Below are 72,089 nucleotides of genomic sequence, written 5' to 3' on the forward strand. Positions count from 1 at the left end.
AGAAGCCATCCCTGCTAGACAAGCCAATGATACAATGATCATAGGATTCCTAGAAACCAACATCTTGTCTAGGCTTGGCTGTCCTGAAAAGATCATAACCGACAATGCTGTTGCCTTCAAGTCCAAGAAACTGATAAATTTTTGCAGCAAATACCATATCACTCTAGGCCATTCCATAGCCTATTACCCTCAAGGTAATGGTCTAGCTGAGTCCTCCAATAAAATCCTGATCAATATTATTAAGAAACTATTAGACGAGAACAAGAAAAACTGGCACAAGAAACTTACAAATGCACTATGGGAAGACAGACTTACTACAAATAGATCAATTGGAACCAGCCCTTATGAGCTAGTTTATGGCATGGAGGTTGTGTTTCCTTCATCATTAGGAGTTCCTGTTGTAAAATTACTGCAAGAAGCTCAAGTGGAACCCAATGCTATTCAAAGGAAAATAAATCAGACCATCCATTTGCAGCAGACTAGAGAAGAAGTGTACCAAAGATCTCAAGTGTTACAAGAAAAACTTAAGAGAATATTTGATAAAAGAACCAAAGCTGAAGATTTTTATGTTGGAGAGAAAGTTCTAAGGTGGGATTACAGGAGAGAAGACAAAGGAAAACATGGGAAATTTGACATCCTGTGGAAGGGGCCATTTATCATCCAAGCATTGCAAGGAAACAATACTTACTTTCTAAAGAGCCTGGATGGTACAGAAACATAAGAAGGACCAGTGAATGGTTGAATGCTCAAACATTATTTTGATCCAGTTTTTTGATATATTCTGACTCTAACATGTACATAAGAAAATTCAGGTTCAACAGTTTGAAGGAAGTGATCAACTTGTTTTTTGCAGCAACAGGAATGAGGAGGGAAGTGCAGAAAATTTTGAAATCAATGAAAGAACTTTACCATTTTGTTTTGCCTCATTCCAGTTTATCAGAGATTGCAGAAGAAGACTTGGGAGCAGAAACATAAGATCAAATAATCCAAGTAGACTATCCAGAACAGATGTACAGTTGTTTGAATCAGCTTTAGAATAGTGTATATATTTTACAGCATCCTTTTGTACAGTTTCTACATTCAGCAAAGGAAGATTTTGGAGCACAGCAAAAGTTACTTATAAGGCCATCTGACCTATTGTTCTTGGCTTTCCACCAGGGAAAGACATCCCCAAGTGGAGCCAGTGTTATTTTCCTATAGTAATAGGTGTCATATTTCATGATTGACTGGTTGAGCTCTGCAATATGTTCATACCTTTCCTTGCTGTAAAGGTTTCCATATTATCAAAAAAATCCAAAAAAATTAAAATATGTAAAGAGGGTATACCCTAAAAGAAAAATCAAAGGGTCAAAAAATAAATGGTCAAAAGAAAAAATGAAAAGAAATGAAGCCCAAAAAAGATAGACCAGGAAAGTGTGCAAGTCCAAATGCCACTACTATTTCATTTTCTGTAAATACAGCATCATGTACATCTTGTTGAACCTTTTGCCACAATTGGTGAATGGCCAAACAGCTTAATCTTGGCCAGTTCATATTTAAATTTCCTGTTTTAGAGATAGAGAATAAAAATCTGTCCAAACTGTTTAATCTTGGCAAAAAAGTAGATAGGTAGAGAAGCAAAGGAGCTCAACTATTTAACCTAAGCCCTTGGAAGAAATAAATGCAGACTTAAATAGGCTTATCATGCAAAGAAAAGAAAATTGAAAAGGGTTTTCTAGTCTAAGTGCACCCGAGTAAAAAGAAGAAAAAATGTTAGGCAAAGTAGGTTGGATAGGCAGTTTTGGTTTTGCAAAATGAGACTTGTGATAAATTTTGTCTCTTAAAAATGTGTTAATCTTATCTCTATCACAAGTACTATGGTAGACATTACTCTTGGAGCAGCTCAAGCGAGGCAGATTTTATTTCACTAACTCCCCTTCACATTTTGTCCCAAATCATTTACTAATTTCCCAAAAATATTAAGAATCTGTTCTTAATATAAAAATCACTCCATCTCATTTCATAAACATTGCCTAAGTGAAACTCTGTTTTGCTTAGGAAAATGGCAACAATTCTCCATAAAAACCCTTCTCAAACTCTAGCCTAAGTTTTAACTACAAAAGTTAAAATATTTTTATAACTTAACGCTCCATTCAAAAATTCATGTTAACCCTAACTTTACTATATAACTCCCACATATAAACCCTTCCCGTAATATGTATATATGTATAAATCCCCGCATGGTTAATACTTCCCGCCATTGGTTAAATATATAACCATAAATGTGATTTTGGGAATTTATTGGTTCATTTGGAACCTTTTAAATAACCCACCCCGCACGATTAATGGATTAATCAACCATTTGGGTTTGATTAATAACATTCCCCTGACCAATAAAAATAGCCCCGAAACCATTAAAACCTTGGTTTACCGCATTGGCTCCACTGCTTAACCATCTGCCATCTCCGTAAGGCATCAACCGTTCGATTAGCTGCTTCACATTGGACGAACGATACTCATTTCACTGGCCCCCTTGCCACTGAACTTTACCACCCGGGGGATTGACGGTTTTGTCCCATACCTTTGCCACGTGTTGCACGCCCGCGATGTTCGCTGCCCCTCTGCCCGAAACTGCCCAAGCCCAAAAGAGGTGCGGGCAAAATAGCTTACTGCCCTCCTGCTGACCCCTCGCTGACGTCACCCACCACGCCATCATCCGTACTACCATGTCACCTGCCACGTCATCCATACCATACCCCTGCTGACGTCATCTGTCCTTTGAATCAAATTTTCCCGCCAAAAATTCTTTTTTGTCAAAAAGGGTAAAAATATCATTTTTGTTATGTTTTCTTGCGGTTTTGTGCTCTGGGCGTAAAAGGGACTGAGTTCTCAGTTCGGGTTTTTGGCCACCTCTAACCAGAAAAGAGCTCCATCAATAAGCTCACACCCTCACCGAACCAACCGTTTTGCAGTTTTTCTTCCTCTTAGAAAAGATTAAAGCAAACAAAGTGATTTCTAAAGCTCTAAGAAGAGGGAAATAGAGATAAACAGGGATACATGCTGCAGCTAGTGTGAACCTTTCGAGACATGAATTACAAGAGGAAAGAAGACACGTTGTAGTCTTATTTCTTGCTGAAAAGCAGTGAGCGGGGGTCAAATCAGCGATAAAGAGTATCAGCAGAGGTCAAAGAGTATCAGAGGAGCATTAAAAGAGTATCAGTGCAGAATTAAAGGCAAATCAAGTCAGAATCAATGAATATTAGAGCCAACAAAGAAAAGTAGATAAAAAGTTTAAAGAGAAGTTAATACGGAGAGTTGGCATGAAGCTACAAAGGATACCTGCAAGCTGAACCCTAAAGAGCCAGCCTCCAACACAGCATAAGTTAGTTGTTTTTACTTTGCTTGTAAATTACTTTAGGTTAAACTTAGATATTATCTCATAGCTTTTATGAGATATCTGTTGTACATATTTTGTTGTATAAATACCCTCTTCAAGAGATTTTTGAAGAGGTTGTGTCTGTGTAGATTTTCTAGACTTTGCTGTAACACTGAACTTCTGGAATAAAACGCTATTGGGATCAAACTATTGTCTGGCCTACTGGATGAAGAATTGATGCAGAAGACTTATCACAGAATTCTTGAATCAACCCATGGATCAATAAGTACCCTTATATCTTGTGTTTTATAGTTTTCTTGTCTATTATGTCATCTATGTTTCATGATCTGAATGATAAAGAGCAAGATTAGTCCAGAATTCTCTTAACTGCACTCTATTCTCGGTCTTTATTATTCTCTGTGTTTTCTTTAGAATTAGCATAAACAGTGAATTATTAATTGCTCCTGTTTCTTGATTCTCTCATGTTGAGTATTCGCTAAGGAATTCTTAATTGCCCCTTATCAGTAATCATTCACTTTCCCTCTTTTCAATATGATGAAGGATTATTAACTGCCCTTCACCCATTTGAGTCCATTCCATCTGATTCCAGCCTTTTAAATTGTTCCCTGTTTGACTACCTTGCTCTGTGATGCCATCCTTTGTTAAGAAACCAAATCCAGAAAGCTTGTTTCTTTGACTCCATCATGCCCAATGGACTGAACTCTTCAGTTTTACCTCTCTGTCCTATTGAATCTCACCACCCAAACTCAAAACAAAACCCTTGAACTTCATAACTATTCTAATACCTTAAAAAACAAAGGTAAATCATAAAGAGAGAGCCCTCTCTGGATTCAGACTGGCTAGAATCTCTATCTAAAAGCTTGGTCTGTGGTTACCTCGGCCGTATTCCCTTTCTTACAACTTTTGGGAACAACCTGAGTGATAACAGAGGGTAAACTAGGCATAAAGGTTTACCAAGCAACTATGAATTGCAATATCTCCTTGAATGTTATGTTTAGTGTATCATAGTGTACAAGGCGGCTGACTCAATTACCTATGGTGAGGATATAAAGCTACGGTGGACTTTCAAAATACACTTGGTGATACATGGAAGTGAAATTCATGTTAGTGTTGTCTAATGCATACCATTATGATGAGAGAGTGCCCATATAATTTTTATGCATGGAGCACCATCCAATATACCTGGAGGTACGTGGAAAATGGTATGATACACTTACATATGTGGAACGCACGGGGTCTTCACTCAATGAACCTGTTGTAGCTTTATCTATCTCCTATCACAAGATTCTTCAGAATATGTAGAAGCCTCCTAGAGATAACCCCCAGGTTGAAGGAAAGGCTCAGTTCTTAGGGCATCCTAGAGGAGTTCTTTTAAAGTTTATCTTAGGCCTTTTTTTGCACTCCATATGTCACATAATTTTAGGTCAGATAATTCATAGCTTGGTTAAATAGCCCTTTACCAAGGTAGACTAAAGGAAACACACAAATATATATATATATATATATATATATATATATATATATATATATATATATATATATATATATATATATATATATATATATATATATATATATAGATATATATATATATATATATATATATATATATATATATATATATATATATCTGTGTGTGTGTGTAGATATGGCTCATCTAAAGGAGGAATGCCCTGATTCTGGTAGCCCACACATAGAAAAATGTTGCTTAATATTGGCGTTGTAGTAGAGATGAAGGGGAGGATAGAAAGGAAGGAATTTGATGCAGAGCGTTGGATAAAACATAGAATCATAAGCAAAAAGTTATTGTAGAATTATGGAAGAATGAAGAGGTGAAAACATAGAAATAATGGAGTGCAAATTAAGGTGTCAAGCTCTATGCCTCATGGAAACATTTTGTCACCAAACAACAATTAGTAAATCTATTCTCACACAGGTACTACATGCTATAAAAAAACACAAGTAAACTTGTCATTTACATAGGTATTTTTTTTCTACTTTGCCACATACATACAACCGTAAGTGAGAGTGAAACCAACAGCTTCATTATACAATTTCAGAGTAAGAAAAACATACATGAAATGGTATACAAAAGGGAAAACATACTATACATTGCTCTGATTGGAATCAACAAAATTTCTTCATTAATATTTGAAGATAGAGTCCAAATCACCAATCCATTATAGTTAACATGGGTATAAATGAAGAAACTCATGAACAAGAAAATTGAACCAAAATTCAAACCACTTTCTCTACAAACAGAGTTTAGAACTTGCAAAAAATAGAATTCAGGCCTCTAAAATGAAGAATTTGGGAACCTTTCTAAGGTGTTTTTTCCCACTTTTTATAAGGAGTGGGGAAGATTGAAACAACAGATACAAAATATCTCAAGCATGCTCCAGCTGTCTGAACTACCATTTGTCTCAGAGTGTGAATTTTCTGCTACCCAAATCATTACAACATATTTGATACTTTCTTTAAAATGTGGAAATTATAGAATAACAAAAAAAGGAAAAATTTAATGATGGCCATAGAAGAATATCTCCCTTCTAATTTCTCTAATCATCTCTGATCAACCCACATATCTTCCATTTTTTTCCTTCACAATTACCAGTCAACACTCCTGTCACTTTCCCCCTTAACTACTTTAATTCCCCACTTTTTGGAGCTGGAAGTGATCAATTATGGTGGCCTTAGTGGCACTCTGTAACATAGTTGTCGAATCACCCATCTACATACACTCTACGAAATATGTATCAGAACCCAATATACCTCGTAACTCTCATAAAAGATAGTTATGAAAATAAAGAACTTTGATCTCCCTATGCTCCTCCTACATAAGTTCCTTTATCACTTCTCAACCATGGGACCACTGCCTGCGACCAAAGTCTTAAAGCATAGGGGATGAAATACTAGAGTCTTTCTCTCCTCATAAATTCATTTGAAATAACCTTCCAAAATCATAAATTTGTGATGTCATGAAGCTCCTTTTCCATTGGCTCTCTTCCTGTGTATCCCATAGGACGAGGTGTCGTGACTAGAGTCCTATCGCTAACGGGCTGTGATATCAAAGCGTTTCTCTATTGTAACTCTTTTCAAATAACCATTATAAAATTGTAAGATTTTGATGCCTCCCATCCTTTTGTTTAGACCCTTTCTCCTTTTCCTCCATGGGACTGAGTGCAGCGACTGGAGGCTTGGTGCTTGGGCGCTTAAGGCTTTGAGCTTCTGTCAAGGGCCTATCTCCCTTAATAATTCATGATTCACCCTCAATCCTTTGAGCCATGAGACCAACCCCTCTCATCGTAACTTTTTCAAAAAGGAAATTTCAGAGGAGCTATGATACTCACATCCCCAATAAGGTTCATAGCACTTGGTGCTTGGCCCCAACTCTATACCCTTCATTCTTTGGATCTTTCGTGACCAAGTGCCATCATATATCAAATCTATCTTCATCAAAAGATTAAAAAAAATGAAATAGAAGATTTATGATGTCACCATCCTCTGAAATTCCATCTTATCCATTAGGTTCTCCGGCTAGCCTTGTGCCCTTGATTCCTTTGGATTTACATGACCGGGTCCCTTCCTCTACGCCCTTGGCCCCTTTGAGCCTTCGTGACCAAGTGCCACCTGATTTTGGAGCTCCTTCCATCGAAAGATTTTTGAATTCTAATTAAAACATATTTATAATGGCCTCTTCCTCCGAAATACTGACTTCTGAAGTGACATCATGTCCATGTCATCACTTTCATGTGGCGCCTCTTGAGTGGTGACATGTGTCGCCCATATTTTTCCCCTTAGGCCCTCAAAAATGCTAAAACTGACTGCCACATCAAGCTAATATAATTAGCCATGTAATCTCATGAGAACCAACTATCTGCTGCCATGTGCCTTCTTCGGAGGAGAGAGAAAGTTCCCTTGTGTCTTTGGATTTTCAAAGGTCTCGTGTGTATTTAAATTTCCTCCAAGATTTTGGCACTTTCGAAAGACGAATTTGTTGGGGGTTTACAAAACGTTGATCTTCCGATGGGAAATTCTTCGAGGTCCCTCCTTGTTCTGTGCTATTGATCCTTCGAAATTCTTGTGACCAAGTTCTAGCTTATATTGAAACCCCTCGCATCAAAACTTTTCAAATTGGCATTTACTTTGGAGTTACGATATCCTCGACTTCCGATAGGATCAAATCCCTCAAGTGCTAAATATTTCCTTGGCTCCGGGTTCTGTGGATCTCTCGTTACCATGTGCCAACATGTACCAGAAGCCCCCTTTCATCGAAACTTTTCAAAGAGGAATTGACATGGGAGTTACGAGAACCTTCTCTTCCGATGGGCTCAAAGCTCTCAATACTCGGCCCCTAGCCTACACCCTTGGTCCTTTGAAGTATTTGTGACCATGTGCCAATCTAAATTGGAGCCTCTCTCATCAGAAGTTTTTGAAATTGGAATTAAGGTTAAGTTATGAGGCTCTCAATCCTCTGAAAAAATCACTATTGATACACCCACCTGCCAGCCTTCCTAATATTCGGCTTTGATGTGATTGAGCCTCAAACTTCAGTGCTCTTCTTTAGATCTGGGTTTCCCTCTTAGCTTTGAAACTTAAGTTTTGGTTTTGGGCCTCCTCTTTGAAGTTTTGGCCTCTAGTATTCGTTCTCCTTTTTTACCCTTTTTCACTCATTTTACATCATTTGGCACAATTCAAACAAGGTGTAGTAGGTGAAAACATTGGCTCTAATTTGGGATAGTCCCTTGCTAGCAAGGTGCTGAGAACCTGCAGAATAGTAGCCTTATATCCATTGGGCATGGAGTCATTTTATTCAAGTACATAAAAACATAAACAAAAAAATCAAACACTTATAGAATTGTTGGTATCTACAATGGCTCACTGGTATGTACTGTGGGTGAAGGTGGACCTCTTTATTTTTGGAAGTAAAGCTTGATAAATAGTCTATTCATAGGCATCTCAATAATTTCACCATCCTATTTCTCCAACGAGAAATTGTTTTTCCCATTTGCCTCAGAAACCTTGAAAGGTCCAAACCATAAAGGATCTAATTTCCATATTTTCCTTTATCTTAATGTCTGACATCCCACTTGAGCACCAAATCCCATACTGTAAGGTTTTGTCTTTTTCCTTTCTGTCATATAGGGCTTTCATCTTTTCTTGATATTGAATCGGATTCTAAGTCACCACCCCCCTGACTTCTTGAAGTTCTACCAGCTGATGGATTCTCCTGGTTAGAGAATTTGGCTCTTCATCAACATCATGTAGAATTTTGGCCACGGGCATCACCAATTGTATGGGTAAAATTGTAGCTTTCCCATACACTAATTCAAAAGGAGATTCTCCAATTGACCTCTTAGAAGTAACGTTATTTTCCCACAAATAAAAATTGAGTTGTGAGTCCTATTTTTTCTAACTTTCTAAAATTGTCTTCTTAAGAATCCTTACCAAAGTTTTATTTGATGATTTAGCCAATCCAGTCCCCTATGGATAGTAGCTGGTAGATTGAACCACAATGATGTTGTACTTCTAGAAAAATCTTAGAAACTTGGCAGATTTAAAAACTTGAGCGTTATCAATGATAATATTTTTTGGGCAACCAATCCTTACAAGGATATTCTCCTCCCTGAATTTGATAATTACAACATTGGTTGCATTTCTATCTAGGACTTCTTCCAACCACTTAGTGAAGTAATCAATGTCCATAAGGATCCATTTGTGTTAGAAAATTATATATTACAGAGCAATGGAACACATAAAATATTGCAGAAATATAAACACAGAAAATTCATAAAACAAGAGAGACAAATATACATGGTTCACCCAGTTTGGGCTATGTCCACGGAGAAATAGCCAGTCCTTCTTTTATATTATCCAGCAAACTGAAGAGATACAACCTACATCAGATCCACTATAACTCCCTCTTCGCTCTCAATCTCCTCTCTCTTCCTCACTGAGAATACAGATCTACATAGACGCAATACAATTCCCTCATATATAGTGAGGGGTTGCCTTCTAGGGAAAAAAACCATAAACTAAACATAACTTCTACTGTCAGATCATCTACCTAACGAATGGCCTAGATTGACTAGAAATTACTATACTTTTACAAGGCAATTTTACATACCGCACCCCCAACGCGCGTGGAGGGGTGTACAATCTTCCTGGGGTATACATCTGGCTGAAACCTTTGGATACAGAAGATAATCAAGCTCCACATCCAACAATCTCCCACTTGGAGACTGATTATAACAACTCCACTGCTACTTCATTTTCTAGACAATAATTCCACTTTGGACCTCGCTGTTTCTCATCTTCTTCATCATACTTGAAGACCAATTGAAACTGAGTAGATTCTCAGTTTCTCCTTGGTTACAACTTTTGTTAACATATCTGCAGGATTCTGGCTAGTGTGTATCTTTTCCAGCTTCAATTATCCATCTTCCAATGCTGACCGTATGAAATGGTACTTGAGCTGTATATGCTTAGTCTTGGAATGAAATGCAGAGTTCTTTGCAAGATGTATGGCACTCTGGCTGTCACTGTATAACCTGCCCAACTCCTGCTTCTTACTCAATTCATCCAGAAACCTTTGTAACCAAATCATTTCTTTACTAGCCTCTGTAGCAGCAACATACTCTGCTTCTGTTGTTGAGAGTGCAACAACACTTTGCAGTTTTGAGACCCAACTGACAGTTATTCCACCTATAGTAAATAAATATCCTGTAGTGCTCCTCTTGTTATCTCTGTCACCTGCCATATATGCATCAACATATCCCTGTAGAGAAATGTTTGAACCACCAAAGCATAATGCTTGATTTGTGGTACCTCTCAAATATCTGAGAATCCACTGCACCACCATCCAATGTTCTTTTCCTGGATTGTTCATGTACTTGCTTACAACTCCCACTATATGTGCAATATCAGGCCATGTGCATACCATTGCATACATTAAGATTCCAACTGCTGATGCATATGGAACTTTAGACATATGAGCCATTTCTTCCTGAGTCTTGGGACACGCCTCCTTACTTAATTTGAAATGGTTAGCCAAAGGTATACTAACTAGTTTTGCATTCTGCATATTAAACCTTTTCAACACCTTTTCTATGTACTCACTTTGAGACAATGTTAATTTGTGATTATTCCTATCTCTAGTTATTCACATACCAAGGATTTGTTTTGCAGCATCCAATTCCTTCATTGAAAATGAGTTTGCCAATTTTCTTTTGAGCACATTTATTTCCTACATGTTAGAACCTGCAACAAGCATGTCATCTACATATAATAACAATATAATATAGCTTCCATCATTTTGCCTTTTGAGATAAACACAATGATCAGAGTGACATCTAGTATAACCTTGTTCAGACATAAACCTGTCAAATTTTAGATACCACTGCCTTGGAGCCTATTTTAATCCATACAAGCTCTTCTTCAACCTGCACACTAGTTTTTCCTTCCCTTTTACCTCATATCCTTGTGGTTGCTGCATATATATCTCTTCCTACAAATCCCCATGGAGAAAGGTTGTCTTTACATCTAACTGCTGAAGATGGAAATCTTCAGCTGCTACTAGACTTAGAATAGTTCTGATTGAAGTCATTTTCACAACAAGAGAAAATATCTCATCAAAGTCTATACCCTTTTTCTGTGCAAACCCTTTCAGCACAAGTCTAGCTTTATACCTTTTTCTACCTCCATCTTCTTCCTTCAACTTGTAAACCCATTTATTCTGCAATGTTGTTTTACCTGCAGGAAACCTGACTAATTCCCAAGTCTGGTTATGTGCTAAGGAGTTCATCTCTTCTTTCATGGCTTCCTCCCACTTCTTCTTGGTTTCTACCTGCACTACTTCTTCATAACATTCTGGTTCACTAGAATCAATCAACAATACATAATATAATGAAGGAGAGTATCGTTCAGGGGGTCTACTCATCCTGGTAGATCCTCTAACACCACTTTCATGTGTTTGAAGTGCTTGTTGCTGTTGTGGTTGTTGTTCTGGCTGTTGATCATTATGATTTTCAGGCACCATCACTTTTTCTATGATCTCGTCAAGCACTGTGTATTCTTTGTTTTATTTTTCCCGTTTCTTTTCCTGCAACTGATCCTTATACAAAACCCTTTCATTGAATATAAAATCTCTGCTCCTAATGATTTTATGTTTTTCATAATCATAAAAGCGATAACCAAAATCATTAACACCATATCCAATAAAGGTACATTTCTTTGATTTTGCCTTAAGCTTTGTTCTATTTTCTTTGTTAATGTGGACAAAGGCTTCACAACCAAAAGTCTTTAAAAACGAGTAGTTTACCTTTTTACCTATCCATGCCTCCTCTGGAATACCACCATCCAAGGAACTTGAAGGCCCTCTGTTTATTAGATAAACAGAAGCATCTACAACATCTGCCCAAAATTGTAAAGGCAATCCTACATGCAATCTCATGCACCTTGCACGCTCCATGATTGTCCCGTTCATCCTCTCTGACATGCCATTTTCTTGTGGTATTCTTGGAACTATATTCTCTCTACAAATTCCATTCTCTGAACAGTACCTATCAAAGTCTTTGCTGCAATATTCACCTCCATTATCTGATCTGAGAGACTTCAACCTTTTTCCTGTCTCATTTTCAACCAAAGCTTTCCATTTATTGAAAGTATCAAATACATCAGATTTATTTTGAATACAATAAATATAGGTTTTTCTCGCTGCATCATCAATAAAGGTAACATAATAATGGGAGCCACCAAGAGATGATACCTGAGTAGGTCCCCATACATCTGTATGCAAAAGCTCTAATTTTTCGCTCTTCTTTTCTTTCCCAACTCTAAGGAATTTGACTCTCTTCTGTTTTCCATAAACATAATTCTCACAGAATTTTAAATTAACATGCTTCAAACCTAGCAAAAAATTTCTTGAGTGAAGGATCTACATCCCCTTCTCACTCATGTGCCCGAGCCTATGATGCCATAATGCCGTATATTCTCCTGTAGAGGTTAAATAATTAACAGAATTAGAAATACCACTGCATAAATACAATGTATCAACCTTTCCTCCTTTCGCTATTACCAGGGATACTTTAGTGACCTTCCAGGTTTTATCTGTGAATGTAGTTATGCAACCTTCACCTCCCAACTGCCCTATTGAAATCAAATTTTTCTTCAGATCTAGAACATGCCTTACCTCCTTCAATAGCCACTAATTTCCATTTTGTTGCTTTATGAAAATTGTACCCATTCTAATGATTTTACAGGGTTTATCATCACCCAATCGAACTTGTCCAAATTCTCCTTGAACATAATCACGAAAATGTTTCTTATTAGGTGTGGCATGGAATGAGGCCCCTGACTCTACCACCCAGGCATCAATAATATTTTCTAATGAAAGAATCAAAGCATCTTGCAACACATCACCTGTTACATTCGCTTCATGATTATTTTCTTGCTGCGCATCTCCTTCTTTTCCCTTCTGAGACTTGCAGTCTTTCTTCAGCGGTCCTTTCCTCCCACATTTCCAGCACACTATCCCTGATCTAGACTTGGATCTACCTTTTCTTGACTTATTGCGATATCCTGGGCTTTTTCCTCTTTCCATTTTTCTTCCCCTAGTCTCTGCAATCAAAGCATTACCTGATGTCTCATTGAAGCTTTTCTGTCGCATTTCCTCACTAAGGATTGCACCGACAACATCATCAAACTTTAAAGTACTAGATCCAGAGACAGAAGTACTAATGGCCATAACTAAACCATTCAAACTTTCTGGCAATGAGCACAGAAATAACAGAGCCCTAACTTCATCATCAAAAGTTACCCCTACAGAACTTAACTGACTTGTAACTATATTAAAATCATTTAAATGGTCTGCAACAGATCCACCTTCTGACATCTTCATGTTAAATAAATGCTTCATAAGAAATACCATATTTAAGACTAAGGGTTTTTCATATAGTTTCGCCAATGTCAACATTAAGCACTCTATTGTCGTTTCCTTTGAAATATTAAACGCTACCAACGCCGCTAGGCACAACCGTATAGTTCCAAGTGCCTTTCTATCGAGAATATTCCATTCTGTGTCTATCATACTCATTAGCTTCTTTGTCTTTCCGCTCAATGGTAGGTATAGATCTCTCTGATATAGATAATCTTCCATCTGCATCTTCCACAGCTGGTAGTTTTGGCCATTGAATTTTTTGACTCTAAACCTACCATCTTCCACCATTGCTCCCACTCAAACCAGGAACCCTTCTCTCCTGCGAGTTCATCAACCAAATAGACCTTCGGCTTTGATACCAGTTGTTAGAAAATTATATATTACAGAGCAATGGAACACATAAAATATTGCATAAATATAAACAAAGAAAAGACATAAAACAAGACAAACACAGATATACGTGGTTCAGCCAGTTTGGGCTACGTCCACGGAGAAACATCCAGTCCTTCTTTTATATTATCTAGGAAACTGAAGAGATACAACCTACAGTAGATCAGCTGTAACTCCCTCTTCGCTCTCAATCTCCTCCCTCTTCCTCACTCAGAAAACAAATATACATAGACACATTAAAATTCCCTCATATATAGCGAGGGGTTTCCTTCTAGGACAAAAAACCCTAAACTAAACATAACTTCTACTGTCAGATCATCTGCCTAATGAACAACCTAGATTGACTAGAAATTACTATACTTTTACGAGGCAATTTTACATCTCGCACCCCCCCGTGTGAAGGGGTGTACAATCTTCTTGGGGTCTACATCTAGCTGAAACCTTTGAATACAGAAGATAATCAGGCTCCACACCCAACAATTTGTGCTTACCGATGGAGGGTGGGTGTATTTTCCCAATGAAGTCTAAACCCTAATGTATGAAAGGTTCTTTAACCAGAATAGGGATTAAATTCAAAGATGTTAATTTCTTTCTTTCAGAAAACATTTGGCACTTCTCACAGGACCGAACATATGCATGTACCTCACCAAACAACTTAGATCAAAAGAAATCCACTTTGAGAATTGTATGGGTTGTTTCTCTCCAACTATAATTCCCCCCACACACACAGTTATGGAACTCACCTATCAATTTATGGATCTCTTCTTCAACTAGGCATAAAAGAAAAATCCCCACTAGGTCTTTCCAATGCAATTGGCCATTTGAAATGGAAAAATTTTGAGCTTGTAGGCTCAAAGATTTGTATTTAAATTTATCAAAATTGACTGGACAACTCAAAAAAAGTAAATAGTGGATTATTTGTTTATACCAGTGAGGCATGAGGTACTTCATTTTGATTTTCTGCATTGTGCTCTTGACCTTGTTCTACTCCTCTTCTCTACAGTTTTCTTCCTCCTCTATCAGAAAATTTATACCCAAGGCTTGGCAGTTTGATTCGGACAATATTTTAGCTAATGCCTTACCATTGATCAACTTCGTGGGTTTGATCTCCAAGTCGTATTTTTGTATTTTAGCAATCCATTTACCCCTTTTTCCATCACTATCCCCTTGCACTAGAATGTGTTTCATACTTGTTGTAGGAAAATAAGAGGTTATGAATGATTACACGACATATATCTTGAAGGTCTTCAGATCCTTGATCAAATCATAGGCCTACTTATCCAAAATGTTATACTCTAACTCAACATCCTGAGGCACTTGGTTGAAAAACGTTATTGGTCGCTCAAATTATTCAATGTTTTTCTGCAATAAGACAGTAGCCATTGTATGAGGAGAAGCAAAAGAGAAAATGAAAAATGGTTTTAGGTAGTCAAGTCTGACTAATACAGGAGATTCTGCAAAGGCCCTTTTGATTTTAGAGAATGACTCTAGAGCTTCTCCAGTCCATTTTACCTACCTATCCTTCTGAAACATCCCCGTAATTTCTTTAATTATCTCGGCATAATTAGGGAGGAATCTCCTCACAAAGTAATACTTCCCAAAAAAACATGAACCTCTTTCTTATTTCTTGGTTGGGGAATCTTGTTTATGTCTTCCACCATCTTGGGATCAATCTTCACCCCTTCTTTAGCCACTATGTCCCCTAATAGATTTCCCTCACTTAGAGCAAACCGATATTTTTTTAAGATTTGGGATAAGCTATACTTTTCTCATTTCTCAAAAGTGATTCGTAAATGTTCAATGTGTTCCTGATATTTTTTAGAGAAGATAGTAATGTCATCTAGGTAAATTACTACAAATTTCTCATGCTCTCTCACAAATTTTATATCCATTGCTCTTTGAAAAGTGGCTCCTGCATTTATGAGACCAAATGGCATTCTGGCATACATGAAGGTCCCCTAGGGTGTGGTGAATGCAATTTTCTTTTGATCTTCAGGATGCAATGTCACCTAATTGTAGCTCGAAAAAACATCCATCATAGACATCTGAGCTGACCCTACTATATTCTCTAAGAGATAATCCATTTTAGGCAACGAGTAATTGTCTTCTAATGAGGCTTTATTGATATTCTCGAAGTCCATACACAACCTTATCTCTCCATCATTTTTCTTAACAGGAACCATATTCACCACCCATTCTAAATATCTCAGCGGCACAATGATCTTAGCCTGAAGTAGTTTCCTCACTTCCTTCTCAATGGATGGGAGTAACGGAGCCTTGATATGTATAATCTTATTCTTGTATGGTTTCTCCCCATTCTTCAAAGGAATATTATTTTGAATAATATTAGTATCAAACATTTTTAAATCATGGTATGACAAAGAAAACACATCCCTATACTCTATAAAAAGGTTTAGATAGCTTTTCTTGTACTTGCGGGATATTCATTTTGCCAGCTTGGTTATCCAGGGACCTTTTTTTGATCTGATGTTGCAATCCTCCACCTATTCTTCAATTTCTAGTTCAGTTGGTTTGGTAGCCACATTGTTTGAGTTAAAAAATATTTCAAGGGGAACCAAATCGCAAGGAATAGTGTTACACTTCAGCTACAAAATCTTGTACCCCTCAATGGTTTCTTCCCAACCTACCTGCTACTCATCTATCATCTTCTCTTCCCCTTGGTTAATTACTGAATTTGATAATTCCCCAATAAATTCCATGAAGATTTTGATCTACTCCTAATCTTCAAACACATGCCAATGTCTGAATCATCTGGCACTGAAGGCCTATATCTGACTTCAACCTCATACCTGAGAAGTGGATTTTGAGGTGGTTTAAAATTGCTAGCAGTTATGACCAAGGAGTCAGCCAGTTTATTTCTTTCTCTGGGGAAGAATTGAATGTTGAAGGCTAAGAAAAATTTATCAATCAGATCCAAAACCTCATTACAGTAAGCCTTCAATCTCGGATTCTTGGTTTGACACTAATTTTTTATTTATTTTACTACGAGCTCTAAATCTCCAAACACATTCAAGCACTCAATGTTCATATTTTTTGGAGCTTGTAGGCCCAAGAGTAACTCTTCCTACTCATCAACATTATTGATTTCCTAAAGTTCCAATTTAAAAGAGAGAGCGATCAAACTACCTTCTGGGGATATCAGCAGCACACCTACCCCATTTCCTTCCTTGGAATAAGCACCATCAAAGTATAACTTCCACACCTTATTAAAATCTAGCAACTGTTGATCTAGTTGGATGGAATTTTGCACATGTGTCTCTTCCAGGATCATATTATCTTCCTCTAACAGTAAGCAAGAAAACTCTCTTTATATACCATACATAGGAATGTTATTCAAATAATAAGCTCTTGTAACTATCTTAACAAACCTTGATTCTATATACAATCATCTTTCTTCTCCAATGAATACAAGGATGGTAGAAAAAGTCAAATCCAATTTAATGGACCCTCCAATCTTGGACCCCCATGAACTTGATAAGAGCATACCAAACCTTGCAAGGATGTCAGCCACTACAATATTCATCACTACACCTTTTATAGGAATCTAAGCCAAATTCACCACCAAATATTTATTCATACCTAGACACTCTACCCTTTTGAAGTCAAAGGAATAGAGGTCTTTATATGGTCTAGTTATTTGCAGCCCCAATTTCTCCATGACAGATAAAGGCATCAGGTTATGAGAAGCGCCCGAGCCTAGCATGTAGTTATGTAGTAGAATGTCATGTACTACAAATGTAACATAAAAAAGGGTGGTGGAAGGGTCTTGTTCTTCAATGTGGGGTCCAAATACAACTATAAGACTTTCTTCTTGTAGTTTCACACTATCGTGCAGGGGGGATGTGGTGGATGGAAACATAAACTAAGAAACATGAGCTTTACAAGTTGGTTTTTTTAACAATTCAGTCAGCGGGACAAATATTTTGACCTTCTCAAGTTATTTTTGGAGATTAAAGACAGAAAAACTCTTCTAACGTATGAAAACCTTAGCGAGCTCTTTTTCCTTATCACATATTGGTTTGGGAGGTGAGGGTAATTTTTCTACTTTAGAGGCTTCATAATTATGACAGATTGGATCTAAGGACTCCTTTTTAGGTAATACTGAGTCTAAAGGCTTCTTTCCCTTTTCTACTAATTTAAGAGAATTTTAGAGAGAGGGGCTTCGTTTTGGTCCTACATTCTAGATCTCTTTCTGGAAAACCTGAGATCATATTTCCTATGCAATTTTGCTTGCATGAAGTCTACAAACTTCCTACAGTAATAATCAATCTCACCATCTTCTAGTGGGGCATCTAAATCATCCCTTCATTCCTCATGTATTTCAGCTTCGTATTCCTCATCTGAAAATGAAGAGAAGATATTTTATTGAACCTCACTAGTTGCTTATATTTGTTCTTCTGGATCATCCTCTAAGCATAAAGGGTACTAAATGTGGTATTGCTATTATTTTCTCTCCCTCTACAAAATTTGCAAGGGAGGTCTCCTATACTAGGGATTGAACCCTTGGGTAGGGGATTATGGATTTTGCTCCTGAAGATTATTGTTTTCTAGCTCCAACTTCATGAGCTTATTAGATAGGTTTCTTATCAATTTATTTAGTTCCTCAAGCTTCTGCTCTTGGGTTTCCTTTCCCTAGATTGAGAAATTGGCTTCTTATTTTCCTCTCCTCCTCTCTCCATGATCAATTCCTCCTCTCGACTTCCCAGTAGGGGTAAAGTTTGCTTCAACCTCTAAGGCATCTATTTGAATCTGGTCCAGAGTACGAGACTTCCTTTCTCGAAGTCTGAAACCAAATTTTGGTTCAAAAGCCCAAAAAAAACTACTTTTCCAGCTGCCTGTGGAGGTTTAATTTTAGCATGGAGACTATTATACAATTTTTTAAACCTCCTTATGAGTTCTAACACATCTTCATTATGTTTCTTCTTCATAGCATTAAATTCAGTGAGGATGTACCCATGGTCTCTTTCCTCACCGCATTTTTGCATGAAAGAATTCTCCATCTCCTCCCAGACATTAATTGAAGCATTTGCTATGCATTTAAACCATTTCCTATCTTCCCCATCAAGAGACTTGACAAAAATTCTTAAGATTACATCTAGGTGTTCTACATTGATATTTTCTGCAAATGCATAAAAAGTTTCTACATGCCTCGTGCTTAAATGTCATCTTCCCCTATGAATCTTGGCAAGAGTTTGAGATATTCTTGTGGCATACCATTCAAGGGTTGTGGCAAGTCCAGTGGGGCATATTTCTTTAGGAGAAAACCTCGGACATACATATTGAGCAAAGGAGGTGGTAGGAGATTTATCACAGGTCCTTGCTGAGAGGGTATTTGAGTCACAACTAACTCAATTGGGTTGGGAAACTATTCACACTCTGCCTGGGACTATTTATGAGGATTTCTTTAACTTATTTAGCCCCAAGGGAGGTATGAAATGAGAAAGGGGGTGAAATGGTAGAAGCTTCTTCATTTTTTACTCTAGAAGAAAATGAGCCCAGAAATACACAATATTCTTTAGGATATTCCAAGACTTTGGAGGCGAACTCAGAGTAGTTTATCTCACCTATTTGAGAATTGTTTGATGATATTTCTAGAAAATATCTTGTGGAATTTGGAGAAATAGGGGCCTGCGCTTTCCAAATCCTTTGGTATATGTTTTTATTAGGGTTAAATAAAGGAGGAGTTTTCTGCTGGATAATATTGAGCAAGTATGAGGTCTCTGGAAAGCCAAGGTGTTTAAAATAAGATTCAAATAGTGGAGTCGTGAGGGTGATAGATCTTCAACCTACACTTCCCTTGTTCACCCGATATAAGGAATTCAAAAATTATCATACCCAGGGGAAAATATTATTATTTTATTCCTGAAAATGGTGCCAGAAGATGTTGTAGCTTTATCTATCTCCCATCACAAGATGATTCAGAAGATGTAGAAGCCTCCTAGAGACAACCCCCAAGTTGAAGGAAAGGGTCAGTGCCTAGGGCATCCTAGAGGAGTTCTTTTGAAGATTCTTTGAGGCTTTTTGTTGCACTCCATATGTCACATAATTTGAGGTAAGATAATTCAGAGCTTGGTTCAATAGCCCTTCACTAAGGTAGACTCAAGCATACACACAAATATATATCTATATATCTATCTATCTATATATATATATATATATATATATATATATATATATATTGGTAGATATGGATCCTATCAAGGAGGAATGTCCTGATTCTAGTGGCTGACACATAACAAAATGCAACTTAATATTAGCGTTGTAGTAGAGATGAAGAGGAGGAAAGAAAGGAAGGAATTCAATGTAGAGAGTTGGATAAAGCACAAAACCCTTTGTAAAATGTTCCAACAGAAGTATGGAAGAATGAATAGGTCAAAATTCAGAAATAGTGGAGTGCAAATTAAGGTCTCAAGATCTATGCCTCATCGACACATTTTATCAACAAACAATGATTACTAAATTTGTGCTCACATAGGTACTGCAGCCTATAAAATAACACAAGTAAATATGTCATTTATATAGGTACTATTTTCTACTTCGCTACATACCTACAACGATAAGTGAGTGAAACTGGAAGCTTCAGTACACAATTTCAAAGGAAGAAAAACATACACGAAATGGTATATAAAAGGGAAAGCATACTACACATTTCTATGATTGGAATCAACTAAACAACTTCATTAATATTTGAAGATAGAGTCCAAATAACTAGTCCATCATAGTTAACATCGGTATAATCTTGAGCATCCCATGAACAAGCAAATTGAACCAAAATATCTACAAACAGAGTTCAGAACTTGCGAAAAACAGAATTTGGGCACCTAGAATGTAGAGTTTGGGAACCTTTCTGAAGAGTTTTTTCCCTCTTTTTATAAGGTGAGGGTGATATTAAAACAACAGATACAAAATATCTCAGTCGTGCTCCATATTTCTAACTACCAGTTGTCTCGGTGTGAGAATATTCTGTTGCAAAAATAATTACAAAAGATTTGATACTTTCTTTAAAATCTAGAAATTATAGAATAACAAAAATGGAAAAATTGAATGATGGCCATAGAAAAATATCTCCATGCTGATTCCTCTAATCTCCTCTGATCATGCCATGTCTCTGGCATAGTTTTTATCCATAGTTTCCAGTTGATATGCCTGTCGCTTTTCCCCTTAGCTTCTTGAATTTTCCACATTCTGGAGCTAGAAGTGATCAACTTTGGTGGCCTTAGTGGTGCTCTATACCATAGCTTTTAACTCATCCATCTCCATACACTCTAGGACATACTTATCGAAACCAACTATATCTCGTAACTCTTATAAAGGATAGTTATGAAAATAAAGAGCTTTGATCGCCCTAAGCTCCTCTTGCTTAAGCTCCTTTATCACTTCTCAACCATGGGGCCACTTCCTATGACCAAAGGATTAATGAATAAGGGATGAAATATCATATCCATTCTCCCCTTGTAACTTCATTTGAAATAAACTTTCGAAATCATAAAGTTTCGATGCCACCAAGCTCCTTTTCCATTGGCCCTCTTCCTATGTATCCCATAGGACCGAGTGTTGTGACCAAAGGCTTAGCACTGATGGGATACGATATCAAATACTTTCTCTATCATAACTCTTTTAAAATAATTATTACGAAATTGTAACCTTCTGATGCCTCCCTGCTCCTTTTGTTTAGCCCCGTTCTATTTTTCCTCCATCTGACTGGGTGCAGTGATTGTAGGCTTGGTGCTTGGCCGCTTAAGGCTTTGGGCTTCTGTCAGGGACCTATCTCCTGTTGGCATTATGATTTAAGTGTTGTCCTTGATGGCAACTCACTCAGAAGTTGGTACAGGTGATGGCAACTTAATCAGAAGACAGATCTCAGTACAGCATGCCAAGGAAGCTCATACACGCCGTTTCGTTAAGCCCAAGTCGCGTGTACACGCTAGTTCGATTCAGAAAAAGCACGTGTATGTGGAAAGGTTCCTTTGGTCCATGGTGGTTAGTCCTTGGAAGTTGTGCCTATGATTTCGGACCATTATGTCTCAACGGGCGTGTCGATCCCTAGTTTTAAAGTTGATGGTATTGTGTTACTATGGTTTTGGCTCTTGGTATTGAGAAAGGCCTAAGGCTATATAAGGAGAAGAAGATCATTAGGCAATATCATCTTTCGACAAGGCTTGAATATCTAAGAGAGAAAGAGATCTGATATGCAGGGTTCGGGTTGCTTGATATGAGCTAAGGAGAAATCACATCGGCGGATGGAAGACTAGATCTAAGGACAAATCGGGATCTAATGGTTTGAAATGCTCTATTATGATATGGTTGATTATGCGTATTTCTAGATCTGCATACTGTCGCAATATTATGTTCTGGATCTAACTGATGTCTGGTACAGCTGCAAGTTGAGAGAATCTATTTTTAGATCTGTACGCAGGTTGGCTTAAGTAAAAACGCGTGTACACGCGGGTTTCGCTCATTGAAGTAGCGTATATCTCTTAAAGCTTATTTTTGGGTTTTGCAGTTGGATCTGACTGTTATTGCAGAGTTCTGTAGACTGCTCTGGGTTCTGGTATCTGGTGATTGACAGGGTTCAGTGGTTCAGTGATTCAAAGTTTGATAATTCTAGTATTGGTTGTTTTATGCTTCATGGATCTGTTATGAAAGTTGAATGAATTGGGTTCTACGGATTGAATGATGTGCTTCAGGAATATCCAGTCTGAAAATGTATGAAAAGTGATACCTGAAAGAAAGAAGATTGTAGGCCAGCACCTATGTACTAGTATCTTGGCTAGTACAAGAGCAAAGGGGGTTGGAGCTCCCTTCCAAGGAAGTTTGGAGAACGAGAGAAGGTTGTAGCCTTCTGCAGGTTGTAGCCTGCGTACTGGCACAAGGCTGCACCAGTACAAAATATTGTAAACTGAAGTTTCTTATTAAAGAAAGATAGAGACAACTTGCAGCAGGTGGTTTTCACCCACATTGGGTTTCCACCTTATATCTTGGTGTTCATGTGTGTGGTTTTTGATCTGTTCTGTTATACTGCACCTGCTTACTGTTAATGTGGTGAATAATGTCCTGATGAACTTAACTGAAGAATAAGCTAACTAAATTATGAGTTTTCTTCTTATACGCTGTTTTACTTAACCACAGTAGCGTGTACACGCTGGTTCACCTAACTGAAGTAGCGTATATGTTTCTGAGCATTGAAAAGTTTGATTGATCTGATAATACTGATTCAGCCCCCCTCTCAGTATTATTTCCAACAATTGGTATCAGAGCAGGTCCTTCAGAGAAGCTTGATCGCTTGAAGGTAGATCATTCATCATGAGCAGCTACGAGAAAGAAGCATCAATCAGGCCACCGATTTTTGATGGGACAAATTTCAATTATTGGAAGGTAAGAGTTACTGCATATCTTCAATCTCTTGGTACAGAAGTTTGGAACATTGTAGAAACAGGCTATGCTTTTCCTTCAGCTACTCCTACAGATCCAGCTGAGAAAAAGAAGTATGAAACAAATGCAAAAGCAGTCAGTACTCTATTAGGAAGTATATCTCAAACAGAATTCATGAAGGTCATGCACTTCAAATCAGCAAAAGAAATATGGGACAAAATGATCACTAGCTATGAAGGAGATGAACAGGTAAAGCAAGCTAAACTTCAAACTCTCAGGATTCAATATGAGACTCTCAAGATGTATAATGATGAAAGTGTGGCTAATTATTTTCTTCGGGTAGATGAGATTGTTAATTGTATGAAAAATTTGGGTGAAGAAATAAGAGAAACTATAGTAGTTCAAAAGATTCTAAGATCATTATCCCCCAAGTTTGAATCTAAAGTATCTGCAATAGAAGAAAAAGAAAATCTCCGTGTTCTCACTATGTCTCAGCTACATGGAATTCTAACCGCTTATGAAATGAGAAAGGGAGGTCCATCTGACAGAAGGGAAGCTGCTTTTAAGGCATCAGGAAAAGAAGATTACTATGAAGCAAGCCATGTTCCAGAAGAAGAGGAAGAAGAATCAAATTTTGTCAGAAATCTTCAAAGGGGTTCTGGAAGGTTCAGAGGTAAGCTACCTTTCAAATGCTTTGCTTGTGGGAGAGTAGGTCATTATGCTGCAAAATGTCCTTATAAGGATAAAGGAAAAGAACCTGCTAGATGGAACAAGAAACAAAGTGCAAATAAGAAAAGCTACTACACCCATGAAGATAGTGATGGCTTATCAAACAGTGATGAAGATGAACAAGGTAATAAATATAAGCTGTTAATGGCATTTGAAGATGATGATTATGAGGATGCTGTAGATGTGGATAATCTCTATAATGAAATCACTAGACTCAAGAGAGGCATAGAAGAAAAGAATGTGATCATTGATACTTTGCAATTTCAGATTGATGAAAAGGAAAAACATCTTGAAAAACTAGAAGGTGAAATTGTTGGTCTCAGAAAAGAAATTGAGAAAACAAAAGCTATTAATCTTAAATTTGTCAAAGGATCTGAAACTTTGGATGAGATTATCAGTGTGCAGCGGTCTCCTCTAAACAAGACAGGTTTGGGCTATAATGGAGAAACCTCTCAAGCATCCACCTCAAAAAGTTATCTTGATGCAGCAAGAAGAAATGAGCGGAAGAACAATGAAGATAATCAGGTAAAGCAGGGACGAATTACAAACAGAAACTATCAGGGACAATCCTCCTTAAGGATGAACAAAAGCTACAACCAACCACAGGTAAAATCTTCTCAGTTTGGCTCAAGAATAGATGAAAATAGAAATTACAATCAGTTGGCTGGTAGATTCAATAACCGCAGAAGCTTCTTCAATGGACAATGCTTTTCTTGCCACAACTTTGGTCACAGAGCAGCTCAATGTGTTGCATATAAAACAAACATGACTAGGGAAGCTCAAAAACAAAGAAGTATGACAGGGATTACAAAAAGGACCTATAACAACTTTTCGGTTCTTGAAAATGAAGTTGAATGTTCTATTTGCAATAATTTTGGTCATAAAGACTCTGAATGCAGGAGCAGGTTTCAGGAGAAAAAGGAACAAGCCACAAGCACCAAAACATGGAGAATAAAGGAACCTCAAACAGAAAGATGTGGGATAGCATTTTATGCAGAAGGATAGGAAAATCTATGGTACATTGACAGTGGATGTTCGAAACATATGACAGGTGATAAAGAAAAACTTGAATCTTATTCTACTTTAGAAAAGGGAAAGAAAGTTTCTTTTGGAAATGATACTCCTGCAACTATAAAAGGAAAAGGTATTGCTCCTTTGAAAGAAAAGTTCAAGGCTGGAAATGTTTTATATGTTGATGGATTGAAGCATAATCTTCTAAGTGTCAGCCAGATGTGTGATCAAAAAACCGAGGTTATTTTTAGATCGAATGGATGTCTTGTTCGTGATCTTGATACAGGAAAAACAGTTCTCAAGGGCAAAAGAACTCCAAATAATCTGTACATATTTGAAGAAGGACAACAACAATGCTATCTTAGCAAGGATGAAGAGCACTGGTTATGGCATCGAAGGTTGGGACATCTAAGTTTCTCACAAATAAGGAAAGCATGCAAATATCAGGCAGTTCGCGATCTTCCAGATATCAAAATTCCAGACAACACCATATGCAAATCTTGTCAGTTTGGAAAGCAAACTAGAACTAACTTTCCAGAGAAGGAAGGATCAGCTAGCTTGCCTCTTGAGCTAGTCCATACAGATGTATGTGGTCCATTTAGGAAAAGGACACCTCGAGGAGAAGAATATCTGATATTATTCATTGATGATTTCTCAAGGTTTGTTTGGTTAGGGCTTATGAAGCACAAAGATGAAGCATTCGAAAAATTCAAATCCTTCAAAGCATTGGCTGAAAATGAATCAGGACACAAAATTAAGTGCCTCAGATCTGACAGAGGTGGGGAGTTCACATCAAATGAATTTTTCGATTTCTGCGATGAACATGGGATAAGAAGAGAATTCTCTACAGCTAGAACTCCTCAGCAAAATGGGGTTGTGGAAAGAATGAACAGAACTATCCAACAAATGGCTCGTGCTATGCTCGATGAATCAGGTACTCCTGCAACCCTCTGGGGTGAAGCTGCACATGCTGCTGTTATTATTCTTAACAAAACAAATGTTCGAGTAAACAGCACTCAAACACCTCATGAGCTTTGGAGTGGTAAAACTCCTTCCGTGAAGCACTTCAAAATCTTTGGGAGCAAATGTTATATCAAGAATACTGATGAGCAACTTGGCAAACTTGAACCTAGAGCAGATGAGGGCATTCTTCTTGGTTATTCTCCACATAGCAAAGCATACAAGTGCTACAATAAAAGACTTGGCAGAATTGTTGACAGTATTGATATAGTGGTTGATGAGAAGGGATATATTCCTAGGCAAGTTCATCATGAAGACATTGAAGAAGATGAAGGTTACTCTCAAAGGCGAAATAATGAAGAAGAAGAACCTCAAGAAGAAGAAGAATCTCAAGAAGAACCAGAGGAGCAAACAAGAATGGAAGAGAAGACTCCATCCAGATATGTCCAAAAGAATCATCCAGAAACTCAGATTGTGGGGCAGAAAGAAGCAGGAGTACAAACAAGAAGGACACTTGCAGAAGCTTCAAGCTACTTGGCACTACTCTCCTCCATTGAACCACAAAATGTGAAAGAGGCATGCAAAGATGAATGTTGGGTCAAAGCAATGGATGAAGAACTTGAGCAAATCGAAAAGAACAACACTTGGGAATTAGTTCCTAGACCAAAAGATAAGAATGTAATAGGAACAAAATGGGTCTTCAAGAATAAATTAAATGAAAATGGAGAAGTAATTAGAAACAAGGCCAGACTTGTTTGTAAAGGGTATGCACAGCAAGAAGGAATAGATTTTGAAGAGACCTTTGCTCCTGTGGCAAGACTAGAGGCCATCCGAATGTTCCTTGCTCTCTCAAGCTTTCAAAATTTCAAGGTATTTCAAATGGACGTGAAATCAGCCTTCCTGAATGGAGACTTAGAAGAAGAAGTATATATTGAGCAGCCAGATGGTTTCATTCTTGGGAATGACCCAAACCTTGTATGTAGATTGAAAAAGGCACTCTATGGACTCAAACAAGCTCCAAGGGCTTGGTACTATCGGTTGGACAAATATCTTCACCAACAAGGCTTTTCAAAAGGATCAGCAGATAGCAATCTCTATATAAAAGTTGAAAATAACAAATTGCTAATTCTTGTTGTTTATGTAGATGATATTATTTTTGGCAGCAATGAAGAGACCATGAGTCAAAACTTTGCCTTGGTTATGCAGAAAGAATTCGAAATGTCACTTCTTGGAGAATTGACATATTTTCTTGGATTGCAAATCCAACAAAATGAAGGAGGTATCTTCTTGTCTCAAACCAAATACCTCAAGCAGATCTTGAAGAAGTATGGCATGGAAGAGTCAAAGCCAGTATGTACTCCCATGGTTACAGGATGCAGCCTCAGTGCAAATGATGAATCAGCAGCAGTTCACCAACCCACTTATAGATCCATGATTGGGAGTTTGCTTTATTTGACAGGTACTCGACCAGATATTACACATGCAGTAGGAATGGTTGGAAGATTTCAAGCCAACCCAAAGGAAACTCATCTTCAGGCAGTCAAAAGAATCTTCAAATATCTTTAAGGGACCCAAAACTATGGCTTATGGTATCCTAGAAATACAGATCTCACTCTTCATGCTTACACAGATGCAGATTGGGCTGGAAGTGTGGATGATAGGAAAAGCACAAGTGGAGGTGCTTTCTTCATGGGTTCCAGATTAGTATCTTGGTTCAGCAAGAAACAAAGTTCGATTGCCTTATCTAAAGCTGAAGCAGAATATGTGGCTGCAGCATCTTGTTGCACACAACTTCTTTGGATGATGCAGACCTTGCAGGACTTTCAAATCACTTGCACTCCACCTGTCTCTATCTTATGTGATAATACAAGTGCAATCAGCATTTCAAAGAATCCATTCATGCACTCAAAGACCAAGCACATACCAATCAAGTACCATTTTCTTCGGGAACAAGTGCTTGAGCAGAAGGTCAAGTTGGAGTATGTTCCTTCTAAGGAGCAAGTTGCTGATATTCTCACAAAACCACTGCCCAGGGAAACTTTTGAATATCTCAGACAAAAGCTGGGAGTAGTTGATGCTTCATCCTGTTGTTAAAGTTTGTTTGTTCTACAGAAAAGTTGGTATACGCAGGTTACGGAAGGGATATGCGCGTATACACACGGTTTCATGATGGGTAAGTCGCGTATATGTTGGACGCTTGTTGCAGAAAGTATATCCGCGTACATACGCTGTTTTATACAGGAAAAATCGCGTATATGAAGTTCTGAACAGCAAGGGAAAACTCTGGAGTTCTGAACAGCAATGGGAATGTCAGAATTCTTCAGGCACAGTTTCAGGGAGTGCAACAGGCACAGGTTCAGGGGGAGCAGCTTAAAAGTCTCATAAAGCATTGTTGGCATTCAGATGTTTTGGTGGTTGGTTTCAGGAGAAGGAGCTCAGAAAGAAATCCTGGTTGCTGATCTAACAAGATGTTTATTAGATGCTGTTGGTGCCTTTCCTAAGTCTTGGTCTAGATCTGTTGTCTCTATGTCATGTATCTCTCTTGTCATATTTCTTTTATGGTGTCAAGGTCATGTAACGGCCTATGTTGGTTTCCCCACTATGCCTGGGATGAATGCTGTAATATAATTGGTTGTTTCTGATATGTCCCCTCTTGGTAGGGAGTATGGATGTATGTATTGAGTCTTTTGGTGATAGGACGGTCCCTTATGGTGTATAAGTCTTGGTTCTTGTTGAAGAACATCTTTTGCAGATCTGGCCTACTGTCAGGGGGAGCACGAGTCAGCACAGCCAAGCAAAGGTATCAGCATGTCCTCAGGGGGAGCACAGCCCTTTGCCCTTGATGTCAAAGGGGGAGAGTGACTTGGTGTGGTGGTTGCCATCAAGTCCAAAGGGGGAGATTGTTGGCATTATGATTTAAGTGTTGTCCTTGATGGCAACTCACTCAGAAGTTGGTACAGGTGATGGCAACTTAATCAGAAGACAGATCTCAGTACAGCATGCCAAGGAAGCTCATACACGCCATTTCGTTAAGCCCAAGTCGCGTGTACACGTTAGTTCGATTCAGAAAAAGCGCGTGTATGTGGAAAGGTTCCTTTGGTCCATGGTGGTTAGTCCTTGGAAGTTGTGCCTATGATTTCGGACCATTATGTCTCGACGGGCGTGTCGATCCCTAGTTTTAAAGTTGATGGTATTGTGTTACTATGGTTTTGGCTCTTGGTATTGAGAAAGGCCTAAGGCTATATAAGGAGAAGAAGATCATTAGGCAATATCATCTTTCGACAAGGCTTGAATATCTAAGAGAGAAAGAGATCTGATATGCAGGGTTCGGGTTGCTTGATATGAGCTAAGGAGAAATCACATCGGCGGATGGAAGACTAGATCTAAGGACAAATCGGGATCTAATGGTTTGAAATGCTCTATTATGATATGGTTGATTATGCGTATTTCTAGATCTGCATACTGTCGCAATATTATGTTCTGGATCTAACTGATGTCTGGTACAGCTGCAAGTTGAGAGAATCTATTTTTAGATCTATACGCAGGTTGGCTTAAGTAAAAACGCGTGTACACGCGGGTTTCGCTCATTGAAGTAGCGTATATCTCTTAAAGCTTATTTTTGGGTTTTGCAGTTGGATCTGACTGTTATTGCAGAGTTCTGTAGACTGCTCTGGGTTCTGGTATCTGGTGATTGACAGGGTTCAGTGGTTCAGTGATTCAAAGTTTGATAATTCTAGTATTGGTTGTTTTATGCTTCATGGATCTGTTATGAAAGTTGAATGAATTGGGTTCTACAGATTGAATGATGTGCTTCAGGAATATCTAGTCTGAAAATGTATGAAAAGTGATACCTGAAAGAAAGAAGATTGTAGGCCAGCACCTACGTACTAGTATCTTGGCTAGTACAAGAGCAAAGGGGGTTGGAGCTCCCTTCCAAGGAAGTTTGGAGAACGAGAGAAGGTTGTAGCCTTCTGCAGGTTGTAGCCTGCGTACTGGTACAAGGCTGCACCAGTACAAAATATTGTAAACTGAAGTTTCTTATTAAAGAAAGATAGAGACAACTTGCAGCAGGTGGTTTTCACCCACATTGGGTTTCCACCTTATATCTTGGTGTTCATGTGTGTGGTTTTTGATCTGTTCTGTTATACTGCACCTGCTTACTGTTAATGTGGTGAATAATGTCCTGATGAACTTAACTGAAGAATAAGCTAACTAAATTATGAGTTTTCTTCTTATACGGTGTTTTACTTAACCACAGTAGCGTGTACACGCTGGTTCACCTAACTGAAGTAGCGTATATGTTTCTGAGCATTGAAAAGTTTGATTGATCTGATAATACTGATTCACCCCCCCTCTCAGTATTATTTCCAACATCTCCCTTTATAATTCTTGCTCCACCCTTGGTCCTTTTAGCCCATGAGACTAATGCCACAGATACATTGAAATCCCTCTCATCGAAACTTTTTTAGAAAATAAATTTCATAGGAGCTCTGATATTCATATCCCCGATAACGTGCGTAGCACTTAGTGCTCATATCCAACTCTGCGCCCTTGGTTCTCTATATATTTCAGGACCAAGTGTTAGCATATATCCAATCACTCTTCATAGCAATATTTTCAAAAAGGAATTAAAAGAGTTTTGATGCCACCATCCTCTGAAATTCCATGTTAGCCCTTAGGTGCTTTGGCCAACTCTGTGCCCTTGATCCCTTTGGATTTCCATGACCTGGTGCTAGTATATTTCGAAGCCCCTCTCATCTAAAGTTTTCTAATTTATAATTAACATCAGATTTAGGATGACTCCCACTTCTTATGAGCTCATAGCTCTCAGTGCTTGACCCCTAGCTCTGCGCCCTTGTTCCCTTTGAGTCTTCGTGACCAAGTGCCACCTGATTTTGGAGCTTCTTCCATCATAATATTTTCAAATTCTAATTAAAATAGAGTTATGATCGCCTCTTCCTCTGAAATGTAGACCTCTGAAGTGAACTCATGGTGATGTCATCACTTCCATGTGGTGCCTCTTGAGTGGTGACACATGTCACTTATATTTGTCCCCTTAGGCCCTCAAAAATGTTGAAACTGACTGCCACATGTCCTTCACACTGCCATGTCTAGCTGACATAACCTTCCCTATCAGCTCATCAGAACCAACTATCTACTGCCAGGTGTCCCCTTTGGAGGAGAGGGAAAGATCCCTAGGGTCTTTGGATTTTCGAAGGTCTCCTATGTATTTTTCCTTTCCTCGAAGATTTCGTCACTTTCAAAAGATGAATTTTTTGGGGGGTTATGAAAATCTGATGTTCTGATCATAAATTCTCTGAGGTACCACCTTTTTCTATGCGATTGATCCTTTCGAATGCTTGTGACCAAGTGCCAGCCTATATCGGAACCCCTCGCATTGATACTTCTCAAATTTGGATTTATATTGAAGTTATGATATCCTCGACTTCCGATGGGCTCAACGATATCTAGTGCTAAATATTCCTTTGCCTCTGAGTTCTCTGGATCTCTCGTGACCATGTGCCAGCCTTTATTAGAAGCCACCCTTCATCAAAACTTTTTAAAGAGGAATTACAATGGGAGTTACGAGAACCTCTGCTTCTGATGGGCTCAATGCTCTCAATGCTCAGCCCCTAGCCCTGTCCCCTTGGTCATTTGAGGTCTTTGTGACCAAGTTCTAGCCTAAACCAAATCCCCTCCCATTAGAAGTTTTCAAAAAAGGAATTAAGGTTAAGTTTTGAAGCTCTAAATCCTCCAGAAACCTGACCTCCGATACGCCTACATACCAGCCTTCCTAATATTAGGCTCCGATGTGATCAGGTCCTGAACATCAATGATCATATTTAGATTAAGGCTTCCCTCTTGTCTTTGAAACTTAACTTTTGGTTTTTGGCTTCCTCCTCTACCTTTCAACCTCTAGTATTTATTCTCCTTTTTTACCCTTTTGCATGCATTTGACATCATTTGGCACAATTCAAACAACGTGTACTAGGTGACAACATAACCGCTCGCATATCACATCTGTTCATGTCATACTATACAATACCCCTAATATGACTACATATTGGAAAATACCTCTAAAAATTAGATTATTTAAACCCCTACCAATATGAACCCAATACACCTTCCTAATTTAAAAATCCCCTACTTTCACTAGATATTGTAGGTATTCATTTTCTCACTAAAATTTTTTATACCCCTTTATATTTTTTCATTAACTTTGAACTCAATTTTTTATACTTTCCAATATAAAAACTATTTACCCCCTATATATCCCCCAATATATTATGTCATTTTTTCCTCAATATATATCCCCCAAAATGAACCCACAGGGTGTGGTATATGGTATTTCTCCCCCAGTGAAGCCCCCATGGTGGAATGAGATATCACCCCCGAAATGCATCACTGGAAAAAATGACATCTCCTATGTTTATAGAATTCGAAACACGTCTCTAGCCTAGAACTCGAGATGTTTTCGTTAATGTTACAAATTCTACTTAGGTTGATTCAATAAATTTTAAAGTTTATCTTGATTTAAGTTTCAGTTTTCAAGGCTTCACCACAAATTTCACCTGAATATCCTAAAATGGAAACTAGAATGATAAAATGAAACTTTTCATTTCAATTAAAATTTATATATGGGAAGGAAGAAAACAAATAATATGTAGCATACAAGATGCAACAAAAAATATTTGTCAAGAAATTCCCCTAATGCAACCGTTTCTAACTACAATTTTCGCTCACAAAACCTTAGATGCAATTCATAATTCATAAGATTATTCTTTTTAATTCCCCTTGATTTTAGATGAAAGCTAAGATATTTGCCTAATCACTGATAAGAAAACACTTTTTAGAATGATGACTAAAGCACCAATTCCTTCAAGCAATCCAATGACCAAGCAAACAATTTTCTAATGACCTAATGACAAGAATAAAGTAAACTCGAACAAATTCTTATCAAAGGCACTCGAAACCAAAGGAAAACAAGATGAAGGCTTCTAAGAGGTCTAAACAAACTCAGGGACACAAGGAGGACCAAATGGAATCAATTCAATCAGAGAGAAAACATCAGAAGGATTTTTTTTTTGCATGAAATAGGGGACAACACAAGTGCAAAGAGGCTATCGTGCTCTGCAACACAGTACATAGAATACCTGGGTGCTCTGCAATGCTTTGTCAGTCAACCAGTGGCTGCGGTGATTAGGGAAAGGGATTTCCAACACAAAAAATCAAATAAATCTCAACCAAAGGTATTCCTAGGGTTAATTCAACCTTAGAGAGATAATGGAGGTATTATCAAGAGGTATGACAAGGGAAAATGTGAAGGAAACCACTAAGGGAATGAATCATTCCCCAATGGAGTCGCCAATTTGTTAACTGGAATCTACGATTGCGAACAAAAGTATCTTCCCTAGACCTAGTGGCCTGGTCTAGAACAACATAAATCACAGAATATAAATTTTTCCTTAGAAGAACTGGAGAATCTAAATATTCTTACTTGTGATCTATCACAAGATCTTCTCTCCTCTTGGCTTGTTAGCACTAACTATATCTTTGATTGCTATAATTAGGACCTACACAAACAAACACAAGGCAAATATCTACGACATCTATGTAGCATTATCCAAGTATTCTATTCAATGGATCAACATAACATTGAAACACATGTATATAAACACAACATAACACATGTAGGAAAACAATATAATCTTTGTATTAAAATAAAAGGGAGAAAGTTTACAACAAAAAGTGGAAGTTGATCTTGTAGAGAACCTCCCAAGCTGACTTTTCCTTCCTTGCCACAATGTGCACCTCAAAAGACACTCTAATGCATGGGAATGTCATCTCTCTTATTATCAAAGAATCAACATAAAGATATGATTAATCTCGTAAAGACAACCTCTAGCGTATGGATGATAGCAAATATATATGAGAGGATGGTAGTTAAGGATTTTTTCTCCATTTATCAATGTAGGCTTGAGATCCACTCTTGATGGGATGATGAGCTCAAGGGATAAGAGGTGAAAACTCCAATGTAGGGGAGATAGGATTCAAAGTTCTTATCCAAGGTAAATGGTTGTAGAAACTCCTGGAAGCTTCTGTAAGAGGAAGCTTATGAATTATTTTTATTTTTCTTGAATTTCTAGAATCAACGCACCCCCAACAAGGGAAAACCTACTTTGATTAGAGCAGATGCAGAACTGAGCAACCTTCCACTCAAAAAGGGTCCATAAAGGGTTAAGGTGTGTCGGACATTAAAAGCACTTGAATGAAGTAGTGAAGGTCAGAAACTCATGGATTTGAGAGTGTCATGCTTAGGGCTTTGTGTATGAATGGTGACAAGGTGTTCATGGATGTTGATGGATCTAGTTTGCAGGCCTATTGACCAGATGTGAAAAAATGGCATATATATATATATATTATATGGTTATTTGATTGATCATTTGATATGCATTGAGGGTTATGGATAATATGCACTCTTCCTCGTATCTTACACCAAATGAAGTTTTCTTCTTATGTTGTTGGGTACTTGGACTATTGACCTCTATCTTATAATATTTTGAATGCCTTGGTAATAAAATGAGATTGTAAGCCTGTACATTGAATGTTTCTGATGACAAAATGATTTGGGCTTAATTGCATGCATATATGTGCATATTAGAAGTGCATAATAATAGGTTATCTTAGTTTATAGGAGCCTTATATATTGAATTTTTACTTAAGCTACATATGTTTTGGTATTTAGACATAAAATATTTTACTTTGGAATAATAGTCTTGTTGACCACGTTCTATAGGAATGGGAAAATCCTCCTTAACCTTTACTTGGAAATAACTTTGTAGAACCAACTTATAAGGATTTAGATAAAATAGTGAAGGCCAATGGACAACTAGCAAATCTTACTCATGACTTGGAACTTACTGGAAAAAAACAAAATAATGGGTGCAATTTGACTATATTTTGAAACCTTAGAAAACTTATGCAATCTCATTTTGAGAAAGAAATATATTCAAGGAATCAAATGTATCATTGTATAAAAATAAAGGATATGATAAATTGTATTTCATTGAATAAAAAGTAATACTATGATACAACATATTTCATTGAGAAACTTTTAGCTAGTGTTGCAAGCTATCATCAGATGGAAATGGTATGTGTGCAATAAATTAAACGAAATAATTTCATGGGGAAGTATATCCAGAAATGAAGGATTGTCATAGGTTAAAAAAAAAAAAGGTGAGAAAGAAAATGGAGGGGAAACATTGATGATAATGTAGATAGTTCTTAGTGATAAAAGAAAGAAATTATCAACAAGAAAGAAAAGAGAAAAGCAATGATGAGAAATAAAGAGATTCTTAGTGAGAAAGGATATCATGAGGGGTGAAATATCAATGATAAATAAATAAATTCTTAGCAATATAGACATTAAATCTCATTGAAAAGGAGAAGAGTATCGGTGTGATGAAATTTTCCCTTATCACATAGAAAAATAGTCCTTTTGAATGAAATTTCAACAAAACATATAATGTTGGCATGATACATTTTTATCAAGAAAATATTATGGGTGGAAAAAAGGAAAATAAATGTTTTTTAGGATAGCGGAAGAATAGGAGGACAATGACACATCACATGAAAAAATATTTATTATGAATCAATAAACACAAGGAAGAAACGACACTCCATTATCAAAACAAGAAAAATAAAATGACATGCCGCATCATATGAGAAAATAAAATGGTGCAACATATCATGTATGGAAAACATTTTTAGTTTAATAAGGCCAATAATGTAGAAGTAACAAAGCATTTGGATCTAATACAATGAATTTGTGTGCCACATAGGAAGGAAGTTTAGGTGTAATATGTCCTACCTTGAAAATTGTGTAGTGCCACATAGGAAGGATGTTTAGGTGTAATATGTCCTACCTTGAAAATTGTGTAGATGCCAAATGTAGTGTTTCCATGCTGTGATATGTTATGAGAGTAGGGATACATAAGCCTATAATTAAAGAATTCTACCCCATTATGGATGAGGATGAATAGATGATCATACCAAGTATGACATGGTAGGCTATGAATTCAACATAGTCCATGCTAATATATATCGTGTACAGATGTTGATGTGGTAGAAAAAAAAACACATGAATTTATTACTCTTCAAAGGGTCATAACTTTGTTCCTGAAACTAATATTTTGAAAAAATTGTAATAATTATGAAGCATTTGATGAGAAGAATACAACTATGAGCTCAAAAGTAACCTGTATAGTTATGTTTAAGTTCGAAAAGTTAACAAAATTTTTCTCCTTAAAGTTTCTTTGGGGGTCTAGGTATGTTACACCTCATAATTGTTGCAAGATTTATGTAGAATTTTAACATCATGATAGATATTCAGGAAGAACCATCATCACCAAAAGTATATTCACAAATGTGGCACACTATATTAACATCAAGTTTGGGACACATATTTCACTAGGGACAAGGGGTCACTAGAAAAGTATTGGAAATTAAATCCCTTGCCCATTTCCATGCCTTGGGTTCTAACTTTAGGAGACATATATCAATAAATCACTAGGGCTAAGATTAATGTGCCCACTATCCGTTTAGAAAATATCCATCAATATATTGGTGCACAGATGAAAGAACTTAATGGTCAACACTAGGCCCTTCACAGTACATATGAAAACCTATCATATAAACATGTGTAAGAGGTAGAAATGAAATATTTGTTAGTATTAAAAATGGATCCTTCAAAGCTTACTTCGCTTACCATTATGTAGGATAAAATTATAGTGTCAAGTAAGCCCATTACCTGTATGTGTTGGGGACCCTAAACTAGAAGAAGACCTTCAATATTGACATAGGAACGACTAAGAAAAGAGTTTGGATGAATCCAAATATATGTTTTGAAATAAAGAATGACACATCAAGCTCTCAAGCTTGGTAGATTCCAAATTTTAATTATGGATCAATTCACAAAATCTTCATGATGTTCAGTAAATATATATTATGATTATGACTATTGACACTGCTTGAGCTTATCCTAATTACAGATTTTAGAATATTCCAGATATCAAATAGGCATGACAAAAATCAAATAATTGAATTTTTCCACGCCCATTCAATATTTGGAACATTATATAATTTGTAATCGACATAAGGATGACCATTGAAACCTAGGTGGCTTACAAGCATAAATTTTTGGATTTCCTACAAGTTAGTGCATGCATAATTAGTGTGGAATAAATGACATATTTATTAAAAGAAAACATCAGATCTTGGACTAGCCACAAAAATTAGTTAGAGAAGTTATCCACCTTCATGAAGATGCTAAGAAGAATAATATAGATTTGCTTAAGTCCTAAGAGTTTGACATTGATGTGGTTTGGATAACTAAGTAAGTTGAAGCTTCTACCCATGCAAGTCAATTAGGCGAAAATTTCAAGCTATCATTAACATGTTCATATCATAAATTATTTTTGTACTACAATTATTACCACCTTAGTCGAGTTGCCTCAAAGAGCTTCCATTATTGGGACTTATTTGGCAAGATTTTTCTTAGAGTCATGAGGATGTGATAAGGATTTATGATGGTATCTATTAACACCCTATTTTTCATTTTTGGGATTTTTGTATGAAATTAGATCTTGATTTTTAATTTCAGCTTCTAGATCTTGGGCTCTATGTGCACACATATGTGTTGCTTGTGAGATTGATACAGGAGAAACAGTGATCAAAGGCATAAGAAATCCAAATAATTTATACATACTCAAGGGAGGACAACAACAATGCTATCTAAGAAAAAATGATGAACACTGGCTATGGCACAGAAGATTGGGGCATCTAAGCTTCCCTCAGATAAGGAAAGCATGCAAATTCCAGGCTGTACGCGATCTTCCTGACATCAGAATTCCAGAAAATACAATATGCAAATCATGTCAATTTGGTAAGAAAACCAGAACACATTTCCCTGAGAAAGAAGGATCAACTAGTAAGTTGCTTGAACTTGTCCACACTGATTTATGTGGTCCATCAAGGAAAAAGTCACCTCGTGGAGAAGAATATTTTATATTGTTCATTGATAAATTTTCCAGAATGTGATAGATAGGACTTCTAAAGCATAAAGATGAAGCATTTGAAAAGTTCAAAGCCTTCAAAGCTTTGGTTGAAAATGAATCAGATCACAAAATCAAATGTCTCAGATCTGATCGAGGAGGGGAATTTACCTCGAATGAATTCTTTGACTTCTGTGAAGAACATGGAATAAGAAGGGAATTCTCTACTGCAAGGACTCCTTAGCAAAATGGAGTGGTAGAAAGGATGAACAAAACTGTTCAACAAATGGCTCATGCTATGCTAGATGATTCTAGAACTCCTGCAACCTTCTGGGGTGAAGCTGCATTTGCTGCCATCACTATTCTCAACAAAATGAATGTTCGGGTAAACAGCACTCAAACTCCTCATGAACTTTGGTATGGTAAGACTCCTACTATAAAATACTTCAAAGTTTTTGGAAGCAAATGTTATATCAAAATGACTGATGAAAAACTTGGCAAGTTTGAACCTAGAGAAGATGAAGGCATTCTCCTTGGTTACTCTTCCTGGAGTAAAGGATACAAGTGTTATAATAAAAGACTTGGGAAAATTGTTGAAAGTATTGATGTTGTGGTTGATGAAGCAGGCGAAAATCCAAACCAGGTAAAAACTGAAGAGTGGGAGGAAGATGAGGATTATCCTTCCACATCAAATTAGACTAATGTTGAAGAAGAAGAAACCAATGAAGCACCAGAAGAGCAGATAACGATAGAAGAAAAGATTCCATCCAAATATGTTGAGAAAAATCATCCAGAGACTCAAATTTTGGGATAGAAAGAGGCAGGTGTACAAACAAGAAGAACTATTACAGAAGCTTCAAGCTATCTAGCATTTCTTTCCTCCATCAAACCACAAAATGTACATGAAGCATGCAAAGATGAATGTTGGGTCAAGGCTATGAATGAAGAGCTTGAGAAAATTGAAAAGAATAATACTTGGGAATTAGTTCCTCGACCTCATGATAAGAATGTCATAGGAACCAAATGGATATTCAAAAATAAGCTGAATGAAAATGGATAAGTAATGAGAAACAAGGCCAGACTTGTCTGTAAAGGGTATGCTCAACAAGAAGGTATAGAATTAGAAGAAAATTTTGCACCTGTTGCTATACTTGAAGCCATAAGAACGTTCCTTGCTCTTTCTAGCTTTCAGAAGTTAAAAGTATATCAAATGGATGTGAAATCTGCCTTTCTTAATGGAGATCTAGAAGAAGTATATATTGAGCAACCAGATGGATTCATCCTTGGAAATGATCCAAAACTTGTATGTAGACTCAGAAAGGCTCTCTATGGTCTGAAACAAGCTCCAAGGGCCTAGTATTATCGTCTTGACAAATATCTTCATCAACAAGGTTTTTCAAAAGGTTCAGCTGATAATATAAAAATTGACAATGATAAATTGCTAATACTTGTTGTGTATGTTGATGATTTCATTTTTGGTAGCAATGAAGAAGACGAGTTACAACTTTGCTTTGGTAATGAAAAAAGAATTTGAAATGTCCCTGCTTGGTGAGCTCATATATTTTCTTGGTCTACAAGTTCAACAAAATAAAGATGGTATCTTTCTATCACAAACCAAGTACCTGAAGCAGATCTTGAAGAAATATGGCATGGAAGATTCTAAATTAGTATGTACCCCTATGGTAACAGGATGCAACCTCAGCGCAAATGATGAATTAGTAGTAGTACATCAACCAACCTACATATCCATGATTGGTAGTCTGTTCTATCTAACAGGTACCCGACCAGACATCATGCATGTAGTGGGAATAGTTGGAAGATTCCAAGCAAATCCAAAGGAATCACACCTGTAGGCAGTCAAAAGAATCTTCAAATATCTTCAAGGAACTCATAATTTTGGCTCATGGTATCCTAGGGACACAGATATTACACTTCATGCATGCACAGATGTAGATTGGGCAGGAAGCGTGGATGATAGAAAAAGCACTAGTGGTGGTGCATTCTATATGGGTTCCAGATTAGTGTCTTGGTTTAGCAAGAAACAAAGTTCAATTGTTTTATCTATAGCTGAAGCAGATTATGTGGCTGCTGCATCTTGTTGCACACAACTCCTTTGGATGATGCAAACATTGCAAGGCATTCATATCACATTGTTGTTGGGAAAAGTATCCAATATGGAATGACCCTATCCCACTCTAAGGGTGATAGTACCTCAGCAACAATCAAAGCAAAGCTATTTGAGATTACTTCTTTATGAGATGTAAGAGAGAGGAGGAAGAGATCCACTAACCAATGTCTTCCGCTAATGATTGATCCAATCTTCTCTCCTTGCTGCTTGCTCCCAACTCCTTGCTCTTTCACTGGCCCAGCTACACCAAGATCCTGCAAAATAACAAGAGAGGGAAACTACAAGAAGCATACATTCATAATTGATTCAAGGATTAGAATAAATCAAATACACAAGTATAACAACACATCATTGAGACACATGCATATAGAAGAACCTCAAATGCTTTATTAATGGAAGAAGTAAAGTTCAGGAAGTGATACAACCATAAAAGGCCCAATCCAGCATCACCTCCCAGCAGAAAGAAATCTCCTCTTCACCTCCTTCAAAGCAAATCACCCAATAGTTCTAAAATCAAACCAACAGCACTTCCTTGCATTCACAAGATTCCAGCCTCCCTAGACCTCATGAGAGAGCTCTATATATAGGAGTTTTGGAGAAAGGATGAGTCAGCTTGTAGCTGGCATGAAGCTGACTAGTGTCCTCTCCCACTTCAGTTATTCTTCAGTTCTTGAGTCCACTTGGAGGTTCTTGCTTCCACTTGGAGATCTAGACCCTCTTACTCATCACCAGTCGAATTCCCTGATCCAAGTGTCATTTTGGAAGCTTCCTGGGCATTGACACCTTGAAGAATGACTGTGCCACTTGTCCCAACTCGCCCAGCGCAGGTAGCCTTCTTTGCAGTTGACATTCAGCGCAGGTAGACAGTGGAGCTCTTCACATTCAGCGCAGATGCTCAGTGGAGCAGTTGACATGATCCAGAATTAGCTTGTTTTTGAGTGTTTTCAGGTGGAGAACTGATATTCAGTGCTGTGGTTTGCTGACCTTGTTCCTCTAGGGGTAGGAACAACATGTTTAGGGACTTTGGATCCCTTAGATTATTGACATTTCATGCTTCATGCTGTAAGGCACAAAATTGTCTATAACAGTTGCCCCCTAAAGTATGAGGTTGTTTATCGGGTGAAATGCTTTATCAGGAGGATCCGAAGTTCATTCAATCGCTGAGAGGTGACCTGTAATAAAATACAATACAATACATTATTTTTCATTCTGCTTTCATGATCTAGCTGAGGCGGGCATTCCCATGCTCAGCTTTATAAATTCATTTTAGTACATAGAACAGACGATCGTCTGATGGTAGACTGATAATTCTCTGCTGAAATTGTCATCCTTTGAGTAGGATGATCATCTGCTGCAATGATGTACATGTCAAATGTCTTTATATTTCCTGAATATATATCACAGCCCGGATGGATGAAACTAGATCCGGGGTCTTCAAACTCGTTCGATCTTCACTCTAAGTACAAGTCGATCCATGTGAGAATTGCGCTGAAGTCGAACATGGAAAGACATCGCTTGATTACCGGTCAATGATGTAAACCGTTAACAAGCGCGAGAGGAATCACCGATAATGATAATGACCCTCAAGGTACTGCAGTACAATTCACGTGGTGTGAATAAAGGACTTGGCGTCGAACACCACGCAAAATCTTCTGGTCGAAGGTCATTGATGTATACCTGTCGCTGGAAGTGAGAAACTTGCCATTGAGGCATGCAAGCTTCAAAGTACTGAGGGGGGTGTTCCTAGATCAACTTCTTGGATAATGAGCTGAAGTTGACAAGAAGCGATCCGTCAAAGGAGGGCCTTAATGAATCCCACATCAGTGACACGGAACGGAGCTAATGATTTTAGTGGAGGTGAAAACAATCTGTGACATATGATTCAGGGTGGCGATCATGGGTGGATGAAGGATAATGTATGGCAGTGGATGGGACACGGTTGACTCTTTCTGAACAACATCTCTTGAACATATAACGACACTGATGCGATGGATCGGTAGCATTACCCCAATTGTGGATGGTTTGGCGAGACCATGGTGATGAGACCGGTGAATGGAACAACCCAACCCGATGTGATACAGAGGAAAAGTGTCATGTTCAAGAGCGACTTGCTACCATTAAAGCTTTGGGGTTCTCCCAATTTTTCCCCAGTCATTTCTGACCAGTACCTCTTTATTTTTGTCAAGCTTGAGGAGGATAACATATGCTTGTTCTATAACTTGCCCTTCGGGCAAGCCCATCGCTATGTTTTAACGAGCCTAGCAATAGGGAAACTCGTTCTCGTCTAAAGACAAGTTTGTCGCTATTTAATCATTTTAACGAGTCTAACGACAAGGAAAACTCGGTCCTTTTCATTTTTAGAGAATCTGAAAAGGTACAGAAAGTTAACTCCAAAATTCCTTTTTCGTCATCTAATCCCTTAAGTCCGAAAAAGTATAAAACAATACAGAAGGGATGAGTTTTCGATAACTTTAACGAGCCGAATAAAACAAGCGCTCGACCTTTTTGTGTAATAATCCCTCAGGTCCAAAAAGATTAAAATCTAGAGGAGGGATAGCTCTTCTGGTCACTTTAACGAGCTGGAAGGCCAAAACTCGGCAAACTTTTCATATTTTACGAGTCAGATGAAAAGAGCTCAAAGAAGACTCGTCTTTTGAGGAACGAGTGATAAACAGGGATAGCAGCAGATTCCAGGTACAGGTTGGAATTTTCCAATCACGGCAGTGTCACAAGGATGGCTAGGTGAAATCACTCTTCGCAGTTGTTCCTCAAAATGGGTAAACAATCATATGGAAGTGAACGATCGGCCAAATGACAGTGGAGGTGGCGGGTGCAAACACGACCAAGGCTTTTTATGGCTAATAAATTTACGATCACAGTGGTTATTTACCGGGGTATGTTCATTTTTTAATGAGCTTGAATGCTCAATCTTATGTTTATTTTTTAACGAGCATGAACTATGTGCTAAAACTACTCGGATCTCGCTTTTCTATTTTTTAACGAGCATAAATTCCGCGGTAAAACTGCTCGATTATATGGTCAAATTTTGATTTTTTCACCATTACTAGCTTTTCTCTTTTCAAGGATAGCACTGTATTCTCAATTGCTGCAACAAACTTTGTTAGAAATGAATAATATTTGCATGAAAATGAGATTATAACCGTAATATTTCACTTTGAACTACGTAAAAGCCATTAAAAGGTGTTTTTACCTCTCATTTACCATTTCATTTGCATTTGGTTTGTTGGAGCTCTGGAGGTGCCTCTTCCCCCTTGATTTTCACCAGCTGATTCTGGGAGATTCTGTGGACGATTTTCGGCGCCGTCTGGACCAGGTAGGAGCTAAACCCTAGCTCCTTTTTTTCATGGTTTTCTTTTCCAGTTTCATGCCTGTTTTTCAGTCTTTCTGAGCCTCAGGGGTTTTGCCAGGGCGCCCTAACTTCAGCGCAGGTTCCCTATTCGAAACCTGCGCTGAATGTCAAGCTGCGTTAAGGCAACCTGACCTTCAGCGTAGGTGGGACACTTTCTGCCTGCGCTGGGCTCAGAAAACTGAGTTTCCAGCTCATTTTTTGATGAATTTTTCGCCAGTTTTTCATCAAAATCAGGAACTTACTCCTTCTCTTGTTTGCTTTGCAGGGAACTTTGAACAAAATGTCCCTTACATGGTGAGAACGAGACCATGAAGAGGAGGACATGATTGCCCTCCATGACCCAGTCACGGTGAACGCACTGTGGAACTGTGGCCTGCTGAAGTTTTTCCGTATCTCTAGCATGAGAGCACAGATTACTTTGCTGCAGTATATGCTTGATGCTTGGGATCCTGTTAACCAAGTATTCCAGATCAGGGGAAAGTCCATCCCCTTGACCATAAAGGACATGTACTTCTTGACTGGGTTGTCAAGACGAGGTGCCCCTATTTGCTTGTCAAGTACGGCCCGGGGGATCGATTCCACCAGAGATTATGTCCGCCAGTATTGCAGGGAAGGTTCTCAGCCGAGCAGAGATGGCAAGATTGTTATCCGTGAGATTACTGACAGGTCTCTCAGGTCCATTCTGTATACCATTGGTAGGATGGCTGGTAGCGCAGCTCTACATGTTGCCAACAGATCTTATATGCAGCACGCCTTGGAGTGTCTCCAACCGAAAGTATTCAACTGGTGTGATGCAGTACTTGTTCAGATGAAAAGTCAATTGACCAAGGTAAAGGACGGGAAGCTAAAGAACTTTGGATTTGGTTCTATTCTGACTGCCTTCGCCTTGGAGAAAATCCCACTGATGCAGCCTCAGTACATCATACTCGACTTGCCTTCTCCGACCGAGCCACGCATGCAGAGGTGGGTTGATCACATGTCTAGGCATGCTGGTCAACCTCAGATTACTTTTACTGAGGCCTTCTTCAGGTGGTTCGAGTGCCAGGAGATGGTCTTCTCCGAGTATCCATATGTGGGTATGGATTTCCGAGGTGATCCGGATTTGGTGCTACCGGATGGTGGACAGTGGGGCGCTATTGGTAAACTCTTTGACCATATTACTGTTTACTGTTCTTTTTCATAATGTTGCTGTGCTTTATTCTATCAAGAATTTTAATCACACTCTTGGGTGCATGCAGATGTTGGTCCTGTTCGTCCAGCAGTTCGTCTGAGACCGCCGGTTGCTGCCCCGGTAGTGGAGCCTGCTAGGAGAGCTATTCTCCGCGACCTTGACGATACTGAGACTCTTACAGCTGTGCAGGAGCAGGTTGAGAGCCTTACTCTCGGCATTCCCGATGTGAGGATTGATGAGTTACCTTTACAGCTGCAGCGACACACTACTAGTGTACCTAGACGATGGACTCGTCTCTTGCGCATGATTGCACAGGCCGTGACGTGCTATCATGAGCACCACTAGGCTAGGGTGCCCCCTAGCATCTTTTTGAGTTTTAGGTCATATGACCAATTTTGTCTTGGTTACAGAACATTATGTATGAACTATATAAACAGCTTATATATATTTTGATTTTCGAGTTTTATTCTGATTGAGTTATATGATCCATATGTAGAATCTTTGATGATGTGTCCTTTTATAAATGTTGCAAATGTCTATCTAACACATAGTTTGCTAATGAATCGTTTAATGTGTTTAAGTTTCTGGAAATATGCTGATATTGAATTGAATCAAATTGCCTTTCCAAAATCTTAACCCTTAGGAACATGCGATAAATAGCCGGATTGCGAACGGAATATATACCGTTGAGTTGTAGTATTACGAGCTGTGAGTCTAGCCTGACGATTAGTCGGCGTATGCCACGTGTGATGGCATCAGAGAGTAGTTCTATCAATGCGCTATACTCAGCAATGTTATTCGTTGATTGCCCAATACATACACCTCTGAAACTTACTAACTCGCCGCTTGGATCAAAAATGGCCCAGGCTGCGGAGGATAGGTTCCGCGAACTACGACTCGCTCCGTCGGCATATCCAACACATGTCTCCAGAAGGTTCGACATCTGCAACAAATGGAAAAGGTGGATCACTCGACCAGAACCAATACTTTAGCGAAAACAAAATACAACAAAAGTATGCAGGTTACTATTTAAGCATAGTAACGCTTGAGGTACAGCCCGTTATGGGGCTGCGCCAGTGGAATTCCGTCATAATCCATTAACTCGTAGGCTCCTTTTGCTAACACCCTTTTAACAATGTAGGGGCCCATCCATAAGGACTTGAATTTACGTACTCCCAATTTATCGGATTCTTGGTCATAAAGCAAGACCAGATCACCTTCTGAGAAGACACGGGGTTTGACACTTTTGTCGAACTGACCCTTGACTCGTTTCTTATGGGCTTCGTTAGCCAAAGCGGCATCACGATGGGTTTCATCCAATTAGATTAATTCCAAGAAACGAGCCTCTTCTTCTGAGGTTCCAGGGAGAAGATCGATTACGAATTTAAGCGACGAAATTTTGCACTGGATTGGCAAGACTGCTTCCAGGCCATACACCAGTTGAAAAGGTGTGAACCCAGTTGCGTTCTTTACCGACGTTTGGTAAGCCCACAAGGCTGAGTACATGATTAGGTGCCATCTTCTTTTATGAACCCCGATCATCCTTCGCAACATACGCTTCAGAACCTTGTTGATTGCTTCAACTTGTCCGTTGGCTTGCGGATAATATGGGGTAGAGCTGTCGTGAGATAGCCCTAGCTTGGCAGCTAATTCGACCATCATGTGATTGCGGAAATGCGACCCATGATCTGTAACTATAGCCTGTGGTACGCCGAACCTGGCGACTACATGATTGAAAAAGAAAAGGGCAGCTGTTTCACCAGTGTTATCCAATGTAGGCATCGCCTCGGCCCATTTGGTAAAATAGTCAACAGCGACTATAATATACCCATGCCCCCCGGTCGAGGTGGGGTTACATTGCATGAAATCGATGCCCCACTTGGCGAAGGGCCCAAAAGCAACTATTGGCTGTAAAGGTGCGGGTGTCGTCTGGTTTTGCTATCAAAAATTTGACAAGCATGGCAACTTCTGACTGCGGTTATGCAATCTTTGAACATGGTTGGCCAGAAGTATCCTGCTCGTAAGATTTTTTGTGTTGTTGCATATCCAGATTGATGCCCCCCACACGCGCCTGAATGACACTCACTCAGGGCTTTTTCGGCCTCCTCATGGGTAGGGCACCTCCTCAGAACTGTATCGATACCATGACGGTAGAGTGTATCACCGACGATCATGTAGTCTTTTGCTTGGTATCATATACGTTTTTGTTCGGAGCGAGAGGTGTTAGGCCTGAACCTTTGGGTTTGGAGATAAACTATGATATCTCCATACCACTCATCGCTTGCAGATATCAAAAACAAACTTTCGTCCACGATTGACTCTTCCGATGTTTCATCGTTGGACGACGATGGGAGATCGCACAATAATTCTGCGAAAACTAGAGCTTTCTTTGATTTGGACTTTACAAATTCCAGATCAAACTCTTGAAGGATCGCTATCCATTTCGAATATTTGCCCCCCAGCAACTGTCGCGACAGTATATAAGTCATGGGGTTGCAATCTGACAAGATGGTAGTTTTCCTAAAGAGGACATAATGTCGAAACCTTTGAATCGCTTGAACAGCTGCAAGCGCTAGTTTTTCAACATAAGAATATTTACTTTCTGTATCATTTAAGTTTTTACTTAAATAATATATAGGATGTTCAATTCCATCGACTTCTTGAACTAAAACCATTGCAATGGTCGTATCTGCTGCAGCCAGATATAGGTTAAAATCTCTTTGATAGTCTGGGGCGTACATTAATGATGCTTTTATTAGACAATCTTTCAGAGCATCAAAGGAAGCTTGTGCCGCCTGGTCCCAGACAAAAGGTACATCCTTTTTCAAAAGACGAGTATAACCCTTAGCAAGTTCTGCGTAATTTGGAATGAACCTCCTCAGAAAGTTTGCTTTCCCTTGGAGTTTCTGAATCTGAAGCAAATTTGAAGGTGGAGGCAAATGAATGATTGCCTGAACCTTGCATGGGTTGAGACGAATCCCATCCTTAGAGACTACAAAGCCAAGTAAACGACCAGAACCGACGCAAAATACACATTTGTGCGGATTGAGTCTTATCTTGTAGTGTCGGCAACGTAGAAATATCGCTCTTAAATGCTGCGGATTGATTATACCCGGAAAATCCATCCATAAATGAAAAGATTTCACATCCGGAGCATTCATCAATTATCTAGTCGATGAAGGGTGTAGGGTAGTTGTCCTTCGGACAAGGTTGGTTTACATCCCTATAATCGACACACACTCTAATCGTCCCTTGTTTCTTCATAACAGGGACAATATTCGATACCCAATCGGTTAGAGGAACCAGGTAGATGAATCCAGCATGGAGAAGTTTTTCCACTTCTGCCTTAATGGCAGCGGCTTTCTTGGGGTGCACCTGCCGAAGCCGTTGTCTTACTGGTTTGACATCAGGATACATTTTAATTTCATGTTCAACGATACTCGAGTCAATGCCTGGCATTTCATCATATGACCAAGCAAAGACATCTCTAAATTCGCGAAAAAGAGCGTTATATATTTCCAGTTCTGAAGGGGAACAACCTTTGCCGACATGAATATTCTCTACAACATCTGTTTTAGTCGAGATATTTATGGCTATAGTCTCTTCAATATTGGATAAGTTTCGCTCGGAATCCACCGTGTTTACAGTATTTGCTAGGAATTTAAAGACTGAAGGGTGATAAAGGTCACTTTGAGTATCTTCTTCATATTCCGGAAGAAGGGAACGATGGTGGTGATCATTCCATGGTGCCCCCTCAACCATCATTGATTGTAAGATTCCTTCGTCAGTCCCATGTACTTTCGACCAAGGATCTAATGGGGTTCCATATTCTCTAGACCTATCTACCCAAACGCTTGATGAGCGTTGATTTGGGTTCGCCTCCCATGCTTGAAACATTGATTGCTACAATATTTCTAAAGAGCTTGGGGGCAAAACCATTATATGATCCATGTTGACATTGTCTTTTGCGACCTTCGTGGAAGATTTCATGTTGCAGGTTGCTACAAACGGTACATTTCCTATGCAAATAGGAGGTGGTAGCGCGAAAGTTCCCATCAATGTGGGGTCTTTCAATAATCCTACTCCGATATCTTGAATTGAATGGTTGCTCTCATGGATCATGGGAATGCTTCCTGTAACTTGTGAACCATTAGGGAGGAAGTTTTGTTGGTCAACGACCGTAATCCCTCCTTCAAACGGGAATGCGATCTTCCTAAAATAAGTCGACACGACAGCTGCCATGGCATAAATCCATGGTCTACCCAGTAGGATGTTGTAGTCAAGATTTCCATCAATGACCTCAACATCAATTTCTACTGTTTTTCCTCCTAGTTCAACTTTTAAGTTGTTAAGGATACCGTATGGGGTATAAGTCCTTCCATCGAAAGCTTTTAATGTTGTCGATGATCGCGACAAGGTTGGAGATCCTAAAGTTTTCCAGCAACTCATCGACATAATACATGTTGATGCTCCCTCATCTATAATTGTTTTGTGAACAGTTTTGTTGAGGACTTTCACTTGAATAAGGAAAGCTAGTTGAGCTGGTAACTGAGGATCGTATCCCTTGTGATCAAAGGATACAAGATTGGAATCCTTAGGATCAACCCCACCAATTGCTGATAACAATGCCTGGCTTTGGGTTGGACAATTTTGTAGTACTTCAAGAGTCGACATAGCGGATGGCGATTGTGCCAAATCTTCCACTATGTTATAATGCTGCGCCGCTCTAGCGCGAGGATTAAATGTCGACTTGTGTACTACACCCTTTGGCGGTTTTATTGTTAATTCAGGAATGATGGGTGGTACAACTTCTGTCGAAGTTGTTGTCGAACTACTTGGTTGATCTTTACCTTTTTCGTTCGACAGCTGAGGATTCCCGTAATCTTTGTTCCTTGTCGAAATCAAAGCATCATTCTGCTGTTTCGAAACCGGAAACATAAGTAATTGCGACGGGGAAGCATTTCCACTATCAACCAGATTTTGACCTGGGTTGGGAAACGGATCAGTCAACACAGCTGAGGTTTGGGAACTTTTAAAGAACCTTTTAAGCTCAGCTTTGTAAGGACAATCCCTTGTCCAGTGATCTTCGTCACATATCATACATGGACTGTTTGGTTTCCCTTTTCCAGGAGGGTTTGAAGAATTTTTTCCAGGGGATGACTCACCCTGTTTCTTCTTCTTCCCTTTGTTTTGCTTCTTCTTGCTTCCTAGTTGATTGGTTTCTTTGCCTTTATCTTCTGATACGGCATTTACTTCCGAAGCAAGAATTTCTTCTTTTGCATTTTGATCCGAATTCTTACGGGCTTTCTTTGACGAAGCCTTTATCGATTTCGTGTTTGCCGTGCCAATCACACCGTCACCGGCATGAGAGTCACTATTTGATTTAGGAGGAGGAGGAATTGAAAATTCTGGTCTAGGGGCGTCAGGTATTTTGTCGTAGAGCGTGCCGGACTGAGTATAAACTAAGTCCAAATACTGTGCATGAGCAATGACTTGCTCCTCTGTTACGACTCCCCCCTTGGCCACATCTTCCGTAATAGCAGGAAGTAACGACTTTATAAACCATTCAGCTAATAGCTGATCGGGAACGTATGTTTTCACCATCCTACGACGACGACGCCACTCATGTATATGATCAGATATATGGGTGGCAGTTGTCTGTTTGAAGTTGGTTAATATTTCTGTTCCCGTTTCATACCTTATCGGTAATTGAAAATGGGTTAAGAAAGTCATGGCTAGGGAACTAAAATTGTTGAAAGAGGCTCTTGGCAATTCAATATACCATTTAGCCGCTGGACCTGTCAATGTCCTCTGAAAAAGGCGAAGTCTTATCGAATCGTCGTTTAGGGTGTTCGACGAACACCACAGATGAAAAGTCATCACGTGATTCGATGGGTCTTCACCTGGATTTCCATTGAATTTAGGAATGTCAGATGGAAGTTTATGAGGAATCGCTGGCCACCAAGGGGCATAAGCAATCGGATCATTGGTTAACCGGTGTAAATCAGGTAACTCTAAAGTTGCCACGAATGGTAACTGTTGATTCAGGTTAGGCGAAGCGTAACCAGGGTACGATGGAATCGCTTGAGCAGTGGGCCTTTGCATACCAGCATAATGTAATTGATGTTGGTACGACTGATACGGTTGGTGGACTTGACCACTGTAAAGTGGTTAGTTTTGACCGTTTTGGATATACGGTTGTCCACTGTTCGCAAAGATCTGCTGCTCAGAACCTTGGTACACCTGCTGGAATTGCGGTTGTTGGTATTGCACAAGCCATGGTTGTGAAGCCATGTTTTGATGTGCTATGCTAACCGTTGGACCAAGGTGTGGGGTAATTGTACCCGTTTGGACCTGTGTCGCCCCACCAGTTGGCGATTGTGGTTGTGACCCATGTTCAAGGGGCTATTGCATTACAACCTGAGATATCTGAGGTTGACATGCAACAGGCATTGCTTGAACTTGTGACACTGTTACAATAGCCAGTGTGGTTGGGATGTTCGTCATAGGTACATGCTGTTGCATAGAATATACAACCCTTGGTTGTTCAGGTAGCATAGGTACCCAACTACTTGATGCAATTCCAGTATAACCTGAATACTGTTGTGAACTCACGTATGGGTACCCTCCCGGAGGGGGTAACGAAAAGGCATACTGCCCCCCATATGGTAGCAATCTGGAACTCAAGGGAATTGATTGTCATTGGGGACTGGATTGCCCAAATTGACCTCCAAATGGATCAATTTGGCGAGTCTCAACATAAGAGTTGCCGGGTATTACTCCGGATGAACAAACTGGAACAGACCATACTGTCGAAATAGTCCCTTGGTGGACTCCTTCTAGCTGTTGAGAGCTAGTCGGGACAGCTGGTATGCCGGCAAACATTGTCGGAGTGACGGCAGGGGCTTCTGTTGTCGCTGTGTCATTTGACACCGTCCTAGATGATGACGGTTGTTCAGACATCTTAAGTCTATCCAATAGATTGCCTAGCGATTCTACAGGAACTTCCACTTGTGGTGGATTAACTTCTGATGAAGGAAATAGAGTGACCCCGACTCCAAAATGGGTTGGAGTACTTGCTTGCGGATCCTCTGCAATTTCCTCTATCGCAATCAAACTTGGTGGAAGAGGAAGACCGTCAGGTCCGTAAAATATTTCTGGTGCTGAAGAAGTGGTTGCTTCGACATCGACAGTTGTTTGAGGAACAAAACTCTCTAGACCGGTTACAGATGGAACTGGTTCAGTTATACAAGTATTTTCCCCGAGACTAGGATCAGTATTACTGTCCTTCTGTGGCTGTTGAACTTCTTCTATAGAGGTAGGGTTTCTAGAAATGTTAGGAGTAACCGGAACCTCAGATGCAGTTGGAACACTTGTTCTAACTTTTATAGGAGATTTTGAACCGGTTAAACGAGTTCGCTTTGTCCGTACTATTTTCGATTCCGGAGACAAAGACAGTTGACTCGTAAGCCTCCGCGAACGACGGGGTTTCAATTGACTTTCTTCCACGATTGCGGATTACTCGATCAACCAAAATATTAAAAGGGGAAATTTGTGTTTCCGAATTGAATGAATTTTATTAGACGCTTTTAGACACAACTTGCTTTTTCACTTTTTAAGAGTCGAGAAAAAGCTAAAGATGACTCTAGTCTCCTTCGATGTTTTAACGAGCCCGAAGTGACAAATGCTCGGATGGACTTTTTCAGTTATAGAGTTTGAAAAAGGCCAAAAGAAACTGCTCTGGAGATCTAGGCAGAGGGTGTGCCAAACCTTTCGCAAAACCACAGAATACGTTTTACGGTACGGGTGGTCGATCTTCGTGAATGCTGTGTTCACTGCATTGCGATCAGTAGGGCGGCCGACATGGCTTCCTATGGATAAAATAAATATGCCTATAGGGGTCTCCCAATATATACGCGATGGTACGCGGGAGCACAAGTCTGTATTAGTGCCACCAACTCTCAGGAGGAATCACCCACCTTCTTTGAGATCGACAGTCACTACGTTTAACGACGCCGAAACACGTCTCTAGCTTAGACCTCTATGTGTTTGCGTTATGTTTCAAAGCATTGTTAGGTTCATTCAATATATTTTAAGTTGATCTTTTTAAAGTTTGCCTTTCAAGTTTCACCACGAGATGTTTTGATACAAATTCCTAAATGAAGTCTAAGATGAGAAGCAAGCTTTTTCAATCTTTTCGACTTATGAAAATCTTAACTACTGAGGGAAAAGAAAGACATCAACTTTTCACACAGATCAAAGAGCATACACTAATGCACTTTTTCCTAAATCAACATGCAAACTGTCAAAATGCACATGCACAATGCAGGTATTTCTTTTCTCTTTCTTAATGTTGATGTAATACAAAAAGAAAGCTGTTGTATAACTTTGAATTCAATTTCAAGTGAAAGCAAACAAGCTTGTCCAAAATCAAAAGACACCTTAAGATTTACTTGTTTTGACACTAGAAATATATAAATTCAAACCATATGACGAAAGCAAAAGCTCAATCAGCTATGAACAGCAAACAAACTAACTCTTGAGATCAAAACGACACTTATCACAGGTCTAGATCTAAGAGGCCACAGCAAGACTAGTTCACTTTCGTTATGGGAAACTGCAAATGATATAAGAAATACACAAAGAACAAATACAGTTTCTTTATACAACCGAGGCGGAATAGTGGCAAGGAAAGTTGGTTTCAGATAGGTACATTGACAGATAACAGGCTGCAAAAACAAGGGTGAAAACAGGGCAATAAACAGGAGGGAACCCCAGTAGCACTAGGCAAAACTGGTTCAGCGCAGGTAGTACACTGGCAGTTTGACCTTCAGTGCAGGTAGCCCCTTTGGGAACTGCGCTGAAATGCAGACTACCTTCACAGTGCCTGCACTGAAGAGAAAAACTTTCGTTTTTCTCAGTTTCCGGGTCACAGATTGCTCAAAAATTCACAGTTTTTGGCCAAATCAGAAGCTATCAGTCAAGTACACACTAAGGGATGAAAAGGAGGATGAAAAGCTATCACTAAGAGCTGTTCAGAGTCCTTGTGGATCAGCTCTTCAAATCATAAACAGGCCCAGAAACTGAGCTAGAGTAGCTGCCCTCTACTTTGCATTTGAAAGATTCAAATGCAGTTCGATTCGGTACTCCCTGTGTTTATGAAATGAATAGCAAAAAACACAAACAACCAACAAGATATGTTCCCCAGCGGAGTCGCCAATTTGTTGTTGGGAAAAGTATCCAATACGGAATGACCCTATCCCACTCTAAGGGTGATAGTACCTCAGCAACAATCAAAGCAAAGCTATTTGAGATTACTTCTTTATGAGATGTAAGAGAGAGGAGGAAGAGATCCACTAACCGATGTCTTCCGCTAATGATTGATCCAATCTTCTCTCCTTGCTGCTTGCTCCCAACTCCTTGCTCTTTCACTGGCCCAGCTACACCAAGATCCTGCAAAATAACAAGAGAGGGAAACTACAAGAAGCATACATTCATAATTGATTCAAGGATTAGAATAAATCAAATACACAAGTATAACAACACATCATTGAGACACATGCATATAGAAGAACCTCAAATGCTTTATTAATGGAAGAAGTAAAGTTCAGGAAGTGATACAACCATAAAAGGCCCAATCCAGCATCACCTCCGAGCAGAAAGAAATCTCCTCTTCACCTCCTTCAAAGCAAATCACCCAATAGTTCTAAACTCAAACCAACAGCACTTCCTTGCATTCACAAGATTCCAGCCTCCCTAGACCTCATGAGAGAGCTCTATATATAGGAGTTTTGGAGAAAGGATGAGTCAGCTTGTAGCTGGCATGAAGCTGACTAGTGTCCTCTCCCACTTCAGTTATTCTTCAGTTCTTGAGTCCACTTGGAGGTTCTTGCTTCCACTTGGAGATCTAGACCCTCTTACTCATCACCAGTCGAATTCCCTGATCCAAGTGTCATTTTGGAAGCTTCCTGGGCATTGACACCTTGAAGAATGACTGTGCCACTTGTCCCAACTCACCCAGTGTAGGTAGCCTTCTTTGCAGTTGACATTCAGCGCAGGTAGACAGTGGAGCTCTTGACATTCAGCGCAGATGCTCAGTGGAGCAGTTGACATGATCCAGAATTAGCTTGTTTTTGAGTGTTTTCAGGTGGAGAACTGATATTCAGTGCTGTGGTTTGCTGACCTTGTTCCTCTAGGGGTAGGAACAACATGTTTAGGGACTTTGGATCCCTTAGATTATTGACATTTCATGCTTCATGCTGTAAGGCACAAAAATGTCTATAACACACATGTACTCCACCCATATCCATTCTATGTGATAATACAAGTGCAATAAGTATTTCAAAGAATCCAGTCATGCATTCCAAGACCAAGCACATACCTATCAAATATCATTTTCTCTGGGAACAAGTGCTTGAACAAAAGGTCAAATTGGAGTGTGTTCCCTCCAAGGAATGAGTTGTTGATATATTCACCAAACCACTACCTAGAGAGACATATGAATACCTTAGACAGAAGCTGGGAGTAGTTGATGCATCATCTCGTTGTTGACACTTATCTGTTTCAGAGAACAGTGGTTGTACACGAGTTTCATGAAGCGTATCCACGTACATAGGCCGGTTTCTGTGGATACAGCCGCGCATATGTTGGTGTGAAGAATATCAATGGGCCAGACTCAGGATGAAAAGAGTCTGATATGGGTCTATCAATGATCATCTAGCATAGGTTCAGGGGGAGCATATAATGCATTATCATTGTTGGCATTACCTTATAAGATCTTGGTACAATTTCAAAGTTGCTTTTGATTCAGGTGGAACAGATGCAGAGGGAGATCATGGTTGTTGGTCTGGATGGTGATTGACAGATGTTGCTGATGATAGTTGCTGATGACTATCATAGTCTTGTTTTAGATATTTCGTCTCTATGTCATGTATATCTTTCATTATCAAGGTCATGTAACGACCTATTTTGTTTCCCCACTATGCCTAGGATAGATGATGTAAGGTTCTTGTTTTATCATGTATAAACTTTTGGTGTATCAGAACTTGGTTGGGTGGATGAGTCAATCTTGGTATATCCCCACTTGGTTTGGAGATGGATATATGTATGAGTATTTGGTGATAGGAAGGTCATTTATGATGTATAGAGACATGTTCTTCTTATAGAACATCTTTTTCCAAACCTTGCCTTCAGTCAGGGGGAGCATGAATAGTACACTTCAGCATATTTGAAAAGTTTAGCATGTACTCAGGGTGAGCATAACCCTTTGCCCTTGACGACAAAGGGGGAGAATGACTTTGAGCGACTTGGGGTTGCCATCAAGTCCAAAGGGGGAGATTGTTGGCATTATGACACAGGTTTGGCGCTATCACACAGGTGTTGTCCTTGATGGCAACTCACTCAAATGACAGATCACAGTTCAGGCTCTCAGAATGAAGGAAAAGAGATATACGCAAGTTCCCCTTGACCAAGCCGCATATGCACGGGGGTTAGAAGTCCAGAAGGCGCGTATTCGTATACATGAACTTTCACACAAGGAAAAGCATATACATGTTGGAAAACTTGGTTTTGGTCCGTGGTATTTGGTCCCTGTTATTTTGACCCGTGGTATTGATCCAAGGTATCTTGACCGAAGTGTTGACCCTAGGTATATGGTCCAAGGTATTGCCTCTAAGTGGTTTTGGACCATGGTATTGAGTAAGGCCTAAGACTATAAAAGGAGGAGGAGATCATTAAGCAAAGGAACTCAAGCATTGAATATCTAATGAAGAGCAAGGTCTAGAATACTGGTGATTGGGTTATGGTGCATAGCTAGATCTGAATCAAGGAGGAACCTGAGCACTAAAAGAAGGATAAGTTCTATTGATGGGTCAAGATATTAAGGCTTGAAGAGAAGTATCTTTGTGTCATTTTGATCTTTTATATTTGGCACATGTCTTGATCTGTAAATCTGATGATCTAGGTATAATTGATGTCTGAATAGTTGAAAAGGGTAAATTATCTTTTACAGAACTGTACATAGGTTCAGTATAGTAAAGGTGCATATACACGCTGGTTTAGTATTTTAAAACAACGTATACGCAGGTTTGCCTTCATATAGCAGCATATGCACACAGGTTCTACATATTTAAGTAGCGTACGTCTCATAAAATACATTTTAGCTACTTCTATTTACTCTTGCCGTGTTCTGGTACTGTTACTGTATTTTGGTTACAACATTCAGAGAAGTGATTGTTTGATTTAGGTTTTTTTAGTGCAAGGGAGATTGATTGATGCAGATATATTTTGATGTTCGATTGATGCTAATGATGGATCCAGCCTAAAAATTTATGAAATGTGGTCCTTGGAAGAAAAGAGAAGGTTGTAGACTTCTGTAGCTCAGCACCTACGTACTAGTACATCCGCTAGTAAAAGAGCTAGGGGGTTGTAGCTCCCTTCCAAGAGAAGCTGGAGAACGAGAGAAGGTTGTAGCCTTCTGCGGGTAGAAGCCTGTGTACTGGTATAAGACTACACCAGTACAGAAATATTGTAAAAAGAATTTTCTTATTAAAATAGGATAGAGACAAATTGCAGCAGGTGGTTTTCATCCACATTGGGTTTCCACCTTATATCTTGTGTTCTTTTGTGTGATTTTCTACTCTGTTTTTTACTATACCTGTTACTGCTTATATGGTTCTAATACACAGATTAAAGATCAACTGACTAAATTATAAGTTTACAAGGTGTATGCTGGTTACTCTAAACATAGTTGTGTATATATGCAAGTTTCATTAACCGGAGTAGCATATATAAATCTGTTCATGGAAATGAAATATTATTAAATTGATAATACTGATTCACCCCCCCTCTCATTATTATTTCCAACAATTGGTATCAGAGCAGGTCCTTCAGAAGAAGCTTGATTGCTTGAAGGAATATCTATCATCATGTGAAACTATGAAAGAGAGGCATCCATCAAGCCACCAATATTTGATGGGAGCAACTTCTTCTATTGGAAGGTAAGAACCACAGCCTATCTTCAATACCTTAGAACAAAATTTTGGGATATCGTGGAAGGAGGATACACATTTCCATCAGCAACTCCTACAGATATGGCAAGCAAAAAGCAGTATGAAACAAATGCAAAGGCTGTCAATACTCTATTGGGGAGTCTATCACAATTAGAATTAGTCAAGGCTATGCAGCTCAAAACTGCCAAAGTAATATGGGACAATATCATTCTAAGCTATGAAGGAGACGATTAGGTAAAAAGTGCAAAACTACAATCTCTCATAATTCAGTATGAAACTCTCAGAATGCACAATGATGAAAGTGTAGCTAATTATTTCCTACGTATAGATGAGATTGTTAATCACATAAAAAATTTGGGTGAAGAGATAAAAGAAGTTACTTTAGTTGAAAAGGTTCTAAGATCCTTGTCTTCTAAGTTTGAATCAAAAGTTTCTACTATAGAAGAAAAGCTGAATCTTCAGAGTATTACTATGTCACAGCTGCACAGAATCCTAACTTCTTTCGAAATGAGAAAAGGGGGTCCATCAAATATGAGAGAAGCCACATTCAAAGCTTCAAGAAAAGGAGAACTCAATGAGTCAGGACACACGTCAAAAGGAGAGGAAGAATCAAACTTTGTCAAGAACCTTCAATGGGGTTCTGGAAGATTCAGAGGTAAACTACCTTTCAAATGTTTTTCTTTTGGAAGATTAGGTCATTATGCTAACAAATGTCCTCACAAAGATAAGCTTGATAAAGGTAAGGAATCAATGAAATGGAATAGAAAACAAAGTGTAAATAAGAAGAGCTACTATACGAATGAAGATAGTTATGGTTTATCAAATAGTGATGAAGATGAAAATAGTAATGATTATAGACTTCTAATGGCTTTTGAAGATGATGATTTCTTCGATGCTTTAGATGAAGATGGTCTCTATGAAGAAATTTCTAAACTTAAAATCTGTTTAGAAGAAAAGAGTATGATTATAGATACTCGTACATTCCAACTTGCTGAAAGGGAAAAACACAATGAAAAGTTAGAATGTGAAATTGTGGGTCTAAGAAAAGAAATTGAGAAAACAAAATCTCTCAATCTTAAGTTTGCTAAAGGATCAGAAACTTTAGATGAAATTATCAAAGTGCAGCATTCTCCTTTGATAAAGACAGGTCTTGGATATACTGAATAACCATCTCAAGCATAGAGCTATCAACCTCCAAAAGCTATCTTGATGCAACAAGGATAAATGAACAGGTTGACAATCATCATCAAAGGCTTAAAGCAGATCACCAGGTAAATAGGGTTCAATCTACTTCAAGGATGAACAGAAGCTATAACCAACCATAGGTAAATCATTCTCAATTTGCTTCAAAAATGAATGTCAATGGAAACTACAATCATCAGGTCAGTAGATTCGATAATCACAATAATTTCTTTAATGGCCAATGTTTTTCATGTCATAACTTTGGAGACAAAGTTGCTCAATGTTGCTTACAAGACCATCATGACTATAGAAGCACGAAATCAAAGGAATGTGACTGGAATCACAAAAAGGACCTACAATAACTTTTCTACTCTTGAAAATGAAATAGAATTCTCTATCTATAACAACTTCAGTCATGAAGACTCTGAATGCAAGAGTAAATTTTGGAAAAAATCTCAAAAGGAGCAAGATTCCTTGGGTTCCAAAACTTGGAAAAAGAAAGAATCGCAGACTGAAAGATGTGGTATAGCCTTATATGTAGAAGGACAAGAAAATCAATGGTACATCGACAGTGGATGCTCGGAACACATGACAGGTGATAAAGAAAAACTTCAGTCATATAGTGCCTTAGAAAAGGAAAGGAAGGTCTCATTTGGAAATGACACCCCTGTAGTCATAAAAGGTAAAGTCTCTGTTCTCTTCAAAGGAAAGGTCAAAGCTGGGAATGTTATGTATGTTGATGGTTTAAAGCATAATCTATTGAGTGTGAGTCAAATGTGTGATCAAGGAAATGAGGTAGTATTTCAATCAAATGGATGTGTTGTCCGTGAGCTTGATATAGGAGAAACAATGATCAAAGGCATAAGAACTCCAAATAATTTATACATATTCAAGGGAGGACATCAACAATGCTATCTAAGGAAAAATGATGAACACTGGCTATGGAACAGAAGATTGGGGCATCTAAGCTTCCCTCAGAGAAGAAAGCATGCAAATTCCAGGCTATACACGATCTTCCTGACATCAGAATTCCAGAAAATACAATATGAAAATCATGTCAATTTGGTAAGAAAACCAGAAAACATTTCTGTAAGAAAGAAGGATCAGCTAGTAAGCCACTTGAACTTGTCCATACTGATTTATGTGGTCCATCAAGGAAAAAGTCACCTCTTGGAGAAGAATACTTTATATTGTTCATTGATGACTTTTCTAGAATGTGTTGGATAGGACTTATAAAGCATAAAGACGAAGCATTTGAAAAGTTCAAAGCCCTTAAAGCTTTGGTTGAAAATGAATCAGATCGCAAAATCAAATGTCTCAGATCCGATCGAGGAGGGGAATTTACCTTAGATGAATTCTTCGACTTCTGTGAACAACATGGAATAAGAAGGGAATTCTCTACCGCAAGGTCTCCTCACCAAAATAGATTGGTAGAAAGGATGAAAATAATTGTTCAACAAATGGCTCATGCTATGCTAGATGAGTGTGGAACTACTGCAACCTTCTGGGGTGAAGCTGCATTTGCTACCCACTATTCTCAACAAACCGAATGTTCAGGTAAACAGCACTCAAACTCCTCATGAACTTTGGTATGGTAAGACTCCTACTGTAAAATACTTCAAAGTTTTTCAAAGCAAATGTTATATCAAAAGGGTTGATGAAAAACTTGGCAAGTTTGTACCTAGAGCAGATGAAGGCATTCTCCTTGGTTACTCTTCCTAGAGTGAAGGATACAAGTGTTGTAATAAAAGACTTGGGAAAATTGTTGAAAGTATTAATGTTGTGGTTGATGAAGCAGGCAAAAATCCAAACCAGGTAAAAACTGAAGAGTGGGAAGAAGATGAGGATTATCCTTCCACATCAATCAGACTAATGCTGAAGAAGAAGAAACCAATGAAGCACTAGAAGAGCAAATAAGGGCAGAAGAAAAGACTCCATGGAGATATGTTCAGAAAAATCATCCAGAGACTCAAATTTTGGGAAAAAAAGAGGTAGGTGTACAGACAAGAAGAACTATTACAGAAGCTTCAAGCTATCTAGAATTTCTTTCCTCCATCGAACCGCAAAATGTACATGAAGCATGCAAAGATGAATGTTGGGTCAAGGCTATGAATGAAGATCTTGAGCAAATTGAAAAGAATAATACTTGGGAATTAGTTCCTAGACCTCATGATAAGAATGTCATAGGAACCAAATGGATATTCAAAAATAAGTTGAATGAAAATGGAGAAGTAAATAGAAACAATGCCAGACTTGTCTGTAAAGGGTGTGCTCAACAAGAAGGTATAGACTTTGAAGAAACTTTTGCACCTACTGCTATACTTGAAGCCATAAGAATGTTCCTTGCTCTTTCTAGCTTTCAGAAGTTCAAAGTATATCAAATGGATGTGAAATATGCCTTTCTTAATGGAGATCTAAAAGAAGTATATATTGAGCAACCATATGGATTCATCCTTGGAAATGATCCAAAACTTGTATGCAGACTTAGAAGGGCTCTCTATGGTCTAAAACAAGCTCCAAGGGCCTGGTATTATCGTCTTGACAAATATCTTCATCAACAAGGTTTTTCAAAAGGATCAGCTGATAGCAATTTATATATAAAAATTGACAATGATAAATTGCTAATACTTGTTATGTATGTTGATGATATCATTTTTGGTAGCAATGAAGAAGCCATGAGTCACAACTTTGCTTTGGTAATGCAGAAAGAATTTGAAATGTCCCTGCTTGGTGAGCTCACATATTTTCTTGGTTTACATGTTCAACAAAATAAAGATGGTATCTTTCTATCACAAGTCAAGTACCTCAAGAAGATTTTGAAGAAATATGGCATGGAAGATTCTAAACCAGTATGTACCCCTATGGTAATAGGATGCAACCTCAGTGCAAATGATGAATCAGCGACAGTACATCAACCAACCTACAGATCCATGATTGGTAGTTTGCTCTATCTAACAGGTACCTGACCAGACATCATGCATGCAGTGGGAATAGTTGGAAGATTCCAAGCAAATCCAAAGGAATCACACCTGCAGGCAGTCAAAAGGATCTTCAAATATCTTCAAGGAACTCAGAATTTTGGTTTATGGTATCCTAGGGACACAGATCTTACACTTCATGCATACACAGATGCAGATTGGGCAGGAAGCGTGGATGATAGAAAAAGCACTAGTGGTGGTGCATTCTATATGGGTTCCAGATTAGTGTCTTGGTTCAGCAAGAAACAAAATTCAATTGCATTATCTATAGCTGAAGTAGAATATGTGGCTATCGCATCTTGTTGCATAGAACTCCTTTGGATGATGCAAACATTGCAAGACATTGAGATCACATGTACTCCACCCATCTCCATTCTATGTGATAATACAAGTGCAATAAGTATTTCAAAGAATCTAGTCATGCATTCCAAGACCAAGCACATACCTATCAAATATCATTTTCTCTGGGAAAAATGCTTGAAAAAAAGGTCAAATTAGAGTTTGTTCCCTCCAAGGAACAAGTTGCTGATATATTCACCAAACCACTGCCGAGAGAGACATTTGAATACCTCAGATAGAAGTTTGGAGTAGTTGATGCATCATCTCATTGTTGACACTTATCTGTTTCAGAGAACAGTGGTTGTACAAGAGTTTCATGAAGCATATCCATGTAGATACGCCAGTTTCTGTGGATGCAACCGCATATATGTTGGTTTGAAGAATATCAGTGGGCCAGACTCATGATGAAAAGAGTCTGTTATGGGTCTATCAATGATCATCTGGCACAGGTTCTGGGGGAGCATATAATGCATTATCATTGTTGGCATTACCTTAGAAGATCTTGGTACAATTTCACAGTTGTTTTTGATTCAGGTGGAACAGGTGCAGAGGAAGATCATGGTTGCTGGTCTAGATGGTGATTGACAGATGCTGCTGATGATAGTTGTTGATGACTATCATAGTCTTGTTTTAGATATTTCGTCTCTATGTCATATATATCTCTCATTATCAAGGTCATGTAACGACCTATTTTGTTTCCCCACTATGCCTAGGATAGATGATGTAAGGTTCTTGTTTTATCATGTATAAACTTTTGGTGTATCCCCACTTGGTTGGGTGCATGAGTCAATCTTGGTATATCCCCACTTAGTTGGGAGATGGATATATGTATGAGTCCTTGGTGATAAGAAGGTCATTTATGATGTATAGAGACATGTTCTTCTTATAGAACATCTTTTTGAAGACCTTGCCTTGAGTCAGGGGGAGCATGAACAATACACTTCGTCATATTCGAAAAGTTCAACATGTACTCAAGGGGAGCATAGCCCTTTGTCATTGATGACAAAGGGGGAGAATGACTTTGAGTGACTTGGGGTTGCCATCAAGTCCAAAGGGGGAGATTTTTTGCATTATGACACAGGTTTGGCGCTATGACACAAGTGTTGTCCTTGATGGCAACTCACTCAGATGACATATCACAGTTTAGGCTCTCAGAATGAAGGAAAAGAGATATATGCAAGTTCCCCTTGACCAAGTTATGTATACACGCGGGTTAGAAGTCCAGAAGGCGCGTATGCATATACACGAACCTTCATGCAAGGAAAAGCGCGTACATGTTGGAAAACTTGGTTTTGCTCCATGGTACTGGTCTGTGGTATTTTGACCCATGGTATTGATCCAAGGTATCTTGACTGAAGTGTTGACCCAAGGTATTTGGTCCAAGGTATTGCTTCTAAGTGGTTTTGGACCATGGTATTGAGTAAGGCCTAAGACTATAAAAGGAGGAGGAGATCATTAGGCAAAGGCACTCAAGCATTGAATATCTAATGAAGAGCAAGATCTAGAATACTGGTGATTGGGTTATGGTGCATATCTGGATCTAAATCAAGGAGGAACCTGAGTGCTAGAAGAAGGATAAGTTCTATTGATGGGTCAAGATCTTAAGGCTTGAAGAAAAGTATCTTTGTGTGATTTTTATCTTTTATATTTGGTGCATGTCTTGATCTATAAATATGATGATCTGGGTATAACTGATGTCTGAATAGTTGAAAAGGGTAAATTATCTTTTACAGATCTGTATGTAGGTTCAGTATAGCAAAGGTACGTATACACGCTGGTTCGGTATTCTAAAACAGTGTATACGCAAGTTTGCCTTCATATAGCAGTGTATGCACGCAGGTTCTACATATTGAAGTAGTGTACGTCTCATAAAATATGTTTTACCTACTTCTGTTTACTGTTGGAGTGTTCTGGGTTCTGGTACTGTTACTGTATTCTGGTTACAACTTTCAGAGAAGTGATTGTTTGATTTAGTTTTGGTTAGTGCAAGGGAGATTGACTGATGCAGATATATTTTGATGTTTGATTAATGCTAATGATGGATCCAGTCTAAAAATTTATGAAACGCGGTCCCTGGAAGAAAAGAGAAGGTTGTATCCTTTTGTAGGTCAGCACCTACGTACTAGTACATCCACTAGTACAAGAGCTAGGGGGTTGTAGCTCCCTTCCAGGAGAAGTTGGAGAACATGAGAAGGTTGTAGCCTTCTGCAGGTAGAAGCCTGTGTACTGGTTTAAGATTGCACCAGAACAAAAATATTGTAAAAAGAAGTTTCTTATTAAAAGAAGATAGAGACGAATTGCAGCATGTGGTTTTCACCAACATTGGGTTTCCACCTTGTATCTTTTATTCTTGTGTGTGATTGTCTGCTTTATTTTTACTATACTTGTTACTGCTTATATGGTTCTGATACACAGATTAAAGATCAACTGACTAAATTATAAGTTTACAAGGTGTATGCTGGTTGCTCTAAACATAGTTGCATGTATACGCAAGTTTCATTAACCAGAGCAGCGTAGATAAATCTGTTCATGGAAATGGAATATTATTAAATTGATAATACTGATTCACCCCCCCTCTCAATATTATTTCAAACACAAGGACCCAGTTCAACATCTTTCCATCTTTTTCCTATTCGATGTACTCCATGACCTCTCCTCATTTCAACAATTCATCATGCCACCTAAAATGAAACTCCCCACAGAAAAGGGAAAGAAGCCAGAAGAGAACCCTATGCTGCCTCCACCTATAGACTTAGATCATGTACCCTTGTTAGACCTGTAGTATAAAATTGTTGAAACCAACTGCGAATTCGACTTGTTCAAACTTCACAGTTGGTTAAAACAAAAATTCCTTGACCAAAGCGATGAAATTAATCTATGGCAGTCTACCCTACCTCAGTTTATGTTCCCACACACCCAGTTCTTCCCTGATTTTGTTTCCTGGTGCCAATTGAATTATGTCCCCTCTTATAGAGTTATCGTAAGTCAGAATGGTGAAGTTTGATCAGTATCATTGCTGAAGCCAAAACTCAAATGCTCCTCGTAACTTTCCCAGAGTCAGCTAAGCCTTTGTCAGTAGACTCTCTGACAGAGCTCTACAAGAATTTAAGTTTTCCCGAGAGAGCCAAGATATTTGAAATTATTCTACCTGAAGATGCCCAATTACCGAAATCTAATCCTCCATATTCATATTCCATGTTCCTCGAGGGAACTAAGCAAAATATTTCCATCATTTATTACATTATTAGTTATCACTCTGACCAGTGGGTTGATGAGGCCATGGTTGGCTTCTTATCAATTTTCACCACTAGTGAGAAACTAATTATTTTTAATTACAGTCAGTTTATTGTAGAGGCTATGCATGATCAATTTGTCAGATTTTCTACACAGGGAGCTTTCAAATACTCCTCTGTTTTAGTGTACATATTTATTCATCAACAAGCAGAGAGATTCCCTCAGCAACCTTGAAAGGTATAAACCATAAAGGATCTAATTTTCCATGTTTTCCTATATATTAATGTCTAAAATCTCACTTGAGCACCAAATCCCCTACTATAAGGTTTTTTCTTTTTCCTTTTTGTCAAACAGGGTCTTCATCTTTTCCAGATACTAAATCAGATTCAGAGTCACCACCCCCCTAACTTCTTGAAGTTCTACCAGCTAATGGATTCTCCTGGTCAGAGAATTTGGCTCTTCATCAACATCAAGTAGAAGTTTGGCCACAGGCGTTGCTAGTTGTATGGGTAAATTGCAGCTTTCCCATACACTAATTCAAAAGGAGATTTTCCAATTAATCTCTTAGTAGTAATGTTATTTTCCCACAAAGAAAAATTCAATTGTGAGTCCCAGTTTTTATAACTTTCTGATATTGTCTTCTTAAGAATCCTTACCAAATTTTTATTTGATTATTTAGCCAATCCATTCCCCTATGGATAGTAGCTGGTGGAGTGACCCACAATGATGTTGTACTTCTACAAATAACTCAGAAACTTCGCATATTTAAAAACTTGAGCATTATCAATGATAATCTTTTTTGGGCAACCAATCCTTACAAGGATATTCTCCTCCATGAATTTGATAATGACAACATTGGTTGCATTTCTATCTAGGACTTCTTCCAAGCACTTGGTGAAGTAATCAATGTCCATAAGGATCCATTTGTGCTTACCAATGAAGGGCGGGTGTATTTCCCCAATGAAGTTTAAACCCCACTATATGAAAGGTTCTTCAACCAAAATAGGGATTAAATGTAAAGGTGTTAATTTCTTCCTTTCAGAAAACATTTGGCACTTCTCACAGGACCGAACATATGCATGTACTTCACTAAAAAACTTCGGCCAAAAGAAATCCACTTTGAGAATTTTATGGGTTGTTACTCTCCAACTATAATTCCCCCCACACATACAGTTATGGAACTCACCTATCACTTTATGGATCTCTTCTTCAACTAGGCATAAAAGAAAAATCCCCACTAGGTCTTTCCAATACAATTGGCCATTTTAAATGGAAAAATTTTGGGCTTGTAGCCTCAAGGATTTGTATTTAAATTTATCAAAATTGACTGGACAACTCAAAAAAGTAAATAGTGGATTATGTCTTTATACTAGTGAGACATGAGGTACTTCGTTTTGATTTTCTGCATTGTGATCTTGACCTTCTTTTGCTCCTCTTCTCTTCAGTTTTCTTCCTCCTCTGCCAGAAAATTTGGTGGGCTCCAGTATTGTAGAAATAATGCTACAACTCCTGGGACTTCCTTCTTTAATTTTATCAACCTGGTAGTTCGTAACAAACTTGGAAGCGACGGTGCTATAAGCACAAGTACTAGCTCTTGCCGCAGGCTGTCACTTGATCAGCTGGCACAAGTCCACTAGGAGCTTAAGACAACTTCTATGAGCTCTTAGAAGAAGCCTTTAACTGTGAGGGATGAAAACTAACTCAACCAGAGGCTATTCTACTTGCAGAAAGAAGTTGAGAGCTAGAAAGGAACACAAACCCTAGGAAACCCTAGTTGTACCGACTAACCCTACTGGTGCAAGTGAAAGGATGAAAGCTATAGAAATGGATGCCATTGACTTCTAAAAAGGTAAAATTCATGTGACTAAACTACTTCTGAAGAGAAATCTGAAGAAAACATCTTTTTGCATTTTTGAGTAATTTGTCAGAATTATTTTGCATGTGCTTTAACTGTTTTTGACTGTGCAGAGGTTGATTGGCGAAAGGAAATGGAGTAGGTGCTTGCAGGAGGTTGGGAAGGTTAGAAGAGGGCCTAAGGTGTCCCTATCACCCTTCCAGAGAATTTCACAGTGCTCCGATCTCAAGAAACTGCTTTCGTGAGCTTCTATAGGAAGTCTGTAGGGGTTCTACAGGATGTTCTGTGGCTTCTACAGGATGTTTCTACAGGATGTTCCGAAAGGGAATTTTGAAGAGCTGATGGTGGAAAAAAGGTGAAGAAGTGGGTATGGAGGTGAGATGAGGGTGTGATGAGGTCTAGGACTTGGCGAACGAAGTGGGTGAGTGATAAGGATGGCTGGATTTGTTCAAGGAGGGTTAGAGCAATGTTGCACAAAAATATGGAAATTAGGTCAAAGTGAGGGAACGTGGCAAATGCGAGGAAAAAATCAGAGTTGGAGGATGGAGCAGGTGGTATTGAGGGAGTAGGGGTAGGCAAAGAGGTATTACAGGTGCTCTGCAAGTTATTTTCCAAACTATTCAAACAAAGACTCGGAAAAACCAAAGACCTAGCTACTTTAACCTAATCTGACCTAAATATCAGCAAAGAGAATGAACAGAAGTTTATTGCAATGAAATCATGTGAAATAGCTATGAAAACTAAGCAATCATGAACCTGAACATGTAACCACAACTGGTATCAACTTCTGCAAATGAGAATTTAACACTAACAATTGCATGATGAAGCAAAGATAATGTTTTTGGGGGCAGCAAGGACACCTTGGTCTCAACTCATGGTTCCAGAGAGGGAGAGGTGAGATCAGGGGTGCTTGATGGCATTTTTCTAAATATCTTCTCTGTTATTAACCTATCAAATCAATCTGAACATGAAAATCCTTTCTAATCATCAACAATGATCTAGGTAACCAAGCAAGATTGTAATCTACTTAACAGAAATTATTTTGCAAAAACATTAAAAACATATAATAGTACACGAAGGAGGCCTTGGAACTTGAGTTGGGCCTAACCCCAAGAGCTACAGGCTCCTAAGAAAAAGCTTAGAACTGATGCCAAATGAAACTGCTTTCCATTATTCAAAAATAACCATGTCACAAATAAAGTTGTACAGCAGAAGCTACAAAATGAGCTGAGAAACTAGCAACACTATAGTGCAGAATACAACTATTCAAAAACTAAAATACGAAGGCTGGAAGCCTTCCTATTTATACACTATGAGGGTCTCCAACAGCCCTCCTTAACTCGAGGGGCTCGGCTGCTTGAACTGCCAGTGATCAATCACTTCACACAAAACTACTCGGCTGCCCTTAGGAATCCTTTTCGGTGGCCTGCTGAACTCTGAGCTAAGGGTGGAGAATTTGAGGAAGGGGCCATTTAGTGCAAGAGACACCCTTCCTACGAATCCTCACCCTTGTTCCTTCATGCTTGGCTGTCATCTGGCTCATAAATGCTTGCCCTTGGTCCAAAATTTGTCCAAAAATATGCAATAACCACGTGTTAGCCCTCTTGGTCAAGTGACTATTCTCATTCGTTCAACTAACATAAATATACTAAAAAAACATGCATAAGCTATGAAAAATGGTGTATTGATGAAGAAAAATAGGCAAAATGAGCCCAATAAGTTACCCATTTTTGGGGCTCATCATCACCCCCCTGCTAAATGGGTTGCTCATCCTCTGAGCAACTAATCTAGCTCATTATCCTTGATAGCTTTTACTGCCTCTCTCATGTCCCAGGCCTTCGAGGCGATGTCTTCTTCCTGGTCATGAAATCCTGCTTTTCTTTCCACTTCCTCCTACCACATGTTTTCCTCTTCTTCCTTAACTCCTTCCAGCAATCCCAAAAGCAAGGGAGTAATGAACTTTAGGTCGATCCAATTGGCCTGCAGATTTTGCATTGAATGTTTATATAGGGGTACCATTGCCAAGGCCTCCCTCATCCTGGTTGGAGAGTGGTATTCCTTTATCTTCAAACTGTGGGGCAGTGTGTTCCACCTCCTTGTGCAAGCATGAAGGCATTTATCCCCCAACAGTCTCTTCATGTCCTCAAAGAGGGAAATAGCTTGAGCTTGTCACTCAATGTAATCTGGTAACTCCTGAGGGGTGTTGGCCAAGTGTTGGTGGGCACTTATCAATGCTGAGGGATCCTCTGGATCTTCTCTGATCATTAGTGGTTTACTGAGTTCCCTATTCATAATATTTTGGACCTCTGCTGCCCATTTTTCCTCATGATTCAGCCAAGAGGCCATGGCCATAAGTTGGACATCTCCTACCACAGTGTTGGGGTCCCATGAATTCATATTTGGAAGGGCCAAGTTGTGCAAATAAAACTCTGATAATTTAGCCTTGTCCTCTGATGAGCTATTGTCACATAAAGCCATAAATTGATGATAGTTTTGAAATGAAGTAGTGCCCCTTTGGGCCAAGGTGTTAATCTAGAACTGCAACCATTGATCTTTAAGGTACAAAGCATATGACTTGGCAGGCTGGCTACACTGTACGACCTCTATTGCCCAGCTGGCCATGTAGGCCAGTTGGGCTTCCTTCTCATGTACCTATTGCCTCAGAGACTATATCTCTTTTGCTGCCTGCAACTCCTTTTCTTGTAGCTGTTTTGTTAGTGCCTCGATCTCAGCCTACAACCCATCCTTTCTTTGTTGTTCATCCAAGGTTTCTTTGTCTATTGGAGGCTTTTCCCGCTACTATTGTTCTCCTAGAATGGAGGGCTTGTCTTCCTTATGGATTCCCTGTAGCTGTAGCTACTGTTTTAGCAGCTCGTTCTCTTCCTGTAGTCTAGCCCTCTGAATGCTTTCCACATGCTTTACCATGGCCAATTCTTTCCTTGACTCTCTGAGTTGTTCTTCTAGGGGGCCTATGTCTGCCACACCCTTGGACTTGGTGATCCTCATCCAAGTATGAGTCCTAATCCTTTCTTCCTCCAGTGCAAAAAATAGTGGCACTGCAAATTTCTGGGGAATTATTTTCCCAGCTTCTAATAAGTTATAGTATATGCCCAAACTAGGCTGACGACTTGGTTACAATATTTCCTCTGTCATTTCTTCTTCCTGTGGTTTTTTGGCCGCCTTTTCCTCCAACTTCTCAGTCTCTTTTACCTTAGCCTGAGTTTCCTGTAGAGCTTTCTCAGATTCCTGTAGAACTGTCTTTGTGTCCATTGTCTCCAGTCTTTCTCTCTAGGTGGAAGTTTTTGGGCTTCCTCGCTCATAGGTGACGGAAATCTTTGAGGGAGACCCTTCCTTTGGTTTAGGGGTTGTGTCCTCAATAATAATTGGCTCCTTTGACTGTGGCTGGGGTCTGCCTACTTTGATACGAGTGCTCCTTCTTGCTCTAAAGTACATAGAGGTTTGCCTTTTTCACTTCCCTTTTTGTTTTGGAGGTGTTTTTAAGGCGGCCAGCACAGCTGCTGCCTCTCTTGCCAATATTTCCGATGATTTCCCTCTTGGCTATTCTGTTTCCATGCTTCTTGTAGAAGCCTCTATGTCAACTATTTCTGCCTGTATTGAGGTCATTTTAGGATCTGTCTTTGCCTTTTGTTTTGGTGTGACTGCTGTGGCTGTGCCAGCCTTTACTTGGGATGTTTCTGCCTTCTCTACTCTCCTTTGCAGTCTCTTTTCCCTTGGTGTTTGTGCTGCTGTTCCTTGCTCTTTTTTAGGCTCAGCAATTTGGCCCTCCCCCTCTTTCTTTTTCTCTCCTACTTCAGTGTGTTCCCCTTCTTCACTGCTGGATGAGGTGAGCTCCTCGGCTAGAATTCTAATATCGTCATCTTTGGTCATGTTTTGGAAAATTTCCCAAGAGAGGGGAACAATGTAGGTGTGGAGGGCATCTTCCACTAAAAGTTTGATGAGCCCATTATGGGCCAACTGATCCGGTGTCCCTTCTTTCAATTTTGTGCCACATTCACTTAATGACTCCAAAAGAAAATAGGGGATGCTCAACTTCTCTTCCAAAGGTAAATCCATTCCATGTCTTAGTTCATTCAGCAACCTAAAATGATAGCCATAGACAATGTTGAACCTCCCTTCACAGGTAATGTATTTCATGATTTGGAAGCTAACTTTGCTCCCAAGAGGAGGTAAGTTGGTTCTTCGGACCCCGTTTTTGTCTTCTACAAGATGTTCTTCAGGCAGGAAGAATGCTTTCTTAGCTACCTGGCCCAAGGACCTTTCTTCTTTGCTCCAAGGGAGCCCTAATGGGAGACCAGTAACATGACTGATGAGCTTAGGGGTAACTTCTAGGGTCAAGCCCCTAAAATTCAATGTGGCCTGTGTCTTTGATTAAGGTTTTAGGGACATTAAGAATTCCTCCATTATTTCATCGTCATGACCCTGAATTTTGTCACAAAAGGTCATCTAATTGGCATGGGTCAAGAGGTATACCACCTCAGGATGCTCACGCAGCTTGCTGGGATCCTAAGGTTCTTTCCTAATAAACCCTCCTGGCATGGTGATAGTGCTCCCTTTGTTATGCTTTGGTCAGAAAAGGAAATGTTGTCTATGGATTTCTCCCTGGACTCAAGGAAGAATTCCTCAGTTGTTTAATATCAATGAGCAACAATTCCCTGGTTTCAAGACTGCTATGACTCAGCTCTCAGCTATCTGGTTATGAAAGGAAGAGTTTTGCTTCTATAGACAGAGGAGAGAGACCAAGTTTTCTTCTCAGGGCACATTCAGAAATTGCAAATTTTAAAATTTTCATCCATAGGGTGGCTCTCGCAGCTGCATATGCCTTCCTTATAAGAGAATTTTAGCAACAGGAAACGTGGAGAAGAATTTCGATGCAGAAAAGCTGGAGAATATCGTTCAACACACAGGCAAACTACTATTTTCAACTCATAGGCGGATTTTTCTCGGACTCCCCA

Source organism: Pinus tabuliformis, chromosome 2_1 (genome assembly GCF_031772625.1).
Source record: "Pinus tabuliformis cultivar Carrire ecotype Pingquan chromosome 2_1, CPIR1, whole genome shotgun sequence".
Classification (NCBI taxonomy): Eukaryota; Viridiplantae; Streptophyta; class Pinopsida; order Pinales; family Pinaceae; genus Pinus; species Pinus tabuliformis.